The sequence below is a fragment of the Oncorhynchus kisutch genome, linkage group LG2 (assembly GCF_002021735.2).
Source record: "Oncorhynchus kisutch isolate 150728-3 linkage group LG2, Okis_V2, whole genome shotgun sequence".
Classification (NCBI taxonomy): domain Eukaryota; kingdom Metazoa; phylum Chordata; class Actinopteri; order Salmoniformes; family Salmonidae; genus Oncorhynchus; species Oncorhynchus kisutch.
The window spans coordinates 58,735,603-58,786,306 of NC_034175.2; the positions used below are offsets into that span (position 1 = coordinate 58,735,603).

The following is a 50,704-nucleotide window of genomic DNA, read 5'->3' on the forward strand; positions in this document are numbered from 1 at the left end:
GTGATTTAGAGTAGGGTTACACCGTAATGACTAGATGGGTTACAAGATCACAGCTCAACACCATGTAGTATTGCAGTAAAGGACCCAGGCAGAGAAAGATGGACTCAGAGCAGAACTGAGAAAGTAAAAACCCAGGAGTATTGATGTCTCATTGTTACCACCAGTGGAGTAGAGGTATCATGGTGGAGCATTTGTGATGATCATTTCACTCCAGTCTGCAGCACATCGTTTGTTACGGAGACAGCTAAGGAGAGCAGGCACTGGGCCCTGTTGACACACACACTTTTCCCTGGATGCCAGGAGATGGACGAGTCTGTCAGAGAAAAGGCTCTGTGGAGACCAGAGCCTGCATGTAGGCTACAGGTATCATCCATCCTGCCACACTGTGTACGCACACGTGAGTGTGTGTCTGTGACAGCTCTCTGTTTGCCGTTTGGCCTCATCAGTCAGTCTACAACTAGTCTGTCCCTGTTGTGATCCGTCTGTCCTGCTCTCATTGACAGTCAATTGAAGGCTGCAAATACATTAGACTTTTCTCAGCATATCCTTATGAATATTATTCATGGGGAATGATATAAACTGTTGAGTAAACCGAGAGATACATAACTAACGGGGGTCTGACAACCTGGACGGAAAATTACTGAGGATAATAGCGGACTATATTGCCATTCCTATTTGCCATATCTTCAATTTAAGCTTACTAGAAAGTGTGCGTCCTCAGTCCTGGAGGGAAGAAAAAGTCATTCTGCTACCTAAGAATAATAAAGCCCCCTTTACTGGCTCAAAGAGCTGACCAATCATCTTGTTACAAACCCTTAGTAAAGTTTTGAAAGAAATTATATTTGATCAGATACAATGCTATTTTAAAGTAAACAAATTGACAACAGACTTTCACAAATTGACAACAGACTTTCAGCACGATCATAGGGAAGGACATTCAACAAGCACAGCACTTACATAAATGACTGATGATTGGCTGAGAGAGATTGATGATAAAAAGATTGTGGAGGCTGTTCTGTTAGACTTCAGTGCAGCTTTTCACATTATCGATCATAGTCTGCTTTACACCCCCTGCTATATTGTGGATAAAGTGTTAGCGGTCTATCAGAACACAGAATGTGTTCTTTAATGGAAGCCTCTCCAACATAATCTAGGTAGAATCAGGAATTCCCCAGAACAGCTGTCTAGGCCCCTTACTTAAAAAAAAATCTATACTAATGACATGGCTTTGAGTAAAGCCAGTGTGTCTATGTATGCGGATGACTCAACACTATACACATCAGCTATTTCAGCGAATGAAATAACTGCAACATTTAACAAAGAGCTCCAGTGTCACGTTCTGACCTTAGTTCCTTTGTTTTGTCTTTGTTTTAGTATGGTCAGGGCGTGAGTTGGGATGGGCGGCCTATGTTCTTTTTTCTATGATTTGGGATTTCTGTGTTTGGCCTGGTATTTTTATCAATCAGAGGCAGCTGTCAATCGTTGAACCATACTTAGGTAGCCTGTTTTCACCCTTGAGTTGTGGGTGATTATTTCTCTGTTTCAGTGTTTGCACCATTCGGGACTGTTTCGGTTTTCATTTTTGATTATTTTGTTCTTTTGTATTTTGTATTCATTTTCCATTAAATTACATTATGGATACATACCACGCTGCATTTTGGTCCTCCGATCCTTCCTACTACTCCTCCTCAGAGGAGGAAGAAGAAACCCGTTACATCCAGTTAGTTTCAGAATGGTTGGCAAGGAATACATTTGTCCTAAATCTAAAAAAAATACTAAAAGCATTGTATTTGGGACAAATCATTCACTAAACACTAAACCTCAACTAAATGAATGATGTTGAAACTGAGGTGACTAAACTGCTCGGAGTAACCCTGGATTGTAAACGGTCATGGTAAAAACATTGAAACAACAGTAGCTATGATGGGGAGAAGTCTGTCCATAATAAAGCTGCTCTGCCTTCTTAATAGCACTATCAACAAGGCAGGTCCTTTTCGCTCAGGTTTTGGCACACCTGGGCTACTGTTCAGTCATGAGGTCAGGTGCCACAAAGAGGAACTTAGGAAAAATTGCAATTGTCTCAGAAAAGGGCAGCACGGCTTGCCCTTGGATGTACGCAGAGAGATAACATTAATAATGTGCATGGAAATCTCTCCTGGCTCAAAGTGGAGGAGAGATTGACTTCATCACTACTTGTATTCACATGTTGAACGCACAAGCTGTCTGTTTGAACTACTGGCACACAGCTTGGACTCCCATGCATACCCCACAAGACATGTCACCAGAGGCCTCTTCACAGTCCCAAAGTCCAGAACAGACTAGGGGAAGCGCACAGTACATAGTACATAGAGCCATGACTACATGGAACCCTATTCCACAGTACGACATAGAGCCATGACTACATGGAACCCTATTCCACAGTACGACATAGAGCCATGACTACATGGAACTCTAATCCACAGTACTACATAGAGCCATGACTACATGGAACCCTATTCCACAGTACTACATAGAGCCATGACTACATGGAACCCTATTCCACAGTACTACATAGAGCCATGACTACATGGAACCCTATTCCACAGTACGACATAGAGCCATGACTACATGGAACCCTATTCCACAGTACTACATAGAGCCATGACTACATGGAACCCTATTCCACAGTACTACATAGAGCCATGACTACATGGAACCCTATTCCACAGTACGACATAGAGCCATGACTACATGGAACCCTATTCCACATCAAGTAACTGATGCAAGCAGTAAAATTAGATAAAAAATTTAAAAAAAGATACAAATGTACCTTATGGAACAGCAGGGACTGTGAAGCAACAAACACAGACACATACACAATAACATACACACTATACACACACGTACACAACTGTAAGTGATGTAATTGTGAAGTGGAGACGTTTAGGAGTGGTAGGCCACACAAACTCACAGAACGGCCCGCCGAGTGCTGAAGCACGTGCAGAGTGTAAAAATCGTCTGTCCTCGGTTGCAACACTCACTACCGAGTTCCAAACTGCCTCTGGAAGCAACGTCAGCACAAGAACTGTTCGTCAGGAGCTTCAGGAGGAATAACGGTCTGGGACTGTTTTTCATGGTTCAGGATAGGCCCTTTAGTTCCAGTGAAGGGAAATCTTAACGCTACAGCATAAAATTACGTTCTACACGATTCTGTGCTTCCAACTTCGTGGCAACAGTTTGGGGAAGGCCCTTTCCTGCTTCAGCATGACAATGCCCACATGCACAAAGCGAGGTACATACAGAAATGGTTTCTCGAGATCGTGTGGAAGAACTTGACTGGCCTGCACAGAGCCCTGACCTCAAACCTATCGAACACCTTTGAGATCAATTGGAATGCTGACTGCGAGCCAGGCCTAATAGCCCAACATCAGTGCCCGACCTCATTATTGCTCTTGTGGCTGAATGGAAGCAAGTCCCCACAGCAATGTTCCAACATCGAGTGGACTCTCCTTCCAAGAAGACTGGAGGCTGTTATAGCAGCAAAGGGGGGACCAACTCCATATTAAAGTCCATGATCTTGGAATTAGATGTTCGACGATCAGGTGTCCACATACTTTGGGTCATGTAGTGTATGTTACTGTGTGTGTAGAAATGCACCTTTGTGAAAGTGTTTCTATGTAACGTGTTTATATGGATGACATCCTCCCAGCATGCATCCCTGTACACAAGACAGAGCCAATGTCTTTCCAAGCTGGTGTCACGCCCAGCACTGCAGCTGCACACGGCTGGAGACTTTTTACTGTGACAGATAGGGGGAGAGGGAAGAAACGAGAAAAGGGTTGAGTCCATGTCATGAAGTAAAGGGGGTTGAAGGGGTCCATGGTAGAAGAGTTGGAGGAGAGGGGAAGATAGGGTTTTCTCCACAGGGTAGAGGGGATAGGGTCCAAGGTTGGGAGGAGGGGGTATGATAGGGGGAAGAAATTATGGTGGAAGAGTTAGTAAGAGATTGAAAAGAGAGGGTTTGGGGTTTACAATTCAAAATATGATACAGACATTACAGTGTTGTACTCAGAACAGATATTTACGAAGCAGAAACATGCTTTCTTTGCTCCTGAGTGGCGCAGCGGTCTAAGGCACTGCACCTCAGTGCTAGAGGCGTCACTACATACCCTGGTTTGATTCCAGGCTGTATCACAACCAGCTGTGATTAGGACTCCCATAGGGCAGAGCACAATTGGCTCTGGGTTATGGGAGGGTTTGGCCGAGGTAGGCTGTCATTGTAAAATAACTGACTTGCCTAGTTAAATAAAGGTTAAATAAATAGTTCAAAAAAAATTCTCCTCATCCCTGTTCCCCAAGTGGAGAAATGCTTTCTGGGCCTGATTCTGCCAGGTGAGCAGAGTTAGACAGCGGGTGATAAATGGGCCCCGTTAACCTCCCTGCCTGGCTGTGTTAGCTTAACACTGTGTTCTACTGGCCTCTCACTTTTACAATGGGACTGATGCAGACACCTCCTGTCCTGTTCTCCTGCCTACTGCCTAGTCTCTCTCGCTCACCCATAGTCTTTCTCCGTCTATCTCTTTACCTCTCACCACCTGTCTGTCTCCTGTCCTCCTGCAGCTGCTAGTTCATCTCCCTCTCTCTCCAGTCTTCTCCCTTGCTCCTCCCCTCCATCTTTCCCCAGTCAGTTCTTGTTCCCAGGAGCTCAGGGGTTGTAGATCACAGTAAAGAACAAATTGGAACAACAATGTGTAACATAATGTGTTCATCGTTCCCTGACTAGGGGGCAATGTCCAGCTCACCCCTTTCCTCTCCTTTATCCCTTTCCCCTCGCTCCTCTTCTCCATCTCTCCCTCGCTCCTCTTCTCCATCTCTCCCTCGCTCCTCTTCTCCATCTCTCCCTCGCTCCTCTTCTCCATCTCTCACTTGCTCCTCACATCTGGAGAGTGTCAGGCTTCCAGGGGAGAGCAGAGAGACCATCAGTCACCATCATACACACACACACACGCGCACACACACGCGCAAGATCAGTCAGCCCCCAGACATCCCCCCAGACACTGACCCGCTCTGGAACCCTGTAAGATCAGCTGCATTAAAATCACACAATAAATCTACCTGCTAACTACGTCGGGCTGCTCTACTCTATATGAAAGACCTTATTGGAAGTGGCCCTGAACATGGATTCTGATTCAGAGCAGAAGAACAGGGATTGACAACAGAAGCTCTGTGGGGAGTAGAGAGGAGAGCTGGAGACCAGATGTCTGGTAGAGACAGGAGAGGGTTAAGTTAGTGCCTTGTTATGTTGTCCCAAAGCTGTAAAATACCAGAAAGAATCATAGGGGCAAGTTTATCTGCATTCATTTTTTCAAAAATATTTTAAGAATGTTTATTATAAAAATATAAATGTTTCCACTACAAATCATTTAACATTAGTAGACAAGGCCTTTTACATTTGCACAAGCACACACACACACACACACACACACACACACACACACACGCACGCACAGAGACACACACACACGCTTGCATGCACACACATACACACGCACACACGTTCATCTAAAGAAAGCTAAAAGAGTAGGGAGGGGGTGGTTAACAGTATTGCTCTTCCAAATGTTCATGATTATAAAGAAAACAGAAAACATTGACGACGCTGTCACAGAACCATGTTATAACCTACTGTCTGCTACAAACAAAACACTACACTTATGCACTATATATGTTAACAAATAAATAATAGGTTATTATAATTGCTTTTTTTAATGTAAAAAACAAATATAAGACAAAATAACATCAAATATAATACAAATAATTTTTGCCTTTTCAAAATGTTGCACAGATATTTTTGTTCATTCTTTTATACATAGAAACATTTGTACAAAGGGATGTCTATGGAAGGGGACTGTACTGCTAGTAGCTATAGTTACATGGTTGTTTACATATGTACATGCTAATAGAACATACAACAGCAGCTAAGGGCAACAGGCGGGCAGGGGACAGACGGGGGTGCTATCACGCATCCACACGCAATATTGGATCTGCTCCAGAGATGTATTACACTCACACACTCGTTGTTTCCAGAGAGAATCATTGTCTGCTCCAGAGATGTATTACACTCACACACTCATTGTTTCCAGAGAGAATCATTGTCTGCTCCAGAGATGTATTACACTCACACACTCGTTGATTCCAGAGAGAATCATTGTCTGCTCCAGAGATGTATTACACTCACACACTCGTTGTTTCCAGAGAGAATCATTGTCTGCTCCAGAGATGTATTACACTCACACACTCGTTGTTTCAAGAGAGAATCATTGTCTGCTCCAGAGATGTATTACACTCACACACTCGTTGTTTCCAGAGAGAATCATTGTCTGCTCCACACACTCGTTGTTTCCAGAGAGTTGTGAGATCTCCACCGCTGCTGGAAGAAGGCATTAGAAGAGCTCGGGGTCATTGAGTGTCACCTATCTACCTTACAGAGCAGAATATGCTCTGGAGTAGTCGGTTGCAAGGTATTCTCTCTCTACCTCTCTCTCTCTCTCTCTCTCTGTCTGTCTTTCTCTGTCTGTCTGTCTCTCTCTGTCTGTCTCTCTGTCTGTCTCTCTGTCTGTCTGTCTCTCTCTGTCTGTCTCTCTGTCTGTCTGTCTCTCTCTGTCTGTCTCTCTGTCTGTCTGTCTCTCTCTGTCTGTCTCTCTGTCTGTCTCTCTGCATTTCCTTCTCTATTCCTCTCTCCCTCCACAGCTCTCTCTACTTCTACCTCTCTCTCTCTCAATCTCTCCTTTTCTCTCTATCCTGCTTTAGTTTGAATGAATAACACATACTGAGATTTCACACTAGGGGTAGGAATAAGGAAGCTTGGAGTGATGTATCATTACCTACTGTATAATAAGCAGACTTGTGGCAGTTAATTACAGTTCTGTATGTGGTCTGATATGTCCTGTGAACCATCAGAGCAAACTGTGTGAGTCTCATTGGTTCTGGTTGATCAAACTGATAAACTGATTGTTGTGATTATTGCTTTCTGTTTGACATCAACTGTTTTCAGACTGAGGCTATAGCTAGGGGAAACATGGCTTAGTCTGGGTGCCCATCCAATGGTTTGGCTTCTTTCTCAAGCTGACTTTCTCTTGAGTAACACAGGAGCAGACACACAGACACACAGAGTGGTATCAGTCCTTCTCTGTGAGAGTGAGTGGGGTCTTTAGTGGTGGGAGTCCAGCGTCTCAAAGTTCATGAATGAATCTCCAGGTCTGCTTCTGTCTGCTCCAGGTTGATGTGAGTGAATTGCTGCTGCTGACTGCATTATTCTACTCAAGGCATTTAATGTCCCCCTCTCCAGAGTTAAAGAGTTGTCAGTCAAGTCCATAGGATCACGATTGGATCAGTTCTCAACGAGCCCCTTACCACTATAGGTCACACAAAGGGCCCTGCTGTCCCACGTTATCCAATCCCAGCACCAGCCCTTTATCGCCATGCCCCAAGGTCCAAGGCCAGGTTCTCTCCTCTCCTCTCCTGTTCTGAGTAAGGCATCTCAGCATTTGTGTGGAGTGTCTACTTCCTCCTTTAGTTTGGGACTTCCTTCCTGTATGTTAGAGAGATCAGAGGGCTGTTCTAATCCAATGAGGCCCTCCTCTCCCCATCACTACCCCTCGCAAAGGGAAGCCTCCCTTGTGGAAGGAACGTCATTGAAACGTTCACAGAGGTCTGAAGGGGAGACACTTTAAATCATATTGGAACGGAGCCCAGAGGGTCTTCATTCAGAATGGAACGTCGCCCAGAGGGACTTTATTCAGATTGGAACAGGGCCCAGAGGGGTTTCATTCAGATTGGAACGGGGCCCAGAGGGCAGCCAGTCAGCCAGTCAGCCAGACAGCCAGTCTCTAGTGGCTCGGTCGAGTTACACTGGGACAGGGGCGTTCTTACTGTGGCTCTCTAGTGCTTTGATGCTGCTCACAATGTTCTTCTGGGGGCCGACGATAGTCACACCAACCTTCTTTAGGTCCCTGTAGAAAGAGAGAGGAGGGAGAGAGAGAGAATGAGCAAGAAAGAGAGAGTAAGTGCTTCAGTGTAAGACAGTGACATTAATGGCATGCTGTCAGTGATGCCCATCCCCTCCCCCTTCCGCTGGCCTGTCAATCACACAGGACCACATTTCCCAGAAGGCCGATGGGCTGCCAGAGTCTCTAGTCAGCTGCTGGCAGAGTGGCCTTGAGCAGTTTTTGGTATATTGCTTAGTCTGAAGTGGTGTGTGTGTGTGTGTGTGTGTGTGTGTGTGTGTGTGTGTGTGTGTGTGTGTGTGTGTGTGTGTGTGTGTGTGTGTGTGTGTGTGTGTGTGTGTGTGTGTGTGTGTGTGTGTGTGTGAGTGTGTGCGTGTGTGTGTGTGTGTCTTTGGAAGGGACCCGCACTGGTACAGATAGGTGGATAACAAATGCATAATAAAAGAAATGGTCACGGCATGCTTTGTCACAACATTGGCACACAGTATGGGTTACACACATCATTTTATAAAGACACACAACTTAAAAGACTGTGTTATGTTTCATCTAGTGGACTGTATGTAGCAGCATGGTGATATTAGGTCCAGCAGTGGACAAGACACCTTCATCTCTGCTTCTGTAGGTGACTGTTGTTATAGAAGCATATTAGTGAAGCAGATCGGAGTTAGAAACAGCAGAGGTCAAACCCACTCAGTTAACATAATGTAGCTTTGGTTTCACATCGAGCTTCAGTTTTAGTGCAACAGGCTTCTCTGCTAGTCTGTAGGGTGCACATGAAACAACAACATGAAAAGTCCTTATAAAGTTATTTGAATGCAAGCAGGGGGTTCTAGTTTGGAGGGCAGCCAGACAGTGTACTGCAGTCCACCCACCATCCGTTGTCTCTGGAGTTTGAAGGGAGGAGGAGGAGGGGGGGGGGGGTTAGAGGGTGGTGATCCCCATTGAAGGCTCCCACTCTGGGCAGGTGGCTGCTGTGACGTGGTGCTGGACCTCCGTCAGACAGATTCTACAGTACAGACAGGCAGGACGCAGGGCCAGGGAATGTGAATATAAGTTCACACAGCCATACTGGCAACAGTCTCTCAAAAAGGAGTATGTGTACACAGCGTTAACACCATGAACAACATGTTACAAATCAAAACATAAATAAACTGCATAAAACATGAACACATAAAGTATGACATCAATTTAAAAAGCAGTGAATGACTCATACAATAAAATGGATAAAAACAAATGAGTGCGTTTTGTCCCTTCCATTTTGAAGTGTTTTAAAGTGGAGCTCATCATCTATCAGGTTTAAGTAGACCAGGGCCCAAACTCCTGACCGCTATATTCCTAATGACCAATGAGAACCATAATGGATATGTTGGAAGTGTTTACAGTGAGCAGTTTCCTGTTAGTCAGACAGAAAGGACTGTCTCATGTAGAACTCTGAAGAGGCTCTTCACTATGAGAGCACACAGAGACTTCATTCCTGCTGCTGTGTGTCAATAGAAGTGAGTCTGATGCCTCAGACCACCCAGCCTCAGAACTACCAGAACATTAGTTTTAAACCCACATCTTTGTCAATTGATCAGTAGCTACACTCGACTAACCTGTACCCCACGCACATTGACTCGGTACCGGTACACCCTGTATATACCCTCGTTATTGTTATTTAATTGTGTTACATTTTATTTTTTACTTTAGTAAATATTTTCTTAACTCTTCTTGAACTGCACTGTTAGTTAAGGGCTTGTAAGGTCTACACATGTTGTATTCGGCGCATGTGACAAATAAAGTTTGATTTGATTTGATCTTAGAATAAAAGGTGTTATCTAGAACCTAAAGGGGTTTTTCGGCTGTCCCCATAGGATAACCCTTTGAAGATCCATTTTTGATTCCAGGTAGAACTCCTTTGGTTCCAGGTAGAACCCTTTTGGTTCCAGGTAGAACCCTTTTGGTTCCAGGTAGAACCCGTTTCGGTTCGATGTAGAACCCTATCAACAGAGGAGGACAGCCAAAGAACCCTTTTGGAACCCTTTTTTCTAAGAGTGTATATAAGCATGATGTGTCAGTGGATTGAGGAGGGGTATGAGGGTTTGATTAGTCTGGCAGACAAACAGAGGTCAGTCAGAGCGTGGGTGGGTAGTTTCCTGCTGAATATAAAGAACTGGATTAAGACACTACTAATCAATAGACTGATATATCCTCCGGTCCGGGACGGGTCTGTCTGTGTGTCAGGACTGTACCCTCAGAGGATTAAAACAATCATATGATCCTATTAATGCTTTTATCCAGTTCAATTCTACAGAGATGCTGTAGAATGATCTTGTTATCAGAAACCATGTGTAGGCTGTACAGTTCATCTGTGATGTTTTCCATCAATACTGTACATGGTTTTCTACTGAGTCTGCAAAGCAAGCCTTTTTGTGCCTCCGTAGTAATTGGTTAAAAGGATTCTTTCATTGATGACATGAATTCATTGATTAAATGTTCGGAGAAAAATGCAAAAAAGAGAGAGAAAGCACGAGAGAGCGAGATTAGAGTAGGAGAGAGAGAGAGAGAGAGAGAGAGAGAGAGAGAGAGAGAGAGAGAGAGAGAGAGAGAGAGAGAGAGAGAGAGAGAGAGAGAGAGAGAGGGAACAGAGAGAGAGAGGGAACAGAGAGAGGGAACAGAGAGAGATAGAGAGTAGAGTAGGAGAGAGAGAGAGAGAGAGAGAGAGAGAGAGAGGGAACAGAGAGAGATAGAGAGTAGAGTAGGAGAGAGAGAGAGAGAGAGAGAGAGAGAGAGAGAGAGAGAGAAAGAGAAAGAGAAAGAGTGAGAAGGAGAGCGAGAGAGAGCGCAAGAGAGAGAGAGAGAGAGAGCGCAAGAGAGAGCGCGAGAGAAAGAGAGAGAGAGCGAGAGAGAGCGAGAGCAAAAGAGAGTCCTCTCTCCTTAAAAGGCATTGTTCTGTTGGACAGATCAGGCTCTCTCTCAGGCAATTAAACTTGGCCATAGTGAGGAGGGAATTTCATATGCTATTTGCATTTCATTATTTATATTGACATCAGAACAAAAGGCAACGTGGTAATTACTGCCTGGGCCTTTTGTTAGGCTTTGTAGTCACTGTCGAGCCCAGAGGGTTAGAGAGACAGAGACCTCCGCTTTGATCAGCCTGATTATGACTGTCAAATTATTTACACTGTCAAATACCTCGTCAATTAACACAACAGCAGGTCTGCAAAGGCCATATCCTCTGCTGAGAGAGAGGGAGGGAAGGAGAGAAGGCCTCCAGCGGGCCAAATCACTGCATTTCCCATGGAGCCTAAATGAGCATCATGGAGGAGCCGGGAGCCCAAATGGAGGTTTATTATTAGAGAGAGAGGTTGTTATGAGTTGCATGGGGGAGATGGGGGAGCACGGGGGAGATGGGGGAGCATGGGGGTTGTGATCGTAGATTCTGCCAGATCCACTCTACTAAAGCTGTTCACAGGCTGTAGATCCTGTCAGAACTGGAGCTTAGAGAGTCTTTCTCTCTCTCTCTATCTCTCTCTCTCACTATCACTCTCTCTCTCTCTCTCTCTCTCACTCTCTCTCTATCTCTCGCTCTGAGTTTGTGTGTGTGTGTGTGTGCACCAGTGTGTGTGTGTGTGTACCAGTGTGTACCAGTGAGCGTGGCTAAAGCTCTGTCATTATAGATTACAATCAAATGCTGCCGTCCATGGTTAACAGATTAGACCCACAGCCGTGCCTTCAAGTAATGGGAGCAGATTGTAAACATGATGGCATCTCAGTGGGGGTGGGGTGCGTGTGAGGTGTATTAAATCTGGGTTGCTGTGGCATGAGAGACTTTCTCAGGGAAAAGTCATGTTATAAGCCTGTTGCACTCAGACACAAAAATGTCTTGGCATTTCCATATCTCTTCAAATATTAGATCACGTTCAAATACAAACGTAAACCATGTTACACAACAACTTACATTTTGTTTGCTTGTTGGACAAGCCAAACAAACTGAAATTCAAATTGACCATTGGTTCGTCAGCAAGTGTTCAGTGAGCCCTGTAAGTGTGAGTATGAGTGTTACTACAGAGCGTCATAAGAAGCAGTCTTACTCTGCGGAGGTCTTGGGCAGGGTGTCACAGGAGCTGTAGCTGACCCCAGAGAAGGCCTCCTTACAGGGCAGAGTCCTCACGTTGTCCAGCCAATCCCCCATTGTTCCCAATGACTGAACCACCTCGGAACTACTCCTGTCCAGGAGCAGGTTGGCTGGCCTGGGAGAGGGGGTAGCAGGGGAGAGGGGGGGAGGGAGAGGGGGGGGGGGGGGGTTAGCCGTTGGAACAGTGGCCATGCCTGAACTACTCGTGATGAGTGGCGTGACATGGGACACAGTACAGTCCCCACAGAGAGCTGGTCAGCCTTGGAACATAAATAATACCATCCCTACTTCCTCTCTCCCTCCTCTCAGCTGACATCTCTGTCTGCCTGCCCAGAGTAAAGGTTATTATCCAGAAAACAAGAGTATAAAATAACATGCTGCACAGAGCGAAAACAAAAGGCTGTAAATCACATTTCCCCATGCACACACAACTGCAGGCAACCACGCACACAGCATGTACGAACGCACACACACACGCACCACAGGTCTCCCCAACAGGAAAAACCTGTGGAGAGAAGGAACTACCCACAAACCCGTTCCGTTGCTGTGCGTTATGGACAAGCTCTCCCAAGTGGAAGGAAAGCCACACACACAATGTAATGTTAACTTTGTCATACAGACTAGTCTGATGATTTTCCAATATGACTGATTGCACTGTTTCTAGGGAATTAAGTCAATATAGCTTCAAACATGTATGTTGGACGGGCTTTAAGTCAAATGAAAACCATACAGTGTAGATTCTATATTTATGTTTTAGAAGTGAAATCTCCGAACAATATGATTATATAACAAAACAAGCATAAATGTTCATATAATTACATTAATATTTTATCTTAAAAATACTAGAATTCTCAATAGTGCAACCTTAATCAGATTATAAACTGAATAACATAATTAAATCAAATCACAATTCATGCTGTTCCATTGACAATAATTTACAGTACGAATAGCATTTCATGGCTGAGAGATTTGAGTGACAGGAGAGAGAAGGAGAAAGGAGAGAGGAGAGGAAAGAAGGAGTGGATGATAGAGTGATGTACAGATGTAATATCTTAATTTGATCACTCTGTTGTTGGAGCAAATTTTTCTGCACAGCAGAAAATGCAAATCGTAGTTTATTCAAGGTTTAAAAAGGCTTCTAACATTTGGGTAATTTCCACTTTAAAATGCCAAACTTGATTTGCCATAACGAAAAATGTATCAACCCCGACAAAAATGTCCATGAATGACGTACACATAATATTTATAATCTCCTGTTGCTGCAGGATTATTTTCCTGCTGAGAGAAACTGGTCAAATTCAAATCTGTTGATGAAGAGTCAGGCAGAGAGGACTGTCTGTGAATCTGTCCATAACCTTGACCATGTTCACTCTGGCCGGCCGGCCAGATAGACAGACAGACAAACGTCTGTTAAACCAAAACCAGACCAGGAGACATTCCTCACATCTCCTGAGCCAATAACCTTATGTTGTTTTGTATTTTGTTTAGTGGACACCAGGCACAGCAGCTGTTGCTATAGTCATATCCGATCAACATCCAAATCAACAAGTCCACCTCCCTATGAGGCAGGGTCAGGGCAGGTCAGACCAACTCAGGCCTCATCAACAACAACCCTGACTCATACTCAACAATGATGGGTGTTGTGTCAGAGCCATTCGGAATGGTTATTTCTTTTTTTAACTAGGCAAGTCAGTTAAGAACAAATTCTTATTTACAATGACGGCCTATCCCGGCCAAACCCAGATGACGCTGGGCCAATTGTGCGCCGCCCAATGGGACTCCCAATCACGACCAGATGTGATACAGCCTGGATTCAAACCAGGGACTGTAGTGACTCCTCTTGCACTGAGATGCAGTGCCTTAGACCACTGCGTCACTCGGGAGTGTGTGCCCATGTACATGTGTGTGTCAAATCAGCCAATGAGTCAGAAAACAAACGACTGGGACCATATCACCTGATCACACACACAGGCAAACAGCCTAGGGAATACAAGCCAACACAGGACAGGAAACCAGCTTGGTATTCCCATGGAGACATATATTTATAGTAGTGTAAACAAACCATAATAGCAGGAAGTCAAGTCCACACTAAGGCTGAGTGTATTATATATAATGACACACATCTACATCACAGCACGTGAATTTGCGTTGTGGGTCATGCGGAGATGTGTGTGTTGGCTCTGTGACGGTGTGTGATGGGACAGGTAAGGCTACTAGACGGTTCTAGAACATCTTTTTGCCATGACTCATTTCAGTAGGCTAACTTAAGGAAGTAAACAAAGCAGGAAGAGAGACAGTCTGTCTGGAACATAGTGACCCAACTAAGCAGCCAACCAGACAGACAGCTCACCGTGGGGACAGCAAGAACTAGTTTGAGCTAGAACAAGCGGAAGAGGCTAGAGAAAGAAGTGGCAAAGGAAAAGGAGAGCTAAGCGACTGTACGTGATTGAATCTCTTCCTGATCATCAGAGGCCTGTCTGACAGCTGAGGGCCAACCGGGCAGAAGAGATAAGAGAGGAGAGAGGCATGAAGGGAGGGAACGAGGCAAACAAACACACACACAGCTCCCTGATTAAACCATCAGTCACGTATGAGGAGACTATCGATCTGTAAAGTTCTGTCCTCTGCCTCCAAAACTGTCATGATGTCAGTGTAGAGGTAAAGTATAGACGACCTTATCTTCCCTCTGTGTGATTCTGGTGGTGGTTTAATTCTTTACTTTCTGCTGCGGTAGAGGAAGAGAACGAGGGACGAGAGACAAGGAGGGGGACAAAAAGAACATGCTAGTTGTCATGGAGAGGAGTTGGTATCTTAAACCCCTGTGTAAGCATCCTATTACCTACGGCAGGATTGAGAAAATAGAGAATTCTCCATATAATGGAAAAAAAAGCCAGGAGGTGAGAAAGCAAAGCTAAATTCTCCCGTCCCTGTCGTTTTATCTCTCCTCATTTTTCTTTCCGTTTTCTCTCTTCGTCTGTTTTCCACTGACCTCTGAAAGACCACTGCTGTGTAGTATCATGTTTTTAAGGCTCTCAAGAGGAGCAGAGGGAGAGAGGGAGAGAAAAAGAGGAGGAGATAAGGATATGGGGATGAGGAGGCGGGGGAGTGGGGGAGAGGTTGACATCTGGGCAGATTGGTGGAGGACAGGAGAGGAGGAGAAGAGAGGAGAGGAATGCAGGTCTCACTGTGAGGGGACCTGAAATGGCTCTGCAGGGTTTCTCCCAGAGTCTACCCCCCAGCCCTCCTCTCCTCCATTCCTCTCTCCATCTGGCCATCTGCCTCTCCCCTTTTCCCCTCTTCGCTCATCCCTTTTTCAACACCTACCCTTCCCCATTTCCATTTTACAAGGGGCCTCATTTACCAAAGGTGCATACGCACACAAGTCACTTTTCCCGCAAAGGTTGTTATTTATCAAATTTGAACTTGACGGGAAAGTGAGCGTATCTCCACACAAATCTCAGACCTTGCTTCCGCACATCTTCTAGTGGTTGGAGAATTGTATTACAAGCAAATATTGTTATTTGGGGGGAAATGGAGGCGTTTCACCAAGGGAATTCTAATAATGCTAATAAAAACATTCAAACGTAACCTAATGATAAAATGTATGCATTTGCCGTTGGTAAGGAAATGAAATAGCAGCAGGTAACCTATGTTTCTTTGACTTCTATGATGTGGACCTAACTCATAATCAGACATGACTGGTTTATTCCCACTACACAACAAATATTAGGCTACTCTTTATCCATCGCTCTTACAACAGACAAGCTGAAAAATAAATAGACCGGCGGTAGCCTATACGAGGGGTACTCAACTACTATTTGAGAAGGTCCGGTCACACACATTTCCTAGGTAGCATAGGTCTGGATAGATACATGCGACCCTAAACTGTTCACACCCCTCTTGTTGGCGGAAAGAAAATGGTGCAGTTTTTAAGCAAATTTTCTGCAATTCTACACATTTTGCTATGGGGCGGAGAGAACATTTTGTAGATTTAAAGCTAATTGCCTACACATTTTGCAATGTCTTACCAGAGTGAGTCAACAAAATCAATGGGGCCCCCTGGGGGTCGAGGCCACAATGGGCACATAATCTGGCCATGATAAATAACTACAAGATTCAGATAGCTACTTAGCCTATTTTACCTATCTTGATAACATGGGCTACTTGATCAACTGGACATTTCTGATTATAAATAGTTCTCTAAGATTATTTAGTGAATGGCATAACAAGAGGAAGCCTGCCCATGCACTGCCAAATTTCGAAATTGCACCTTGTGTATTCTACTATTACAACTCTCAACCGGAATAAATTGAAAGCCCAACTGACCCACGGTCAGTATTAACCCCGTTCTGGGACCAGATCCGGACTGCGGTCCGCCTGTTGACTACGGCTGCCCTCTCCAGTATGGGTAGGCTGCAGTATTGCTGTAAGATAGGAGCGCGACATGATAATGTAGCCTACCGTATTTAAGCCTATTCCAAGACAGGAGATAGAAACACAATCATGTATTGACTAACAAAATGAACAAAATGATGAACCAAGTCTTTTGCATAGAAGTGTGGGCTGTAAAATGTCCTTTTAAATTGTTTAAAATAGACAATCAAACATGCAGAATGGCGGCCAGCGTTTGGCACTCGCTATGGCACATGCTTTTTATGTTCGAAAAAATCACTGTAAAAGATGAAAACATTCTGCCACACCTCTACAGCAAATGAAGGCTTTTTTGTTTTCCAGGAGAGTTTGTAGAGGTCAGAAGGGCTCTGATTTATCAATAAAAAACATGTTGCGTGCGACAGTTTGATAAATCCCAATAATTTATTGAGCACGCAAATCATAGAATCACCACGTACACCAGAATTTTGTAAGAAATGTAAGCACAGTTGATAAATGAGGCCTCAGGCCCCTCTCTATAGCCCTCAAAGCTCAAACTCATCAAGCCCAAATCCCAAACCCCCCTCTTCTCATATCTTCTCTCCTACTCGGCTCGGACACCCTGTATTCAAGCCCTCTCGACACTCGCCCTTGGCCTGTTAAGGTACACCTGCACTAAGATTCTCTCCCTTTCACCCCATAGACTCTAACTCTCACCCCAGGTCCCCAGACATCGTACTCTAGCCACGGCTTTGATCTGGGCCCGTGGGGGATGGGATCTCCATTAGTCAGGGTAGCCCAGAGACATATTAGGTGTGTGAGGCCGAACACAGCTGCTCCTTTGGTATAGTGGCACGCACACACACACACACACTCTCATAAATTACCTTGTCCTCCGTCTCTCCCCCTCCCACCCCTCTCGCCCTGCGCTCAGCCCAGTGTTAAAAGCCAATCAGGAAAATTACATGCAAACTCCCAGGGACCCATTTTCACTTTCTTAACAAACCATTAGTCAACGTTATGAGCGCCGACGTCTCGATAATACCAGTCTGATCCACCAACCCAGTGCCTCCCTCCCTCTCCCCTGTTCCAGCTCCAGCCTCCCTCCCTCTCCCCTGTTCCAGCTCCAGCCTCCCTCCCTCTCCCCTTTACAGCTCCAGCCTCCCTCCCTCTCCCCTGTTACAGCTCCAGTCTCCCTCCCTCTCTCCCCTGTTACAGCTCCAGTCTCCCTCCCTCTCTCCCCTGTTACAGCTCCAGTCTCCCTCCCTCTCTCCCCTGTTACAGCTCCAGTCTCCCTCCCTCTCTCCCCTGTTACAGCTCCAGTCTCCCTCCATCTCCCCTGTTACAGCTCCAGTCTCCCTCCATCTCTCCCCTGTTCCAGCTCCAGCCTCCCTCCCTCTCTCCCCTGTTACAGCTCCAGCCTCCCTCCCTCTCCCCTATTACAGCTCCAGTCTCCCTCCCTCTCTCCCCTGTTCCAGCTCCAGCCTCCCTCCCTCTCTCCCCTGTTACAGCTCCAGCCTCCCTCCCTCTCTCCCCTGTTCCAGCTCCAGCCTCCCTCCCTCTCTCCCCTGTTCCAGCTCCAGCCTCCCTCCCTCTCCCCTGTTACAGCTCCAGGCTCCCTCCCTCTCTCCCCTGTTACAGCTCCAGCCTCCCTCCCTCTCTCCCCTGTTACAGCTCCAGCCTCCCTCCCTCCATCTCCCCTGTTACAGCTCCAGCCTCCCTCCCTCTCTCCCCTGTTACAGCTCCAGTCTCCCTCCCTCTCTCCCCTGTTACAGCTCCAGTCTCCCTCCCTCTCTCCCCTGTTACAGCTCCAGTCTCCCTCCCTCTCTCCCCTGTTACAGCTCCAGTCTCCCTCCATCTCCCCTGTTACAGCTCCAGTCTCCCTCCATCTCTCCCCTGTTCCAGCTCCAGCCTCCCTCCCTCTCTCCCCTGTTACAGCTCCAGCCTCCCTCCCTCTCTCCCCTGTTACAGCTCCAGCCTCCCTCCCTCTCCCCTGTTACAGCTCCAGTCTCCCTCCCTCTCTCCACCATTCCAGCTCCAGTCTACCTCCCTCTCTCCCCTGTTACAGCTCCAGCCTCCCTCCCTCTCTCCCCTGTTCCAGCTCCAGCCTCCCTCCCTCTCCCCTGTTACAGCTCCAGGCTCCCTCCCTCTCTCCCCTGTTACAGCTCCAGCCTCCCTCCCTCTCTCCCCTGTTACAGCTCCAGCCTCCCTCCCTCCATCTCCCCTGTTACAGCTCCAGCCTCCCTCCCTCTCCCCTGTTCCAGCTCCAGCCTCCCTCCATCTCCTCTGTTACAGCTCCAGCCTCCCTCCATCTCCCCTGTTACAGCTCCAGCCTCCCTCCCTCCATCTCCCCTGTTACAGCTCCAGCCTCCCTCCCTCTCTCCCCTGTTACAGCTCCAGCCTCCCTCCCTCTCCCCTGTTACAGCTCCAGTCTCCCTCCCTCTCTCCACCATTCCAGCTCCAGTCTACCTCCCTCTCTCCCCTGTTACAGCTCCAGTCTCCCTCCCTCTCCCCTGTTACAGCTCCAGCCTCCCTCCCTCTCTCCCCTGTTACAGCTCCAGCCTCCCTCCCTCTCTCCCCTGTTACAGCTCCAGCCTCCCTCCCTCTCTCCCCTGTTACAGCTCCAGCCTCCCTCCCTCTCTCCCCTGTTACAGCTCCAGCCTCCCTCCCTCTCTCCCCTGTTACAGCTCCAGTCTCCCTCCCTCTCTCCCCTGTTACAGCTCCAGTCTCCCTCCCTCTCTCCCCTGTTCCAGCTCCAGTCTCCCTCCCTCTCTCCCCTGTTACAGCTCCAGCCTCCCTCCCTCTCTCCCCTGTTCCAGCTCCAGCCTCCCTCCCCTGTTCCAGCTCCAGCCTCCCTCCATCTCCCCTGTTCCAGCTCCAGCCTCCCTCCCCTGTTCCAGCTCCAGCCTCCCTCCATCTCCCCTGTTCCAGCTCCAGCCTCCCTCCCCTGTTCCAGCTCCAGCCTCCCTCCCTCTCTCCCCTGTTACAGCTCCAGCCTCCCTCCCCTGTTCCAGCTCCAGCCTCCCTCCCTCTCTCCCCTGTTACAGCTCCAGCCTCCCTCCATCTCCCCTGTTCCAGCTCCAGCCTCCCTCCCCTGTTCCAGCTCCAGCCTCCCTCCCTCTCTCCCCTGTTCCAGCTCCAGCCTCCCTCCATCTCCCCTGTTCCAGCTCCAACCTCCCTTCCTCCCTGCCTCCTCTCTGCCCGCCCAAGGCCAGTCTACACAGGCTACAGCAGCGCCTCAGTCCCACGGAGGTCAAAGGGAGGGAAACAAGAAGAAACAGAGTATAAGGGATGTTGTACAGCATGTAAAAAGAAACAGGGGAAAGAGGATAAGGGATGTTGTACAGCATGTAAAAAGAAACAGGGGAAAGAGGATAAGGGATGTTGTACAGCATGTAAAAAGAAACAGGGGAAAGAGGATAAGGGATGTTGTACAGCATGTAAAAAGAAACTGGGGAAAGAGGATAAGGGATGTTGTACAGCATGTAAAAAGAAACAGGGGAAAGAGGATAAGGGATGTTGTACAGCATGTAAAAAGAAACTGGGGAAAGAGGATAAGGGATGTTGTACAGCATGTAAAAAGAAACAGGGGAAAGAGGATAAGGGATGTTGTACAGCATGTAAAAAGAAACTGGGGAAAGAGGATAAGGGATGTTGTACAGCATGTAAAAAGAAACAGGGGAAAGAGGATAAGGGATGTTGTACAGCATGTAAAAAGAAACAGGGGAAAGAGAATAAGGGATGTTGTACAGCATGTAAAAAGAAACAGGGGAAAGAGGATAAGGGATGTTGTACAGCATGTAAAAAGAAACAGGGGAAAGAGGATAAGGGATGTTGTACAGCATGTAAAAAGAAACAGGGGAAAGAGGATAAGGGATGTTGTACAGCATGTAAAAAGAAACAGGGGAAAGAGGATAAGGGATGTTGTACAGCATGTAAAAAGAAACAGGGGAAAGAGGATAAGGGATGTTGTACAGCATGTAAAAAGAAACAGGGGAAAGAGGATAAGGGATGTTGTACAGCATGTAAAAAGAAACAGGGGAAAGAGGATAAGGGATGTTGTACAGCATGTAAAAAGAAACAGGGGAAAGAGGATAAGGGGTGTTGTACAGCATGTAAAAAGGAGAGAGAAAGAGAAAGGAGGAATATCAGGAGGTGTAGGGAGAGAAAGAGGGAGATAATACACTGAGTGCTCTTTCAATGACAGACTGACCAGGTGAATCCAGATGAACACTATGATCGCTGCGTGATGTCATTTGTTAAATCCACTTCAATGTATATGTGTATATGAAGGGCAGGAGACAGGTTAAAGAAGGATTTCTAAGCCTTAAAACAATTGACACATGGATTTTGTATGGGTGTGATTCAGAGATTGAATGGGCAAGACATAATATTTATAGTGCCTTTGGACGGGGTATGATAGTAGGCGCCAGGGGAACCGGTTTGAGTCAAGAACTGCAGCACTGCTGGGTTTTTCATGCTCAACAGGTTACCGCGTTTATCAAGAATGGTCCACCACCTGACAACTGTGGGAAGCATTGAGGTCAATATGGGCAAGCACCCCTTTTGAACGTCCGTACTCAGAGGCCTGATCACGCAGGGTCAGATTGAGTCTGCTCATAACGTCCTGTGTACACAGGAAACAGGAAGCGTTTGTTTATGACAGCCTCTGTGTGGTCTATGTCACTACTAACTGGGTCTATATACAATCAGGTTTGTGTCCATAATGAGAACAATGTAAAGATAATACTGCTCTCCCCTATAGGGGTCTGTCCCATACTAAATAAATGCTCTCCCCTGTAGGGGTCTGTCCCATACTAAATAAATGCTCTCCCCTATAAGGGTCTGCCCCATACTAAATAAATGCTCTTCCCTGTAGGGGTCTGTCTTATCCAAAATAAATGATCTCCCCTATAGGGGTCTGTCTTATCCAAAATAAATTATCTCCCCTATAAGGGTCTGTCTTATCCAAAATAAATGATCTCCCCTATAGGGGTCTGTCTTATCCAAAATAAATTATCTCCCCTATAGGGGTCTGTCTTATCCAAAATAAATGATCTCCCCTATAGGGGTCTGTCCCATACGAAATAAATGATCTCCCCTATAAGGGTCTGCCCCATACTAAATAAATGCTCTCCCCTGTAGGGGTCTGTCCCATACAAAATAAATGCTCTCCCCTATAAGGGTCTGCCCCATACTAAATAAATGCTCTCCCCTGTAGGTGTCTGTCTTAACCAAAATAAATTATCTCCCCTATAGGGGTCTGTCCAATACTAAATAAATGGTCTACCCTATAGGGGTCTGTCTTATACAAAATAAATGATCTCCCCTATAGGGGTCTGTCCCATAATACTGTACATACAACACTCCCCTATAGGCCTATACACCACTATCAAGTCTTAACACATTCACAGAGGTGGAGGAGCACCTTCTATGAGGTCTCTATTATAATATGGGGTTGATATCTTATGTGATTGAATGTGGTTTATATCTTTAATAGATCCACCAAGGTCTTGCACCTGGGTTGGACAGCGAGGTAGAGACAGCGTCAGTAATATTGAAGGCCAGCAGAAGGGGAAGCGTGTGATAGAGAAACTGAAAGCCAGGAAAGGATAAACGAGTCCCAGGGTGGAGGACAGTGTTTCCTGTCACTGCTGTCACTAATGAGCAGGATGTGCCGTGACCAATAATGCCTTGGATAACGCATGGGGAGTGGATATAACGCGTGGGGAGTGGATATAACGCGTGGGGAGTGGATATAACGCGTGGGGAGTGGATATAACGCGTGGGGAGTGGATATAACGCGTGGGGAGTGGATATAACGCGTGGGGAGTGGATATAACGCGTGGGGAGTGGATATAACGCGTGGGGAGTGGATATAATGCGTGGGGAGTGGATATAACGCCTGGGGAGTGGATATAACGCCTGGGGAGTGGATATAACGCCTGGGGAGTGGATATAACGCGTGGGGAGTGGATATAACGCGTGGGGAGTGGATATAACGCGTGGGGAGTGGATATAACGCCTGGGGAGTGGATATAAAGCCTGGGGAGTGGATATAACGTGTGGGGAGTGGATATAACGCCTGGGGAGTGGATATAACGCCTGGGGAGTGGATATAATGCGTGGGGAGTGGATATAACGCGTGGGGAGTGGATATAACGCGTGGGGAGTGAATATAACGCGTGGGGAGTGGATATAATGCGTGGGGAGTGGATATAACGCCTGGGGAATGGATATAACGCCTGGGGAGTGGATATAATGCGTGGGGAGTGGATATAACGCGTGGGGAGTGGATATAACGCCTGGGGAGTGGATATAATGCGTGGGGAGTGAATATAACGCGTGGGGAGTGGATATAACGCCTGGGGAGTGGATATAACGCCTGGGGAGTGGATATAACGCGTGGGGAGTGGATATAACACGTGGGGAGTGGATATAACGCGTGGGGAGTGGATATAACGCCTGGGGAGTGGATGTAACACGTGGGGAGTGGATATAACGCGTGGGGAGTGGATATAACGCCTGGGGAGTGGATATAACGCATGGGGAGTGGATATAACGCGTGGGGAGTGGATATAACGCGTGGGGAGTGGATATAACGTGTGGGGAGTGGATATAACACGTGGGGAGTGGATATAACGCGTGGGGAGTGGATATAACGCCTGGGGAGTGGATATAACACGTGGGGAGTGGATATAACGCATGGGGGGTGGATATAACGCCTGGGGAGTGGATATAACGCGTGGGGAGTGGATATAACGCGTGGGGAGTGGATATAACGCGTGGGGAGTGGATATAACGCATGGGGAGTGGATATAACGTGTGGGGAGTGGATATAACGCCTGGGGAATGGATATAACACGTGGGGAGTGGATATAACGCGTGGGGAGTGGATATAACGCCTGGGGAGTGGATATAACGCGTGGGGAGTGGATATAACGCGTGGGGAGTGGATAAAACGCGTAGGGAGTGGATATAACGCGTGGGGAGTGAATATAACGCATGGGGAGTGGATATAACGCGTGGGGAGTGAATATAACGCGTGGGGAGTGGATATAACGCCTGGGGAGTGGATATAACGCGTGGGGAGTGGATATAACGCGTGGGGAGTGGATATAACGCGTGGGGAGTGGATATAACGCGTGGGGAGTGGATATAACGCGTGGGGAGAGAATATAACGCGTGGGGAGTGGATATAACATATAACGGAGAGGTACAACTGTAAGTTAGAGGGCCAGGTGCGTGGGAGAGGGGTAATGAGTCAGGTGCAGTGATTAGGTGTTAAGGGGAGGAAAGAGCCAGGTGTTTGGGAGAGGAGCAGAGAGGTACAACTGTAAGTTAGAGGGCCAGGTGCGTGGGAGAGGGGTAATGAGTCAGGTGCAGTGATTAGGTGTTAAGGGGAGGAAAGAGCCAGGTGTTTGGGAGAGGAGCAGAGAGGTACAACTGTAAGTTAGAGGGCCAGGTGCGTGGGAGAGGGGTAATGAGTCAGGTGCAGTGATTAGGTGTTAAGGGGAGGAAAGAGCCAGGTGTTTGGGAGAGGAGCAGAGAGGTACAACTGTAAGTTAGAGGGCCAGGTGCGTGGGAGAGGGGTAATGAGTCAGGTGCAGTGATTAGGTGTTAAGGGGAGGAAAGAGCCAGGTGTTTGGGAGAGGAGCAGAGAGGTACAACTGTAAGTTAGAGGGGCAGGTGTTTGGGAGAGGAGCAGATAGGTACAACTGTAAGTTAGAGGGGCAGGTGTTTGGGAGAGGGGCAGAGAGGTACAACTGTAAGTTAGAGGGGCAGGTGTTTGGGAGTGGAGCAGAGAGGTACAACTGTAAGTTAGAGGGGCAGGTGTTTGGGAGAGGAGCAGAGAGGTACAACTGTAAGTTAGAGGGGCAGGTGTTTGGGAGAGGAGCAGAGAGGTACAACTGTAAGTTAGAGGGGCAGGTGTTTGGGGGTTGAGTGGATGAGAAAGACACACACTAAAACAACAAAGTATGACTAGCTGTTAAGTTTAGATCTTATGGTGGATAAATTAAGATATCCCATAAAACCCTGTCTCTGTGTATAGTACCTGGATGATGGGTTGGTTGCCAGGGTTTGGTTAGGGTTCACGGGTCAGAGGTCAGGGTTGAGAGCATGATGTGTAGATGTTTATAGTACCTGGGTGAGGTGTTGGCTGTGATCTTCAGGCTCCCAGGGTTGCGTATGAGTTTATCCAGGATGCTGACGATTTGTTCGAACTTGGGTCTGTTGTTCCTCTCCTTCTGCCAGCAGTCCAACATCAGCTGGTACAGAGTAGCAGGACAGTCCATAGGAGGAGGCAGTCTGTAGCCCTCATCTACTGCTTTGATAACCTGGATGGATAGAGGGAGAAATAGAGAGGGAGAGAGAGGGGGGAGAGAGGAAGGGGAAAGATAGGGAGCTTGAGAGAGAGCGCGAGAGTGCGGGTGAGAGAGAGCGTTAGAGATAGAGAGGGAGAGAGAGAAGAGGGGGAGAGAGAAAGAGAGTGAGAGAGAGGGGGAGAGAGAGGAGGGGGAGAGAGAGCGCCAGAGAGATAATTAGGTGTGCAGCAGGACAGTCTATAGGAGGAGGTAGTACAGTGTGTCAGTGGGTGGTAGAGATGGAGGTGTTATTATAGTCCAGGGGAGTTGGAGAGTTGGCAGTGAGACAGTACTGTACTGGCAGAAGTGCTGACTGTGCATCTGCTCATAATAGAAGCCCTCCCTCTCAATTCCCTCCCTCTCTCTCTCTTGCTCTCTCTCTCTCTCTCTCTCTGGGCGCTAGTGCTCAAGTGACAATGATGCATTTTTGTGGGGTGTGTGTGTATGCGTGTGTGTGTGTCATCTCTGGTGCTAGAGCTGTATTCCTTGTCCAGGCCATCAGGCCTCAGGCTCGGTCCACCACCTGGTCACTCTACGCATCATTTCCTCTCTCAGCAGGAAGTTCATTAGGTCTTCTTGGCGACAGCTGTGTACTCACGTCCTGATTGGACATCTCCCAGTAAGGCCGCTCCCCGTATGACATCACTTCCCAGAGCACGATGCCGTAGCTCCAGGCGTCGCTGGCCGAGGTGAACTTCCTGTAGGAGATAGCCTCTGGAGCTGTCCACCTGATAGGGATCTTACCTCCCTGAGAGAGACAGAGAGAGAGAGAGAGTGAGAGAGAGAGAGAGAGAGAGAGAGAGAGAGAGAGAGAGGGGGGGGGGGGGGGGAAGAACAGATAAAGTCATTTGTTTCAAGTAACAATGGATCACAAGGTATCCTGAAATAGAAGGAGAAATACATTTAGCCAACTTCATGACTTGCTTTAGGTTATGTTTGACCTGAAAATGGATATAAAGAGGGAGGGAAAGAGAGATGGGAGAGGGGTCTAGGTCCTAGCCCCAGCCTCCAGAACTGCAGGGCCTTGTTCCATTTGTTCCATCTCCCCTGTTTTCTCCTGGGGGAGAGGGAAAAGGGGATAGAGGAATAAAGGTAGAGAGAGAGGTAGACAGGGGGCCTGTAGGCTGACCCTGTGTTTCTCCTGCTCGGTGTCTACCCTCAGGGGGCTGCTGAACTTACTCAAGGCTTAGCCTGCGTCATGCCAACAGAGGAGAAGAAAAGACAAGCACAGAGAGAAGAAAATAGGAGAGGAGCCAAAGCTAACGACCTCCTGGCCAAGTTACACAACTCCTGGCCAGCTCTCTCTAAACACACAGCCCTCAGAAAACAAACCACTTCTGCCCTCACAAATCAAATCATATCAAATTTTATTTGTCACATACTCCGAGATAAAACGGGTGTAGACTTTCCCAACGAGACCTTCCCAACGAGACTTTACCAATGAGACCTTCTCAACGAGACCTTCCCAACAATACTTTACCAATGAGACCTTCTCAACGACACCTTCCCAACGAGACTTTACCAACGAGACCTTCCCAACGACACCTTCCCAATGAGACTTTACCAACGACACCTTCCCAACGAGACTTTACCAACGAGACCTTCCCAACAAGACTTTACCAACGACACCTTCCCAATGAGACTTTACCAACGACACCTTCCCAACGAGACTTTACCAATGAGACCTTCTCAACGAGACCTTCCCAACGAGACTTTACCAACGAGACCTTCCCAACGACACCTTCCCAACGAGACTTTACCAACAACACCTTCCCAACGAGACTTTACCAATGAGACTTTCTCAACGAGACCTTCCCAACAATACTTTACCAATGAGACCTTCTCAACAACACCTTCCCAACGAGACTTTACCAACGAGACCTTCCCAACGAGACTTTACCAACGACACCTTCCCAACGAGGCTTTACCAATGAGACCTTCTCAACGAGACCTTCCCAACGAGACTTTACCAACCAGACCTTCCCAACGAGACTTTTACCAACAAGACCTTCCCAACGAGACTTTATCAATGAGACCTTCCCAACGAGACCTTCCCAACAATACTTTACCAACGAGACCTTCCCAATGAGACTTTCCCAATGAGACTTTCCCAACAAGACCTTCCCAACAAGACTTTACCAACGAGACCTTCCTAATGAGACTTTACCAACGAGACCTTCCCAACGAGACTTTACCAACGAGACCTTCCCAATGAGACTTTACCAACGAGACCTTCCTAGTGAGACTTTACCAACGAGACCTTCCTAATGAGACTTTACCAATGAGACCTTCCCAACAAGACTTTACCAATGAGACCTTCCCAACGAGACCTTCCCAATGAGACCTTCCCAACGAGACCTTCCCAACGAGACCTTCCCAATGAGACTTTCCCAATGAGACCTTCCCAACAAGACTTTACCAATGAGACCTTCCCAACGAGACCTTCCCAACGAGACCTTCCCAATGAGACTTTCCCAATGAGACCTTCCCAACGAGACCTTCCCAATGAGACTTTCCCAATGAGACCTTCCCAACGAGACCTTCCCAACGAGACCTTCCCAACGAGACCTTCCCAACGAGACCTTCCCAATGAGACTTTCCCAATGAGACCTTCCCAACGAGACCTTCCCAACGAGACCTTCCCAACGAGACCTTCCCAATGAGACCTTCCCAATGAGACCTTCCCAATGAGACCTTCCCAACGGGACCTTCGCAACGAGACCTTCCCAATGAGACTTTCCCAATGAGACCTTCCCAACGAGACCTTCCCAACGAGACCTTCCCAACGAGACCTTCCCGACGAGACCTTCCCAACGAGACCTTCCCAACGAGACCTTCCCAACGGGACCTTCGCAACGATGCAGAGTTAAATAATAATAATACAAATAAAATGATTAACAAAACAATGAAGCTGTATATAGGGAGTACCAGTACCAGATCAATGTGCAGGGCTACGAGGTATTTCAGGTAGATATGTACATAAAGGAAGGGTAAAGTGACTAGGCATTAGGATAGATAATAATTAGGGCCAGATCAACATGTACATCATGGTTACCTGGAGGATAATGGGGGAGGGTCATGCTTTTTACATATCAGTCAAGGGACGGTTCAGTATTATTTTTAATCTAGTCCAGCGGAGGATCATGTCATTTGTCATTTAGAAAATGTCAATATTGCTCAGTGTTTTAGAATTAGTTGCTTATTAGGCTATACAAAACATTAAGCACACCTTCCTAATATTGAGTTGCACCCTCCGCTTTTGCCCTCACAACCATCTCAATTCGTCGGGCATGGACTCTACAAGGTGTCCAAAACGTTCCACAGGGATGCTGGCCCATGTTGACTCCAATGCTGTCTGGATGTCATTTGGGTGGTGGACCATTCTTGATACACACGAGAAACTGTTGAGTGTGAAAAACCCAGCAGCTTTGCAGTTCTTGACGCAAACCAGTGAGCCTGGCACCTACTACCAAACCCCGTTCAAAGGCACTTACATTTTTGTGTGTAGCCCTTTCACCCTCTGAATGGCACACATACACAATCCATGTCTCAACTGTCTTGAGGCATAAAAATCATTATTTAACATGTCTCCTCCCCTTCATCTACATTGATTGAAGTGGATTTAACAAGTGACATCAATAAGAGATCATAGCGTTCACCTAGATTCACCTGGTCAGTCTGTTGTGGAAAGAGCAGGTTTTCCCAATGTTTTGTATACTCAGTGTATAGTCTTGTGAGTGTGCACAAAGTCAGTGCAAGATTTACACAGCATAGTCTGTGTAAATAGTTAATTAACTATTTAGCAGTCTTATGGGTATTTAGACCTGTTGGTCGAAGAGCCGATTCTTCGGTACCGTTTACCGGATGGTGGCAGAGTGAACAGTTTATAGCTTGGATGGCTGGAGTCTATAGCAATTTTTCGGGCCATCCTCTGACACTGCCTGATACAGAGGTCCTCGATGGCAGGGAGTTCGGCCCTAGTGATGTCACACATTCATGCAGGAGCACACACACACACCACACACGGATGTGCACACACGCACGCACGCACACACTCGAGCACAAACACACACAAATAAATAAATCCACTTCTGTCTCTTGAATCCCTGGTGAGGGTACATAAACATCCTCAGGAGAGCAAGGACTATACCTCTAATGAAGGTACAGTATGACACCATTCAGACACAAACAGACAGGGTGCCTGACAGAACAGCATAGTGGTCTGACAGAAGAGGGAGGGAGAGACAACGGCCTGCTGGGTCTGATAGATTCATAACTGTAGAGTGGATGAGAACTCAGCTCTATTACTAGTGACACACTGGGGGAAGTCTATTAGCATATTTCAGGTCATGAGTTTGTGGGAGTGAAGTAAAAGCTGGTGAGTGTTTATTTAACATGGGGGTCTAAAGCAGTTATTAGAGCATTGTATACTAATGTCAGGCCACGAGGTGACCCCCCCCCCCACACACACACACACACACACACACACACACACACACACACACACACACACACACACACACACACACACACACACACACACACACACACACACACACACACACACACACACACCACACACTGTTATGGTGATAGGTTGGATACAAAGCCCTCTTGATTTTACTTATCTACTATGTTTGTCATTCCTTTCCCATGATCCTTCAGGAGAACACAAACATTTATGTTGGCGTTATCTCACCCTGATTTTATTTATGTGCTGGCTGTCCCACTCCACACTGCTGAGAGGCTAGACGTTTGTGTGTCGGTGTGTGTGTTAGTGCACGTGTGTGTGTGACATATGAGGTGATTTGTCTCATGGACAGCATGTATTCACAGAGAGTGCTGGCGAGGGGGAGAGAGAGCAACATAAAGGGAGTGAGAGATACACAGCAAATTTGTGGGTGTTAAAAGCTTGGTGTTGAGGTAAAAAGTGTTGTGAGTGTTACAGTGCTGATTCTAGTGGGGTTAACAGGGTTGAAATTGACACCACCTGGCGAAGTGTTAACAAGGTGGTGGTGTTGCTGCTCCTTGACTGTTTAAAGTTATTTTACTTTAGTTAATTTATGTAGACATGGCAGGGGCCTCATCATATTTCCCAGCATGCTTTGTTGCGGATTGCTTTTTAGAAAAAAATCCTTTTTTTGTGTTAGGGATTAACAGATGCAGTGTTACATTACACATTATTATGGGGGGGGGGGGTTAACGTTGGAGGTTGTAAATCCTTATTTGCATATTTCCCAGCATTCCTTTCATGTGAATGTGAGAGATACCCACCCATTACTGTATTTGCTAGTGACAGAGACACGGTTGTTGCGTTCCACAACTTCTAGTCCTCAAGCCTATACCAAGTGACTCCCTAAGTGTATTTGAAAAGTAAAAATCTACCTGCAGCAAAGCATTAGGCACCTCTCACATCTTTTTAACAGGAATGAACTCAACACAGTCGAGTAACAACACCATGCAGTGTTGATTCCACTGTGATTCAAATAACACTTCATTTATTTAATGCATGTGGTGTCAATTTCAATCTCATTACTGTTAACCCCACTAGAATCGACACTCAGATGTAACACTCACTTTTTACATTAAAGCGAGATTTTAACACTTGCACATGTGCTGTGCATACTATCCTATCTCTAAGACAAAACAACTATTAAACCCATCTTTCCTCATTGATAAACCCGACCACCATGTCTTACCCGCGTGGTGTAAGCAGCCTCGGGGTCGTCCTCCAGGACTCTGGACAGGCCGAAGTCAGACACCTTACACACCAGGTTGCTGTTGACCAGAATGTTGCGGGCGGCCAGGTCTCTGTGGACGTAGCCCATGTCAGACAGGTACTTCATGCCCGACGCAATGCCACGCAGCATGCCCACCAACTGGATACCAGTAAACTGGGCATCGTGTTTCTGTAAGGAGGAGGCAGAGGAGGAAGAGGGTTGAAGAGAGAAGGGGAAGGGAGAGAAAGAGAGAGAGAGGAGAGTAGGAGAGAGAGAGCGAAACAGAGATAGAATCAATCACAAGTGGAATGTCATACCTCTAAAACAAATGAGACTGGATTGATAAACAGAATGAATATGACCTTTCTGTTTAAAAAAATACAGCGGAACATTCATATATTAACATTCAAACCAATTACATTAACCTTTCAAATCACCTCTGACATTAACTTGGTCATTTCAATGTGAATTGTACAATCCTCATCTCCACAACCAAATAGGCCTGACAATACCATGCCAGAGTCTTTGACTGGTGTTTTCTAGGGCACTATATAAAGCCCAGACCACCTGGTAGAGACAGGCTGAGTCGGATCAAAGCTGCTACAGTCATATAGTCATAACACAAACATGAGGCACAGTAAAGTGGTGTGGAGGAGAGGGATGACTGTGTAGTGTAATGTGTGTGCTGTGTGTGTGTGTGTGTGTGTGTGTGTGTGTGTGTGTGTGTGTGTGTGTGTGTGTGTGTGTGTGTGTGTGTGTGTGTGTGTGTGTGTGTGTGTGTGTGTGTGTGTGTGTGTGTGTGTGTGTGTGTGTGTGTGTGTGTGGTATGACAGTTCCCAGTGATAAAAGCCAGGCCGCTCCTCGGCCAGAGGAAATAGCTGGAAAAGGTTGCAGCTACTCCCTTTTCTATCAGAAGGGATGCTGTGCAGACACACAGGCACATGTGGAAAACTTCTAAAAATGGGTCCTACACGCACACACACTCTTGTCTGGTCATGTTGATTTAATGTTGTTCTAACGTTGGTTAATTTCAGTAAGCCAGAGTCTCTGGTTAGCTACCCTCTCAGAAAAAAAGGTAATATTTTAATATATTTTTTAATGAACCTTTATTTAACTAGGCAAGTCAGTTATGAACAAATTCTTATTTACAATGACGGTCAACCAAAAGGCATAAGGCCTCCTGCTGGGACGGGGGCTGGATAAAACATTCAAAAATATAAATATATAAATACAGGACAAAACACACATCACGACAATAGAGACAACACTACATAAAGACAGACCTAAGACAACATAGCAAGGCAGCAACACATGACAACACAGCATGGTAGCAACACAACATAGTAGGAGAATAAAACATGGTACAAACATTATTGGGCATAGTCAACAGCACAAAGGGCAAGAAGGTAGAGACAACAATACATCACACAAAGTAGCCACAACTCTCAGTAAGAGCGTCCATGATTTGAGTCTTTGAATGAAGAGATTAAGATAAAACTGTCCAGTTTGAGTGTTTGTTGCAGCTCGTTCCAGTCGTTAGCTGCAATGAACTGAAATAAGGAGCGACCCGGGGATGTGTGGGCTTTGGGGACCTTTAACAGAATGTGACTGGCAGAACGGGTGTGGAGGATGAGGGCTGCATTAGATATCTCAGATACCTTTGTAGAGAGACAGGGTTCTATCAATAACCGTTTTGATTGGTAGAACCCTTTTTGGAAGACAATGTTTCTAACTTGAACCAATCTTATAACTGTTTTTGGAAGAAAGGGCTCTATGATGATTATTTAGAAGGTAAGAAGGAGTCTTTGGAAGATAAGAAGGGTTCTCCATAGAACTATATATCATATTTCCCAGCATGCTCTATTGCAGGGAGATTTTAAGAATTCATTTCTGTAATTTCTGTGTTTTTTATGTACATTGATTGGTTGATAAATGTTATGCTACACAAAGATAAATAACATGAAGTTTTCTAAACTAATCCAATCTGTTGGATGTATAGCACCTGTTATTGAGATGGTTGTTCCAGTTTAGATGATTGAGGTTGTCTATTCAGTCCTCCCTACCTTGGCAGTCATTCTGAATGCAGGTTGCGGGTGATTAACAATTCTACTTGTTGTATATCTTAACTGTGGCAGGATTCCAATAGGAACTAAACATCACTTTGCAAGCCAGCATAATGTGACTTTCAGGCCTGATGTGGTCTGTAAACCAGGAGATTCCTAACACCACTGTATTAGGGTATACAGTGAGCTCCAAAATGACTTTCACCCCTGACTGACAATGCACAAACAATAAAAAACAATACAAAATATATAAACAATGTAATTATAGAGATAAACTCAAAATACCAACATGTGAGAAATACTGTACTTTATTAACGTTGCAATGGATCCAACCAAAATCATACAATTATTTAATACAAAATACTTAATTATTGGCACTCCTCATTTAGTACTAGTGCAACCACCTCCGGTAAGGATAACAGCATGGAGTCTTTTCCTGTAATGTTTCACAAGGTTAAAGGACTTGAATTCCTGGTTTAATTTTGGTAGATGCTATTTACTAAAATATTTAAGGGTGCCATTAATTGTGAAATCTACATTTGGAGGGCATAGATTTTTTATTAAATCAATAAATTATTTTGGTGGGTTCCATTGAAACATTAATAAAGTACAGTATTTCTCATCTGTTGGTATTTTGAGTATATCTCTATAATTATAATGTTTATATTTTTTTAAGTATTGTTTGTGCATTGCCAGTAATTGTGGAGCCCACTGTAACTAGGCCCTCAAAGAAAGGCCTTATGCCATAAGTATTGTCATAAATAACACAATTAGAAGGCTAGTTCTAGGAAGAACCCTCAAAAGACAAAATGGTTCTCAGTAGAACCCTTCATAGATGGTTCTAGGAATAACCTTGAGATGATAAAATGTTTTTTGGTAGAACCTGTCATGACGTTGGCCTGGGGGTAGGTTTATGACAGTCATATATACCTCTTCCCCCCTTTTTCCTCTCTCTACCCTACTGATGTTACATTTGAAAAACCCTTGGTTAACATAGAGATTCTGGGAACATCAGAAGGTGGGGGAAAATTAACTATATTCTGGTAATCCGACCAATTGAACATATGCGGTGGTACTTAATGAATATGATGTCAGTTCGGTTGTCATCTGAGACATTCTCATCAATGATATGATGACATATCAGAGTATGACTCTACAGTGGAAAGTCTACACATCAGAGTTATCAGATTCACATGGAATTGTTGTTCAATTTAAATGTTTGAATATGAAATTATTCATGATGGGATGAAATGTGATTTAGCTTCTAAAATGTGAGATTTGTGTTTTCATAAGATAGGGCTCTGTTCAATCAGTGGCCCGCCCCTGTGAAGGGACATGGGCTAGAAAACCTTTCAAACATGCCCTCCTCTCCCCTCCTATATAAGCCCTTGACGACAATATAACCTCCTGTTCCGAGGACGTGAGGACAACGGTCCGATGTCAGAATGGTTCAGATAATAACTACAGACCGAAGCCAACATCAGCGTGAGCTTTGGTTGCGAATGGTATGAACTTTGAACCCTTATTCACTACAGAAGTGATACCTCCTAGCCATTGAGTTAGCAACAGCCGCTGCAAACGAGGATTAGGAAGGAACAGACAGAGTATCCCGTCTACCACACAACGACGTTACTACAACGTATTCAATTTACCAGCAGAGACATTCTTCAAAGGACAAAGGACTTGGTTGGGCAACACGGCCTTCCATCTACCACCAACCTACCGAAGCGCAGCTCAGAATAAATATTTATTGCATTTTCCTTTTCCAAATGGGCGGTAATTTAGAATGCATAAGATACTGTATTTACGATGGCACAGCTTCGCCTTTGTTCCTCAGTCTTCCCGCTCTTTCACTCAAACCCAGCCCGTTTTCTTTTGTGTAACCAGCTGTCATATCTGTTCTGCCAGCTAGGGACGTTTTCCTTTATGACATCATTTGTAATCAAGTTATGATTTAAATATGTGTATGTGTAATTCTGTGTGATTAGTTAGGTATTTAGTAAATAAATAATTAAACCCAATTTTGTATTGCTGGTTCAACTTGTTAGCCAGGGTTCGTGCAGATAACTAAGAATTTACAACTTTCAGATGAGACTGAATTAAGATGATGATTAATATTGACTGCTATTGATGTAAAATATTACTAGGTCTTTAAGAGTTTATTCGGAAGATAACAGCTCTATAAATATTATTTTGTGGTGCACGACTCTCTAGTTAATTACATTTACCTGATTAGCTCAATCAAGTAATATTAATTATGGAGAAATTATTTTATAGAATAGCAAGTCATATCATTCAATCCGGCATAGCCAAACACACAACAAACCCTTCATAGATGGTTCTAGGCAGGACCATTCATTGAGGGTTCTAGGTAGAACCATATACAAGGGGTTCCTGGAAGAACCTTACATAAGTATTTTTCTACAGCTGGCTATACTTTCCACCTGGCTACCCCTACCCCGGTCAACAGCCCTGCACCCCTCACAGCAACTTGCCCAAGCCTCCCCCATTTCTCTTTCACCCAATTCCAAATAGCTGATGTTCTGAAAGAGCTGCAAAATCTGGACCACTAGAAATCAGCCGGGCTAGACAATCTAGACCCTCTCTTTCTAAAATTGTCTGCCAAAATTGTTGCAACCCCATTTACTAGCCTGTTCAACCTCTCTTTCGTATCGTCTGAGATCCCCAAAGAATGGAAAACTGCTGCGGTCATCCCCCTCTTCAAAGGGGGAGACACTCTAGACCCAAACTGCTACAGACCTAAATCTATCCTACCCCTGCCTTTCTTCGAAAGCCAAGTTAACAAACACATCACCGACCATTTCGAATCCCACCGTACCTTCTCCACTATGGAATCTGGTTTCCGAGCTGATCATGGGTGCACCTCAGCCACGCTCAAGGTCCTAAACGATATCATAACCACCATCGATAAGAGACAATACTGTGCAGCTGTATTCATCGACCTGGCCAAGGCTTTCGACTCTGTGAATCACCACATTCTTATCGGCAGACTCAACAGCCTTGGTTTCGCAAAAGACTGCCTCACCTGGTTCACCAACTACTTCTCAGACAGAGTTCAGTGTGTCAAATCGGAGGGCCTCTGGCAGTCTCTATAGGTCCGGACCTCTGGCAGTCTCTATAGGGGTGTCACAGGGTTCAATCCTCGGGCTGACTCTTTTCTCTGTATACATCAATGATGTTGCTCTTGCTGTTGTTGATTCTCTAATCCACCTCTACGCAGACGACACCATTCTGTATACTTCTGGCCCTTCTTTGGACACTGTGTTAACTAACCTCCAGATGAGCTTCAATGCCATACAACTCTCCTTCCGTGGCCTCCAACTGCTCTTAAATGCAAGTACAACTAAATGCATGCTCTTCAACTGATGCCCACACCTTCCCGCCCATCCAGCATCACTACTCTGGACGGTTCTGACATAGAATATGTGGACAACTACAAATGCCTAGGAGTCTGGTTAGACTGTAAACTTTCCTTCCAGACTCACATTAAGCATCTCCAATCCAAAATTAAATCTAGAATCGGCTTCCTATTTCGCAACAAAGCATCCTTCACTGCCAAACATACCCTCGTAAAACTGACTATCCTACCGATCCTCGACTTCGGCGATGTCATTTACAAAATTGCCTCCAACACTCTACTCAGCAAATTGGATGCAGTCTATCACAGTGCCATCCATTTTGTCACCAAAGCCCCATATACTACCCACCACTGCGACCTGTATGCTCTCGTTGGCTGGCCCTCGCTTCATATTCGTCGCCAAACCCACTGGCTCCATGTCATCTATAAGTCTATGCTAGGTAAAGTCACACCTTATCTCAGCTCACTGGTCACCATAGCAGCACCCACCCGTAGCACGCGCTCCAGCAGGTATATCTCACTGGTTACCCCCAAAGTCAATTCCTCCATTGGCCGCCTTTCTTTCCAGTTCTCTGCTGCCAATGACTGGAACGAACTGCAAAAATCACTGAAGCTGGAGACTCATATCTCCCTCACTAACTTTAAGCACCAGCTGTCAGAGCAGCTCACAGATCACTGCACCTGTACATAGCCCATCTGTAAATAGCCCATCCAACTACTTCATCCCCCATACTGTTATTTATTTTATTTATTTTTCTCCTTTGGACCCCAGTATCTCTACTTGCACACTCATCTTCTGCACATCTATCACTCCAGTGTTTAATTGCTATATTGTAATTATTTCACCACTATTTCACCACTATGGTCTATTTATTGCCTTACCTCCCTTATCTTATCTTTCACACACTGTATATAGACGTTTTTTCTATTGTATTATTGACTGCATGTTTGTTAATTCCATGTGTAACTCTGTGTTGTTCAACTCAACTTGCTCTCAACTAGCCTACCTGGTTAAATAAATGTGAAATAAAAAATAAACATAGAGGGTTATATATAGAACCCTCTGCAAAGGGTTCTACTCAGTACTAAAAAGGGTTCCTATATGGGGACAAACCAAAGAACCCTGTATGGTTCTACTTAGCACCTTTTTCTAAGAGTGTACTGTTGTATGGCGTGGAAAACACGAAGGCAGGGTAAATATACATTTATTTTAGCTGAGTAAAGTTTTAAACTCACTCTCAGAAAGCTGTCCAAGGATCCATTCTCCATATATTCAGTTACTATCATCACAGGTTTACCTGAAGAGAGAAGAGAAACCACCAGGTTAGACCATTTTTCATATATGGCGAAACACATTTACGCACATGCACGCACACACACACACACACACACACACACACACACACACACACACACACACACACACACACACACACACACACACACACACACACACACACACACACACACACACATTGGGTTCATCAGTGCTTCCTCTAGCCGGATGAAAGGGCCCATGAAGGGCTGAATGTACAGGTCCTCTGGGTCACCTGTCAGAGAAACATCTTTATTCCAGCAGCAGCAGAAACAGTTACTATAAATCTGGATTGTTATCATCTGGCCCTGATTCACTAGACCAGAGGAGAGGAGAGGAAACCAGAAGAGAGGTGAGGAGAGGAGAGCAGAGGAGAGGAGACCAGAGGAGAGGAGACCAGAGGAGAGGAGACCAGAGGAGAGGAGACCAGAGGAGAGCAGAGCAGAGGAGAGGAGAGGAAAACAGAAGAGAGGCGAGGAGAGGAGAGCAGAGGAGAGGAGACCAGAGGAGAGGAGAGCAGAGGAGAGGAGACCAGAGGAGAGGACAGCAGAGGAGAAGAGACCAGCGAAGGGGAGAGCAGAGGAGAGGAGACCAGAGAAGATGAGACCAGAGGAGAGGAGACCAGAGTAGAGTAGAGCAGAGCAGAGCAGAGCAGAGCAGAGGAGAGGAGAAGAGACCAGCGAAGGGGAGAGCAGAGGAGAGGAGACCAGAGAAGAGGAGACCAGATGAGGGGAGAGTAGATTAGAGGAGACCAGAGGAGAGGAGAGGAGAGGAGAGGAGACCAGATGAGGGGAGAGCAGAGGAGAGGAGACCAGAAGAGGGGAGAGCAGAGGAGAACAGAGCAGAGGAGAGGAGACCAGAGGAGGGGAGGGGAGAGCAGAGAAGATGAGACCAGAGGAGAGCGGAGCAGAGCAGAGGAGAGGAGAGGAGAGGAGAGGTGGGGAGAGGAGAGGAGTGAAGAGAAGACCAGATGAGGGGAGAGCAGAGCAGAGCAGAGGAGAGGAGAGGAGAGGAGAGGAGAGGAGAGGAGAGGAGAGGAGAGGAGAGGAGAGGAGAGGAGAGGAGAGGAGAGGAGAGGAGAGGAGAGGAGAGGAGAGGAGAGAAGATGAGACCAGAGGAGAGCAGAGCAGAGCAGAGGAGAGGAGAGGAGAGGAGAGGAGAGGAGAGGAGAGGAGAGGAGAGGAGAGGAGAGGAGAGGAGAGGAGAGGAGAGGAGAGGAGAGGAGAGGAGAGGAGAGGAGAGGAGAGGAGAGGAGAGGAGAGGAGAGGAGAGGAGAGGAGAGGAGAGGAGAGGAGAGGAGAGGAGAGGAGAGGAGAGGAGAGGAGAGGAGAGGAGTGAAGAGAAGACCAGATGAGGGGAGAGCAGAGCAGAGCAGAGGAGAGAAGAGGAGAGAGGAGAGGAGAGGAGAGGAGAGGAGAGGAGAGGAGAGGAGAGGAGAGGAGAGGAGAGGAGAGGAGAGGAGAGGAGAGCAGAGCAGAGCAGAGCAGAGCAGAGCAGAGCAGAGCAGAGGAGACCAGAGGAGAAGAGACCAGAGGAGAGGAGACCAGAGGAGAGGAGAGGAAACCAGAAAACAGGAGAGCAGAGGAGAGCAGAGGAGGCCAGAGGAGAGGAGACCAGAGGGGAGGAGACCAAATCAAAATCAAATCAAATTTATTTATATAGCCCTTCGTACATCAGCTGATATCTCAAAGTGCTGTACAGAAACCCAGCCTAAAACCCCAAACAGCAAGCAATGCAGGTGTAGAAGCACGGTGGCTAGGAAAAACTCCCTAGAAAGGCCAAAACCTAGGAAGAAACCTAGAGAGGAACCGGGCTATGTGGGGTGGCCAGTCCTCTTCTGGCTGTGCCGGGTGGAGATTATAACAGAACATGGCCAAGATGTTCAAATGTTCATAAATGACCAGCATGGTCGTATAATAATAAGGCAGAACAGTTGAAACTGGAGCAGCAGCACAGTCAGATGGACTGGGGACAGCAAGGAGTCATCATGTCAGGTAGTGCTGGGGCATGGTCCTAGGGCTCAGGTCCTCCGAGAGAGAGAAAAAAAAGAGAGAATTAGAGAGAGCATATGTGGGGTGGCCAGTCCTCTTCTGGCTGTGCCGGGTGGAGATTAAAACAGAACATGGCCAAGACCAGAGGAGAGGAGACTAGAGGAGACCAGAGTAGACCGGAGGAGAGGAGAGCAGAGGAGAGGAGACCAGGAGAGAGTTGAGGAGACCAGAGGAGAGCAGAGGAGAGGAGACCTGAGGAGAGTAGAGCAGAGGAGAGGTTACCAGAGGAGACCAGAGTAGAGGAGAGGAGACTAGAGGAGACCAGAGGAGAGGAGCGGAGACCAGAGAAGAAGAGGAGACCAGAGGAGACTAGAGGAGACCAGAGGAGACTAGAGGAGACCAGAAAAGAGGAGAGGAGAGGAGAGGAAACCAGAGGAGAGCAGAGGAGAGGAGACTAGAGGAAAGCAGAGGAGATGAGACCAGAGGAGAGGAGACCAGAGGAGAGGAGACCAGAGGAGAGGTGCTTCTACACCTGCATTGCTTGCTGTTTGGGGTTTTAGGCTGGGTTTCTGTACAGCACTTTGAGATATCAGCTGATGTACGAAGGGCTATATAAATACATTTGATTTGATTTGATTTGAGACTAGAGGAGACCAGAGTAGACCGGAGGAGAGCAGAGGAGAGGAGAGCAGAGGAGAGGAGACCGACCAGAAGAGAGTTGAGGAGAGCAGAGGAGCGGAGACCAGAGGAGAGTAGAGCAGAGGAGAGAATACCTGAGGAGACCAGAGAAGAGGAGAGGAGACCAGAGGAGAGGAGACCAGAGAAGAGCAGAGGCGAGGAGACCAGAGGAAAACAGAGGAGAGGAGACCAGAGGAGAGCAGAGAAGAGGAGAGCAGATAAGACCAGAGGAGAAGAGAACAGAGGAGAGGAGAGCAGAGGAGAGGAGACCAGAGAGGAGACCAGAGGAGAGGAGAGGAGAGGAGAGGAGAGGAGAGGAGAGGAGAGGAGAGGAGAGGAGAGGAGAGGAGAGGAGAGGAGAGGAGAGGAGAGGAGAGGAGAGGAGAGGAGAGGAGAGGAGAGGAGAGGAGAGGAGAGGAGAGGAGACCAGAGGAGAAGAGACCAGAGGAGAGGAGACCCGAGGAGAGGAGACCAGAGGAGAGGAGACCAGAGGAGAAGAGACCAGAGGAGAGGAGACCAGAGGAGAGGAGACCAGAGGAGAAGAGACCAGAGGAGAGGAGACCAGAGAAGAGGAGAGCAGGTTTAGAACCGGTAGAAACTAGGGGGAAAATTACTTCAAGTCAGCCGTAGTCAAATGAACAGCACTGCTGTCACGACAGGTTTGTGTCAGATGGTTATGGGTTCCCCCTCTTCATCCTCCCTCCCTCACTCTTTATTTCTCACTTTCTCTCTTTATCTATAACTCTCCCACACCCTCCCCATCCCTCTCTCCACCTCCTTCTCTCCCCCCTCTCCGTCATGCATGTTGTAAATGTTTCAAAGTGAAACTCCACATCTGGCAACGCAGAACTCATTTACAGATCTGTCAGAGGAAGGGGATGATGGACCCTGCTGTAAAAAGAAACACATTTATAACCCTCGTTGGAAAAATAAATGTCAATTAATAAAACTGGCTGCCTCACAAACTGCTTGCGTTTAAATGGTGAGCTAAAACAAGACTAGGTTTGGTCAGAGCAGTGGTTCAACCTTACCACAACCAGCAGCTTTCATTTTCTGATGGATTGAGTACCTTCACCATTTATAGAAAATAATCTCATGAACTTCAAACCCTGGAACTGTAAAAATAAAGTGAGTGAGGACACCTTTTTCATTCCATCTCATGAACTAGGTCTAGATTTGACAGTGTAGTGATAAGGGCTGACTAACTGACAGTCCAACCTGCTACTCATCTAGATAATAACAGCACTTTCCCTTCAAATAAGAAGGTCTGCTGGTCAAAACACAGCCATAGACATAATTAAACACCCACCCTCTAAAAGACAATGATGGATTTGCCCAACACCCCCCTCTATAAGACCCTGATGGATTGGCCCAACACCCCCCTCTATAAGACCCTGATGGATTGGCCCAACACCCCCCTCTATAAGACCCTGATGGATAGGTCCAACACCCCCCTCTATAAGACCCTGATGGATTTGCCCAACACCCCCCTCTATAAGACCCTGATGGATTGGCCCAACACCCCCCCCCCCCTCTATAAGACCCTGATGGATTGGCCCACACCCCCCCTCTATAAGACCCTGATGGATTGGCCCAACACCCCCCCCCCCCCTCTATAAGACCCTGATGGATTGGCCCAACACCCCCCCCCCCTCTATAAGACCCTGATGGATTGGCCCAACACCCCCCCTCTATAAGACCCTGATGGATTGGCCCAACACCCCCCCCCCCCCCCCTCTATAAGACCCTGATGGATTGGCCCAACACCCCCCCCCCCCCCCCCCCCCCCCCCCTCTATAAGACCCTGATGGATTGGCCCAACACCCCCCCCCCCCCTCTATAAGACCCTGATGGATTGGCCCAACACCCCCCCCCCCCCCTTATAAGACCCTGATGGAATGGCCCAACACCCCCCTCTATAAGACCCTTTATAGTTTCAGATAAAACAGACTCCCCAAACCTCCTCCCCTTTTTCTCCTCTCCTCTCCTCTCCTCTCTGCTCCTCTGGTGTGTGTGTGTGTGTGTGTGTGTGTGTGTGTGTGTGTGTGTGTGTGTGTGTGTGTGTGTGTGTGTGTGTGTGTGTGTGTGTGTGTGTGTGTGTGTGTGTGCATGCGTGCGTGCGTGCGTGTGTGTGTGTGTGTGTGCGTGCAGCCCTTAGCGGTGCAGCCAAAAGCAGCAGGGTTAATGAGGTGTGACAGTCTCTGGATTATTAAGAATTAACAGGACTGGGTTAATAAATCACCCTACGCCACAGACAGGACTGTGTGTGTGTGTGTGTGTGTGTGTGTGTGTGTGTGTGTGTGTGTGTGTGTGTGTGTGTGTGTGTGTGTGTGGTGTGTGTGTGTCCGTTCCCACATGCCAACCAAACCCCTAAGAGCCTGCTCTCAATCATAGAGTACCCCTCCAACACACACACACACACACACACACACATACTACTATGCTCTCCCCTCGTTCTGTCCTAAAAACAGAAACAAACCGCAGTCATTTGCAATTAGTCCTGGTATTATTCTCCTTCAGGGCTTTAATAATGAGTGCTGTAAGATTTATGAGACAAATAAAATCCCTATATGATGAAGCCTTGAAGAAATAAAAGGCCATTTTGCATTCCTGTCCAGATTCTATTTACAGCCAGATGAATGGGAAACATACTGTGTCTGAGTGGGTTTTCATTGACATAACTGGTCCTGTCATAATGCAGAGAGACAGTCTTCACATGGCACAGTGGCTTTATCTAACTGTCAACTAGAATACACAGGATTTCCTTTTGTTTCTATGGCAACAAACCAAAAAATGATAAGCAGCGACCATATCATAATCCTTATGAATATTCAGAACTTAAATAGAACTTCTTCAAGGCAACCAAGTTCATTTATGTATTTTTTAACATATCATTATAGATATCGTATAACTACATTCAACTGTATCATCATTCAGAAATCCATGGCTGGGCTACAACTGGATATGAAACATCATTAAAACAGATCTGTTCTGGCTTGCTGGTCAAGTTGACCTAAACTGGCTAACCTCTGTAAAGTTTTACTGTGAGTTTAACAGGCCTGCCTGTGGAATGATCAGTTCATCTGTTGTAGAGCAATCAGAGGGAGATATTTTACAAGTTTAACTCTTCAGTATAACGACACGGCCAGAACTGCAGTATAATGGTAATGTGGGTGTGTGTGCGTGTGATCACGCGTGTGTAGTGAAGACCGGCTCTGATTGTGGACCGGAGGTCAAAGCAATTATTTCACAGTTTTTCGAGTCATTTCCTTTAAGAGAACTGAGAATGTGTTGATGTGTGAGACTAGCTGTGTTAAGGAGCCTCGGGAGGGAGGCTAAGATTTAAACATATAGGACCTGTTTGATCAGGTGACATTGATCTGGTGAGATTCAAGCCATTAGAAGTCAATAAAAATGGCTTCTCTTGTAAAGGTGTTGGCCAGCTTCATAGCATTGTTCAGTGTACAACTAATGACACATTCTGTCCAAGGTTCTCTCTGGGCAGATTTCGTGAGGCATAGCCTACTTCATAAATACATGTCACGCCAAGATTTAGTGAGTGAGACGTTGTTTATCTCTCATTTTGACTGTATAGTAAGATATGGTCTGTACGTACTCCTGGTGACCACTCCCTCCAGCCTGATGATGTTTGGATGGTCAAACTGTCCCATGATGGACGCTTCAGACAGGAAGTCCCGTCTCTGTTTGTCGGTGTATCCTGCCTTCAGAGTCTTGATGGCCACACAGTTCTCCTTCTTACTGGGCAGACGCAGACGACCGCTGCACACCTCCCCAAACTCACCTACAAAAACACAAATATACCCACAGAGCGTTAATAACACACACATTCTCTGACAACAAGGACCTGAGGCATTGACACCAAGGACCTGAGGTGCTGACACCAAGGACCTGAGGTGCTGACACCAAGGACCTGAGGCATTGACACCAAGGACCTGAGATGCTGACACTAAGGTCCTGAGGCATTGACACCAAGGACCTGAGACGCTGGCACCAAGGACCTGAGGCATTGACACCAAGGACCTGAGACGCTGGCACCAAGGACCTGAGGCATTGACACCAAGGACCTGAGGTGCTGACACCAAGGACCTGAGACGCTGGCACCAAGGACCTGAGGCATTGACACCAAGGACCTGAGGTGCTGACACCAAGGACCTGAGACGCTGGCACCAAGGACCTGAGGCATTGACACCAAGGACCTGAGATGCTGGCACCAAGGACCTGAGGCATTGACACCAAGGACCTGAGGTGCTGACACCAAGGACCTGAGACGCTGGCACCAAGGACCTGAGGCATTGACACCAAGGACCTGAGGTGCTGACACCAAGGACCTGAGACACTGACACCAAGGACCTGAGGTGCTGACACCAAGGACCTGAGGCATTGACACCAAAGACCTGAGGTGCTGACATAAAGGACCTGAGACGCTGGCACCAAGGACCTGAGGCAATGACACCAAAGACCTGAGGTGCTGACACCAAGGACCTGAGGTGCTGACATAAAGGACCTGAGGTGCTGACATAAAGGACCTGAGACGCTGACACCAAGGCCCTGAGGCACTGACACCAAGGCCCTGAGGCGCTAGCACCTAGGACCTGAGGCTGGCACCAAGGACCTGAGGCACTGGCACCTAGGACCTGAGGAGCTGACACCAAGGCCCTGAGGCGCTGGCACCTAGGACCTGAGGAGCTGACACCAAGGACCTGAGGCTGGCACCTAGGACCTGAGGAGCTGACACCAAGGACCTGAGGTTACAAGCTTGTATTGATGACTTTTCATCAGAATAACTGTTATCATTTATTTCAGTTGGATCAGACCAGTCAGAAATTCTTGCCTAATTTCATAAACACACACGGTTGGCCAATATAAGCATGTGCAGTCATATGTCCTTCTTGAAATCCATCTCCCACACTGAGATAACAATGACTAATTGAACATTGACTACATTGGCCACAGTCTATAAATGCCCCCTCTACTTTCCATATCATATAAAGCATTTTGAGAGGTTATCAGAGCTGACAAATTCTCATTCCAGCATGGTGATGACATACAGTATGATCAAGCTGTAGTATCCCTCTGAGGTACAGAGGCTCTCTGGAGAATAGTTTCCCTAGGCAGGGCTTTGTGGTAAAGAGACCACTTCAAAGTCAGAACGGGAGGTCAAGCATTGCTCTGATACGGCTGGTGACAGGGACTTGGCCAAAGAAGGACCGTGATGTCACAGCTAAGACATGTGGACCCGGTCCATGCCCTTTCTCCTGTATGATCATTTCCCATAGAGGAGTCAGATCAGAGATACAGGGTTGGTACGAAGTCAGAGACACACACACACAAGTACTGGCCTGATATTGGGTCTGGAAGGACATTGAATAATTACAGGCTGTCTAAAGAGAGCAGCACACTGCTTGCTGGGCTGTGGTTGTAGCTAGACTGAGCTGGCCTGTGCTCGGAGCTAGGCTGAGCTGGGCTGTGGTTGGAGCTAGGCTGAGCTGGGCTGTGGTTGTAGCTAGACTGAGCTGGGCTGTGGTTGTAGCTAGACTGAGCTGGGCTGTGGTTGTAGCTAGGCTGAGCTGGGCTGTGGTTGGAGCTAGACTGAGCTGGGCTGTGGTTGTAGCTAGACTGAGCTGGGCTGTGCTCGGAGCTAGGCTGAGCTGGGCTGTGGTTGGAGCTAGGCTGAGCTGGGCTGTGGTTGTAGCTAGACTGAGATGGGCTGTGCTCGGAGCTAGGCTGAGCTGGGCTGTGGTTGGAGCTAGGCTGAGCTGGGCTGTGGTTGGAGCTAGACTGAGCTGGGCTGTGGTTGTAGCTAGACTGAGCTGGGCTGTGCTCGGAGCTAGGCTGAGCTGGGCTGTGGTTGGAGCTAGGCTGAGCTGGGCTGTGGTTGTAGCTAGACTGAGCTGGGCTGTGCTCGGAGCTAGGCTGAGCTGGGCTGTGGTTGTAGCTAGACTGAGCTGGGCTGTGCTCGGAGCTAGGCTGAGCTGGGCTGTGGTTGGAGCTAGGCTGAGCTGGGCTGTGGTTGTAGCTAGACTGAGCTGGGCTGTGGTTGTAGCTAGACTGAGCTGGGCTGTGGTTGGAGCTAGACTGAGCTGGGCTGTGGTTGTAGCTAGACTGAGCTGGGCTGTGCTCGGAGCTAGGCTGAGCTGGGCTGTGGTTGGAGCTAGGCTGAGCTGGGCTGTGGTTGTAGCTAGACTGAGCTGGGCTGTGCTCGGAGCTAGGCTGAGCTGGGCTGTGGTTGTAGCTAGACTGAGCTGGGCTGTGCTCGGAGCTAGGCTGAGCTGGGCTGTGGTTGGAGCTAGGCTGAGCTGGGCTGTGGTTGTAGCTAGACTGAGCTGGGCTGTGGTTGTAGCTAGACTGAGCTGGGCTGTGCTCGGAGCTAGGCTGAGCTGGGCTGTGGTAGGAGCTAGGCTGAGCTGGGCTGTGGTTGTAGCTAGACTGAGCTGGGCTGTGGTTGGAGCTAGGCTGAGCTGGGCTGTGGTTGGAGCTAGGCTGAGCTGGGCTGTGGTTGGAGCTAGGCTGAGCTGGGCTGTGGTTGGAGCTAGGCTGAGCTGGGCTGTGGTTGTAGCTAGACTGAGCTGGGCTGTGCTCGGAGCTAGGCTGAGCTGGGCTGTGGTTGGAGCTAGGCTGAGCTGGGCTGTGGTTGGAGCTAGGCTGAGCTGTGCTGTAGTTGGAGCTAGGCTGAGCTGGGCTGTGGTTGGAGCTAGGCTGAGCTGGGCTGTAGTTGGAGCTAAGCTGAGCTGGGCTGTAGTTGGAGTTAGGCTGAGCTGGGCTGTGGTTGTCGCTAGACTGAGCTGGGCTGTGGTTGGAGCTAGGCTGAGCTGGGATGTAGTTGGAGCTAGGCTGAGCTGGGCTGTTGTTGGAGCTAGGCTGAGCTGGGCTGTGGTTGGAGCTAGACTGAGCTGGGCTGTGGTTAGAGCTAGGCTGAGCTGGGCTGTGATTGGAGCTAGGCTGAGTTGGGCTGTGGTTGGCCAGTGGATAGGCTGGGAGATGACCAGCACCAGGATCAGTATTACCCCACCCTCCATCACGGAGCTGTGATTAATGACACAAACTCTCACTCCGCTTTCTTAGGCTTTGATGTGTGCAGGTCATCTGTAAGATGGTGCAGCTGCCCTGTGTTGTAGCATGTCTCTATGTGCTCTCACACTGCCTGCTATTCCCATGAATCACAATGCATTAACTTCATGTCTACACTCCTGCTGAAGACATCTGGGAGAGAGGGAAGAGGAGCGAGGTGGAGAAAGGGTGAAAAAGAAAGGAGGAGAGAGGTTTATAAAATAAAGGAGAGCAAGGAGAGAGGGAGCTGTGGGGAATGTCAAACAATATCCCATCTGGAGGTGCGATTACATTACCCATACTCCTCTGCTCCAGCAGCACACACTCTATTAAAAGCAGTAACAGCGAGGACTTTTCACTCATCCCTCTTTTTACTCCTTTCATCTCCCTCTTTCTCCATCCATCCATCCCTTCCTCTTACTTCCTGCACTCCCCATCTCTCGATCCATCCCTATAGCCATACCACCTTTCTCTCCCACCCATCCCTCATTCTTCCTCTCTTCTTCCCTTCCTCCCTCCCTCCCCCACATCGCCCTCTCTCCGTTGCAGAAGAGGAGTAAAACACAGGACTCTCCAGCTGAAGTGTTAAATGAATCTCATTCTCACTGCTACATTTAGAACAAACACCTTACTACCTTACTAAACAGCTTCTCTTTGTGCCTCTGAATACCAATAAGTTGGAATGTGTGTCACGTATCTTTGGGATCACTGTGAATGCTACTGTGGGAAAGTTTGTTCAAGATGTCTTAGGTAATCGTATATGAATGCTACAGTATGTGTGTGTGTGTGCATGCATGTGTCTGTATGTGTGTGCATGCATGCGTCTGTGTGTGTGTGTGGGTGTGCATGCATGTGTCTGTGTGTGTGTGTGCATGCATGTGTCTGTATGTGTGTGCATGCATGTGTCTGTGTGTGTGTGTGTGTGTGTGTGTGTGTGTGTGTGTGTGTGTGTGTGTGTGTGTGTGTGTGTGTGTGTGTGTGTGTGTGTGTGTGTGTGTGTGTGTGTGTGTGTGTGTGTGTGTGTGTGTGTGCATGCATGCATGTGTCTGCATGTGTGTGTGCATGCATGTGTCTGTATGTGTGTGCATGCATGCGTCTGTGTGTGTGTGTGTGCATGCATGTGTCTGTATGTGTGTGCATGCATGTGTCTGTATGTGTGTCCATGCATGTGTCTGTGTGTGTGTGTGTGTGTGTGTGTGTGTGTGCATGCATTTGTCTGTGTGTGTGTGTGTGCATGCATTTGTCTGTGTGTGCCTATGTGACACTGTGTGTCATGTCTCTTGTCTCACCTGCTCCCACCACCTTGTCGATGGCGATACAGGAAGCATCCAGCTCCTTGGCAAACTCATGGACGGCCTGACTGGGGTCTTCATAGGTGTGAGGGTCTACGTAGGTCCTTATACCTGGCAGGCGCACTGAGGGGGGGGGTGTAATGTTTACTGTTAATTTTGTATGGTTATATCACTTTGTATATTATCTATATCACTTAAACATATGTTTCCCATACCAATAAAGCCCTTCAATTGAAATTGTCTCATTGAGAGAACCAGAGGGAGAGTGTGTTAGTAGACAGAGTATTAGGAATAGGCAGTGGAGATGAGTCTTCGGGTGGGTCACAAAAACCACTACGGACGTCAAGTGACATTTATGGAGTGACCAGCCAATCAATCCATCATGTGTAAGAAAAACACTAGGTTGGTTTATGAGTGGGGCCAGCCCCCAAGGAAAACATGTTTCTGTTCAAATAAACCCCAATCAGGAGATGGATATACTGTACACAAACACACTGACCCTGTACCTAACTAACGCTGAGGAATGACTCAACATACTTTAGAAGAACAATACACAGACAGGCAGGCAGACAGACAGACAGACATGCACACAGACAGACAGGCAGACAGACAGACAGGCAGACAGACACGCACACAGACAGACACGCACAGAGACAGACAGGCAGACAGACGGACACGCACACAGACAGACAGGCAGACAGACAGACAGACAGGCAGACAGACACGCACACAGACAGACACGCACAGAGACAGACAGGCAGACAGACGGACACGCACACAGACAGACACGCACACAGACAGGCAGACAGACAGACACGCACACAAACAGACAGACATGCACACAGACAGACAGGCAGACAGACAGGCAGACAGACACGCACAGAGACAGACAGGTAGACAGACGGACAAGCACACAGACAGACACGCACACAGACAGGCAGACAGACAGACACACACACAAACAGACAGACATGCACAAAAACAGACAGGCAGACAGACAGACACGCACACAGACAGGCAGACAGACAGACACGCACACAGACAGACAGGCAGACAGACAGACATGCACACAAACAGACAGGCAGACAGACAGACACAGACACAAACAGACACGCACACAAACAGACAGGCAGACAGACAGACACACACACAAACAGACAGGCAGACAGACAGACATGCACACAAACAGACAGACAGACACGCAGGCAGACAGGCACGCAGACAGGCAGACAGGCAGACGGACAGACAGGCACACAGACAGGCAGACAGACAGACCGCACACAAACAGACAGACAGACAGACAGACAGGCACGCAGACAGGCAGACAGACAGACAGACATGCACGCAGGCAGGCAGACATGCAGACAGATAGGCAGACAGGCAGACAGTCAGGCAGACAGGCAGACGGACAGACAGGCAGACGGACAGACAGGCACACAGACAGGCAGACAGATAGGCAGACAGGCAGACAGACCGACGGACAGACGGACTGACAGACAGGCAGACGGACGGACAGACAGACGGACTGACAGACAGACGGACTGACAGACAGGCAGACAGAGAGACGGGCAGACGGACAGACGGACGGACGGACAGACGGACAGACAGACGGAATGACATACGGACTGACAGACAGACGGACAGACAGACAGGCGGACGGACAGACAGACGGACAGAGAGATGGACTGACAGACAGGCAGGCGGACAGACGGACAGGCAGAAGGACAGACAGACAGGCAGACGGACAGAGGGTTGGGTGAGGTACTTACAGTGTCCATTGCCAAAGTGCAGTCTCTTCTCATCAGGGTGTTTAGACCTCCTGTAGCCACAGAACCTGTCAGTCACAATGACAGAACTGAAGGTCACACCTTCAGTCTTCACTTTCCCTCACCCTACATCAGAGGGCATAGCAAGCCATGTGTGTGTGCGTCAAATCAAATCAAACTTTATTTGTCACATGCGCTGAATACAACATTTCCCTTACTGGGAAATGCTTACTTACAAGCCCTTAACCAACGGTGCAGTTCAAGAAAGATTATAGAAAATATTTACCAAATAAACTAAAGTAAAAAATAAATTAAAGTAAACACAATAAAATTAAGTAACGGCTATATACAGGGGGTAGTACGTAACTAGCATGGAACGACTATATACAGGGGACGGGTAAGAGCAATTGGAGGACTATTATACAGGCTGGCTACCGAACGAGTCAATGTGGAGACCTATATACAGGGGGGGGTTACCGGTAACGCGTCAATGTGGAGACTATATACAGGGGGTACCGGTAACGAGTCAATGTGGAGACTTAATATACAAGGGGGTACCGGGTAACGAAGTCAATGTGGAGACTATATACAGGGGG

At 47.3% G+C, this 50,704-nt stretch overlaps 1 protein-coding gene across 1 annotated transcript; it reads right to left on the reverse strand.

Moving 5' to 3' along the window:
* Positions 1-5,351: 5,351 nt before the first annotated feature.
* LOC109904686 (ephrin type-A receptor 3) lies at positions 5,352-50,176 on the reverse strand (the record flags this gene model as incomplete). Its single annotated transcript, XM_031798693.1, is given in 9 exon segments — positions 5,352-7,988; positions 12,056-12,214; positions 24,616-24,809; positions 25,435-25,584; positions 30,536-30,745; positions 37,235-37,296; positions 43,599-43,784; positions 48,340-48,465; positions 50,112-50,176. Coding segments are annotated over 9 exon segments (1,258 nt in total), but the record flags the coding sequence as incomplete, so codon positions are not given.
* Between the last annotated feature and the right edge of the window lie 528 nt (positions 50,177-50,704).